Here is a 68,473-nt window from a genome sequence, read left to right as displayed (position 1 = left end):
CTCCAGTTCCTTTTTTAATTGCTGAATCCTCAATTCTCCGAATTTAACCATCTTGAATTTGGATTATTTGACAATCCCACTTCTGACACCAATTGTTACGAATTTACTCTTGCTAGTTTACTTTGTTAGGTTCGTATCTCTGGATTGACAAATAAAATCAACACTGTTTAATTTAATTCAACAACTCTTTATTTCACAACTCGTCTACACTATAGCAGTTTACCCTTAGCACTGATTGATTACGTTGGCGCTGCCACGGCTTATATAGCCACGCACTTCTCGCTGATGCCGACGTGTCCTTCTAGAATATCGCGTCTGGAAATTACCAGAGAATACGGCTATAGCCACGCACTTCTCGCTGATGCCGACGTGTCCTTCTAGAATATCGCGTCTGGAAATTACCAGAACATACGGCTATACGGCGCCAGACGCAAGCAGACAGTCGCGGCGCCAGACTCAGCAATTGTTTAACTAGACGAGCAGACAGTGTGGCGCCAGATGTCTACAACAAGACAAATGCTATTCCATATACCTACAGCTATTGTTCATAATCAGGGATGCATATAGTAATACAAATACAACTTAATACTACTTTTTGTAACAATATGTTTTTGTAATAAAAAATGTTTTTTTTTTTTTAATTGGTCGGCTAACTATCCTCGATTTTCATGGCACTATTCCGATTACTTTGGCGGTCGGATAAAAAACACAAAAATGGGGTATGTACGGAGGGGAGCTTCTCCAGTGGAGGAATAAGTAAAAATAATGTTGCTGACACTAATATTTAAAAATTAAAAATTCAAAAAATTGTATTAATAACACTTAGTATAATATTTCACAATGTTTCACTAACTTTTTTCACATTTTTCACTTTGTGTATTTAAATGTACGCTCTAAACATTGAAATAACTTTATATTTCACTTTTATTTTGTTATTTTAGCTATATTTATTAATTTAAAAATCACTTAGTACACTCATAGGGGGCCATCCATAAATTACGTCACACCTTGAAGGGGAGGGAGGGTATCATTCAGAAGTGACATTGTGTGACAAGGGGCAGGGGGGGTCAAAAGCTTTGTGACATCACATTTCAAAATATGATGTACAAACGTGAAATTTATAGGTAAACAAAAAATATTAAACATTTATAAACACACTCTTTGTTTTTAATACTTAAGTTGTAACGAAGCTTTTTACTGCCCCTGCTTCTTACAAGTATAACTTGCTGAGGTATACTCGTCATGTCCAGGGTTCGTTACAATAAATTTGTAAACATTGGGGCTCTTCTGCGAATCGTACTTTATTTTATTTTATATTATAATCTTAATCAAAGTTACAAAATTGTCTCCCGCGTTATAGTTTCAGCTTTACAACATTTTAAATATTTTCATTTAGATGCAATTTATATAGCTACAAATGCCCCACGCATGGTACCTCTCAGTCGCGAACTTACTGGTGTACTATTAAATAATGATGATTTTGGGTCACATCTTGATTCAAGTAATCGAACTACTGACTTAGATCTAGAAAAACGAAGCTTCGAAAGTGCGGGCAATGTGTCTGCTGACCTTTGGGGCAAGTTAGTCATTGATAATTTTCCAGTCGTTGTTGAATGTGTTGCACAAACTGTTACTGGACTAGATATTGAACAGGCTATGATGTTGAAAAATAATGCTACTTGGTAAGCTAATGTACGTGAGTCACAATATTTTTTAGAAATAGTTAAATGTGAAACTATTGCATGCTGCGGTATAAGACGTTGTAGTCGTTGGAAATTATTAAAAGAAGGATTTTTACCACCACCTGTGTTAATTAAACAGACATCAGAAGGTTATGGAGTCACAGGGAGTGATGACAACACTAAGATCAAAATGTGACAATTTGTGACAAGGAGGGGTTAAAAAGTCCTTAAATTCGTGTGACGTAATTTATGAATGGCCCCTAGTTGAAAAGGTTAGATTGTTTTCAATTATGAGGAAAACACCAAATATGTAGGATTTTCAACGATTTTACTTTCTTTGTGTTTTCGCGTGATTCTTTTTTCTATATTAACTATAATAAAAAATACTTTTCCTACCTATGTTTCTACAATGGCCAATACCCTGGGTGACTGAAGTACTTTTAGGTAGTACTCCTTTAAAAATCTAAATATTTTATTAGTTAGTTAGTTGTTTATTAAATTTAAATAAGAAAATATCCATTTGCATGGAAAGATTGTTTATACTCATTTTAATTTGAAATATAATTTATAGACGCTTGTTTTTATTAGAACTAAGATTGCTAAATAAAGAAAGAGGAATTATAACGAAAAAGAGAAATTTCAGCGAATTGCTCATATATTGTATTATTTGCTTATTATCATATCGCAGCGCTTGTTTAAATGTTTACAGTTTAATTAAATAAAAAAATGTGCATAAAGTGTATTAAATGTAGTGAAATAACTTGTTGAAATGTTCGAATTTTGGGAGTTTTCGAACTTTAAAGTCGAATACTTCGTAAACTAAGCGTTCGCGGTACCTATAACCCAATATATTTTTTAAACAGGACTTCCTCTTTCCAACGGTAACTTCAGATCGCGGCCCAAAAGAAATCGAAATTGTGCCATTTTCATTGAAAATATTATAAAAATAACAATCAACTGTTTAAAAGAGTTTCAAACTCGCATAGCTGTCGTCTGTAACCTACAAAATTTGGAGTGATTAAGTGCGCAGTTAATCCGGATTAACGCTGCCTTCTGTCAAGGCAACTATAAGATATTGTTACGAATTTACTCCTTGCTAGTTTTACTTTACTAGGTTCGAATCTCTGGATTGACAAATAAAACCAAAAGCCGTTTAATTCACTTCAACAAAACCTCTTTATTTTACAACTCGTCTACACTATATCAGTTTACTCTTAGCATTGGTTTATTACGTTGGCGCTGCCACGGCTTATATAGCCACGCACTTCTCGCTGATGCCGACGTGTCCTTCTAGAATATTGCGTCTGGAAATTACGAGAACATAATGCTATACGGCGCCAAATGCAGACAGCCGTGGCGCAAGACTCAGCAATTGTTTAAGTAGACATCAGGCTGCGGCGCCAGATGTCTATTGTTTCGACAAGCAGACAGCCGCGGCGCCAGATACTACAACAAGACAAATGCTATTCCATGTACCTACAGCTAATGTTCATAATAAGGGATGCATATAGCAATACAAATACAACTTAATACTACTTTTGTAACAGTATTATAAAAATAACAATCAGCTGTTTAAAAGAGTTTCAAACTCGCATAGCTGCCGTCTGTCACCTACAAAATTTGGATTGATTAAGTGCGCAGTTAATCCGGATTAACGCTGCCTTCTGTCAAGGCAACTATAAGATATTTTAAAATAATCTAATAAATAAGAAAATGCTCAATCTCACTAACTTGGCAACTCTTTTTATTACACATTCAGTATTCTTCTTTTCTTATCATTCGGATTAATTTTTCCTTTTGTGTCATGCACGTTTTTCGTTTGTTTGAGTGTGGCATTTGCTTTTGCATGAAAATTTGGGCCCAGATTTAAGTGCGTATCAATATTTGTGATATATTTGCAAGAATAATACAAAATATATTGTTGAAAATCGTGTCTTGCGCAGCATAACATAATAACGTTTTTTAATCGAGTTTAACAGCCTAGTTCTGGCCTCGCGTTGATGATAATGAGCGACGAAGAAAGGGATATTGACATTGAAAGTGATGTAAGGAATCAATTGCCACAACAAATAGCAACAACAACAATTTTGCTAATCAAAACAATAACTTCAAATGTTATTTTTTCATACTTTTCACCGTTTATTTTCTCACTCATAGGATGATAACGATTCTGATACGGGTGCACAGTCATCAAGGCATGCAAATACACAAAATTTTACGCAGGTGAGTGTTTGTCTGTTTGTGGCCGTGTGTGTTGGCGAGCGCGTGCTGCTGGCACATGCTTACGCACACCAATAAATATTTACACCAATCATTCTATTAATTGGGTTGGGTGGTGGTGGTTTTTTCCTCCGTTTCGGTTGTTTATTTACGCCGTCGCAGACTTGAATTCGTATAAGAACTATTTACGAAATCATAAATTGTTTCAATTGTTTTTACATTTAAAGGCAGAGAAACGTGCACATCACAATGCATTGGAAAGAAAAAGACGTGACCATATAAAGGAGAGTTTTACCAGTTTACGTGAGGCAGTGCCAACACTTAAGGGTGAAAAGGTAAAAATTGTGAAATTTTTCAAAACATGGTGTAATTGATTGTGTCTCGGAACTTCCACTTCAGGCCAGTCGTGCACAAATACTAAAGAAAACGACGGAATGCATCCAAGTAATGAGACGAAAGATACAAGCAAATCAAAAAGACGTAGAAGATATTAAGAAGCAAAATGCAATTTTGGAGCAGCAAAGTAAGTACAGCGGAAACCCGTTTCCTTTAAATTAAAGTGGATCAAACACCTTTTCGGGTTTTTCAGTACGCATGTTGGAAGAGGCAAAGAAAGGCTATGTGATAGACCCCAACGAGTATCAACAACTGAATCAAGAGTATCAAGCTTCAGCGGCAGATAGTTCGGATGGCGATGAACAAGATTTCAGTCGTCGCAGCAAAAAGATGAAGACATCCTATCAAACATAGATAATGTCAAACGACTGTCTCCAATGTTGCTACCATAAACTATACTATATGTAGCGCAAATGGCGTCCAAATATTTTGTATGTGGCTCACCACTTTTTTAATTATAAGAACAATCCCCTCAATTATGAGAGACGAATCAATTAAGCTAAGAAATCGTGCAGTGTAATGATGATGGTACATAAATTCTTTTACAATACTTATAACTAGTTTGTAGGTTATGCTCTTTTAGATTTTATTTACATTTAAAAAATCTAACAAATATATATTTTTTATGTTTACAAAAATAGTTTATTCATTTATACATATGTAATCGCAGTTGTTAATAGCTCTTTTTTTTAACAGTCACAACAATTTTGGCTGCATTTAGGTAGCTCACAACACGTCGAAAGTTTCACATTCGTATCCAGTAATAATTCAACTAAACCTTTCATTATAATTTCATTAGAGCAATCGGTTCACTTAATTTTAATGACAACGTATAATATTAAAAACACAAACAATACAAAAAGAAACATGTAGCACATATGACGGCCACCACTGTGCTTCCCTAAGCGTACCACTCGTGCCATTGTATTACCGAGAAATCCACCCGTTCTATCCATGTCATCATCGATACCACGTAACAACTTGTCCTGATAGCGAACTTCGTTGCCAATGTCTATAGTTAATGACTTAAGTGCACCTATTTTATGTTTTAGTTCTTCAGCAGCACGTTCGTTCTCCTCTTCAAGCGCATCGTGTGGTAAAGCACTTTGACCTGCCGTTTGGTTAAGCGGTTGATACGGATAATTATTGCGTCGCATACTGTTGCCGGAATGCGCCAGGTTTGTATTGGAATCAATGCAATACGGCTGTTAAATTATATTGTGAAAGTATAAATTTGTTACTTTAATGCAAGTTGTTTTGACACGTCAGTTGAGTGGAATGTAGTTTCTGCAGGAGTACGTATTTGAATTTTGTTGTTGTGACTTTATCACCTCCTTTTTCCTTTGTTAATGAATTCACCGAGCGTTTTAAAAACTACTTTGTTTTTAGTTGCACATTCATTTGTTTTCCTGCAAGTAATTATATTTTATTGCTGGAATTTAATAACATGTAACTGTGAATGAATGGTATGACTGAGTTCACAATAAATTCCACCAAATTAAAGAAACAACAAAACTCTGAATAAAAACAATTAAAGTATATTCGTAAGCAATACGAACGCATTTATAAAAATCAGAAAGAGTTTTACGGGAAAAGAATAAGAACAACCCATTATATTTTAGTTGCGCGGCGTTAATATAAAAGTAAAAAATATTTAGTTGTCATATAACACATTTTAATTGTTTTATTTTTCTTTTAAAGCTTAGTACGCAGCTCTCAAGAAACGTAAAAACTTCATATAAAAAAACGCTTAAGAAACGGTCCAGAAACGTTCCTGCGATAAAGTTACTTGTGCTAGTACGCAGCTCTTAAGAAAGCTAGTACTAATTTTTAATACTTTGTTTCAATAAAATGTGAATATGGCAAACCTGGTTTTGCGAAGAAACATCAAATCAACAATTGTTTCTTGCAGGAAATTCGAAGTAATCGTCAAATTCATCCTAAATTAGTTGAAATCATTATTATAAAGTATGCTCCATTTGAAATGTTGTATAAAACCAACCAATCGTCAACAACATTCCTTAAATCTCAATGAAAATATTTGTGTTACCATACACATACATACATACATACATACGCACAAAGTTTGTTTACTTTGTTTATTCTCTCTTGCTCTTCTAATGTGGATCATTCACGATGCGTAACCAGCTGTCAAAATTACTTCAGAAATAATGTATTTTTGTTCTTGAGCAATTACTTGAGAGCTGCGTACCAACCTTAATACTTTAATTAGTATAAGATGTTTTTACTACACTTTAAATAAACACTGTTTAAGGCAGGAGCATTGCAACTCTGCGGAGAGACCATTCGCAATGTAGTAAACAAATAAAGTCGAACAGCTGTGAATACATATGAGCAGTTGTGTTTTGCATTTGATGGGATTCATTATATATTTTCAGTATTCTTTTATATCTATTTCTATAAACATGTTTTAAGTTAACAAAATTAATAGTTTTAAAATGTTGAAAATCAATATCGAGTAGTGTAAAAGAGCGAAATAAAATATAGTTAAAGTGTTTCACACAAAAGTTAGTAGTAAAATCAATTTCATAACAAATATAAGTCGCGATTGGTATCACGTACTCTGTTAGCCATTAGTGGAAGAGCACTGACCAAAATCATAACAAAGTCAAGGTAAAGAAAGCTGCAATGCACTTATTTACATAGCAATTGACGTAATCAGTGTACTAAATGATAATTTAAATTTGATATAGAGTGAAAATTTATCAATGCAATATTATGGCCAACTTTCACTAAATCATATGCAATGTTAGTCATGAGTATCTAGCTATAACGTACAAAATAGCTTATCATGTGCAGGTTAAATATATATATATAATGTTTAAATACATATAAATACGCACGCAGTCTCATTTGGCATTTTTTTATTTAATCTATTTTTGTCAATCTATCAGTTACTACCCGCAAATGTGTTTATGTAAATTTGTATATTATTTGTTTAGTGTCTTTTCTATCGCTGAAACATTCGTATATCTCTTTCTGTTAGCGCCCTTGCAAGTTTTACGTGATGCACTAACATAAATCTATAATCAATAACATTTATAAATAAAAAGGTGTGTATAAAAATATGCTAAGCATAATAATTAAATAAATTATACACTGTATAATAGGATTTTTACCTAATTATTGCAATTGAATTTCTCCTCTTGTTTTTAATCAGCCGATTTTTTTATTGTATTCTCAAATATAAATTTTCTAAGGTGACTTCGCTTGGCGTTTTGCCATTGTGCTGCGCGCAATCACAAGTATAATCTTTGTTTTTATTTTTCTTATACTATACTTAAATCTGCTAATCTGCATGCATATTAGCGGTTATATTATTATTTTTGCTATGTAAATGCTCTTAAAGGTTTAATTAAGGTTCATAGTACGATAGCTTGTACTATAACTGGTTTTACCCGCCAATGGGTCAGTATGTTAATGTGTCATATTGATCTTTGTTTTTTTGTGACATTTATATAATGTATTTACATATATATTTTTTATGAAGTTATAGATTGCATGTGTGTCCGTTATAAATGAACTTATTTACTTTTATTGCGATGTTAGAAATTACCCTTGTTATTGTACGCTCCAGACCACTTAAATAATAATATTTATAAATGATAAGAGCTATGCTCATGTATGAAACTCGTATATGTATGTATGTACTATATATGCAAATAAGTTGTGTTAATTTTTGTATAAATTTATTTTGTAATTGCAGTGTGATTTGTAACTTGAGATATGTCGACATTAGATGGTGCCGCGGTGCCAGCTCTTGGTCTTATAGGGAAGCTGGCGCAATCATTTGGCGTAAATGAAGCCGCGCTGCGCTTGTTGCTCTCAATTTTTGGAGGTAAGGAATAAACATTAATTTATTACCATCTATCCAGTTTTTAAATAAACTTTCACTTCCAGGGTATGGAATTGCTGTTCTATATCGCAAACATGTCGTAGGTCAACCCAATAAGCAACTGCATCACCTTTATTTCGTCATCTGCGGTTTGCTGATATGCTTATTTAATTTTGGCTTAGAGACATATCACTCACTAATTGCAATCACCACAACTTATGTACTGGCGCGTTTACTTCGTGGCTGTCCACGTGAATTTAAAATTTTAAACTTCGTTTTTCATATGTCATATCTGCTTGTTGGCTACCATTTTACGGAAAGTGATGAATATGACATACTTTGGACTATGCCGCACTGTGTGCTGGTGTTGCGTTTAATCGGCTTTGGTTTTGATTTAGCAGATGGGCTGAAAGAGCAAGACAAACTTTCTAAAGAACAAAAGGAGTGTGCGCTTGCAGAGCTCCCATCACCACTCGAATTATTTGCATTCGCTTATTTGCCATGTTCTTTTCTAATTGGACCACAATTTCCGTATCGGCGTTATAAGCGTTTCATCGAAGGGGAATTCAAGCAGCACGATGGCAACTTGGAGGCAGGCCTCAAGCGTATGTCAGTAGGATTTGTTTACTTAATTGTTAGCCAAATTGGTGCTGTATATTTCCCCAACACCTATATTCTATCTGATGAATATGCGAAGGTGTCATACTTCTGGCGTTTAGCCTATTTGGGCGTATGGGCGAAAGTTGCAATTTACAAGTATGTTGCATGCTGGCTACTGACGGAGGGTGCGCTCATAATTCTGGGTAAGTAATTGTAAAAATTATATAATAAGTATTTATGTTATCACACTTCATTCGAACAGGCATATCTTATGCGGGCAAGCAGGAAAATGGCAAACACGATTGGTCTGGTTGCTCTAATGTTAATCTAATCATATTGGAGACAGGGTACACAATGCAGCATTACGTACACTCTTTCAATATAAATACCAATCAATGGCTCGGTCAATACGTTTATAAGCGACTTAAGTTCCTTAACAATCGTACGATTAGTTATGCAGCGGCTTTGGGTTTCTTAGCTGTGTGGCATGGCTTTCACAGTGGCTACTACATGGCTTTCTTTAATGAATACATGACCGTGACGGTAGAGAAACAAGTGAGTATTGTTGTAATAAAAAAAAACTCATCACTCAAATTTTTTTTGAATTGTTTAGTTTGCCAGCGTCTGGGCGAAAACTAATATTGACATGTACGCTGATATTGTTAGTCCTCCATTTGTTTACCCTGCACTTAAGTACTTTATACAAAAACTTTACGATCTCTTCGTCATTGGTTGGTGTATGACACCCTTCATATTGCTCAGTTATTCTCGTTGGATGAAGGCATATAGCGCCGTGAATTATTTCGTGTTGATTGGTGTGTTGGTTTGGACAATATTCTATCAAACTTACAAATATTATGTACGTGCCGCAAAACGACGCGAACAAGATTCAACCTTTGGACGTGCAACAACACTTTCGCCAACTATTAACGATGGCGCACATGACAAACGAGATTAGTAAAGGGGCTTAACAATAATTAGGCATTTACAAGCCAACCGTTGATTAATAGTAAATTGTAAAAAATATTTAGCTACTAATATTTTAAGAGCACTGATGTATTAGCTGTGCAAGTAAAAAGGCTGTTAAAAAGTGAAATTTGCTAAAGACATATTTTTTATAAACGTTTAAGAGTTTGTCGCACCCAAATTGATTATCGTGTATCAAAGAATAATAAAGAAAACAAAAAACAGCTGTTTGGTGCTAAAGTTTGAAGTTGTAATGCAGTCATAGCTAATTTTTCACTTTCGTAGTCATAATTATCCTTTCATAAAGTTTTATATTTTTACATTGAACCTAATATTTCTTAAAGCGATGATGGCTTTGGCCTTCGCAAACATGAGTACTTTAGTAATTTTGCAGCTATATAATCTACAGCCTACTAGTCAGTAGTTAATTTTAATTTATGTCAAGCTCAGGCACACTTTGTTGTATATATCGTGTTGTAAATAGCAACAAATTTTCATATGTAAAATATATTTCTTGCTGTAAAGCTATTGAAGTATAAATGTATTATATAAGGGTGTCTGTTGTGTTCGAAGTTGATTTTTTTGGCAAGTGATTTCTTCGTTGCTCATACGACATGGTGTACCATATGAAAACTGAAATATCATTTTTAGTTGTAGGTTTATTGTTTTTGAGATAAAAGAATTAATAGCAAATAGTAAAAAACCCCATATAAAATGTAAAAGAAAAGTTAAATAATTTGAGTTCGACCTTGCTTACGTTGGTTCGTTTGTTTAGGGCAAAAACTGAAACTTCAGAGGGTCTTTGCAAAACAAAAATCAACTTTGAACATATCGGACACTCTAATACATATGTATAAACAAATGTTTTATATAAAAAGGCGCCGAATAATTATGCAATTATCCTGCATAGATGCCGTGTAGCAGAGGCAAAGTGAAGTATTTTATAAAAATTTACTTCAGTATATATACAACACATGCAATATATTTAAGAAAAAAGTTATATACATATTTATATGTGCAATGTCCACCACAAGTTATTATACTAATTTAATTGTTTAATTTAAAAGCGAAAGTTCATATTACACAAGAAATTATATATTTTCACATATAACTATATTCACTACCTTTTACCTTACGTACTTACTTTTGTTATTGTACTAAAGAGTCACGCTATTATAATACATAGGTATATATATTTTTTATTATTAAAGCGTTAAAAATAACATGGTTTCTGTTTCAATTAAAGTGCAAAATATGTATCTGTAAAATGAAGGTTTGTATGCAATTAAACTGAACATTATCCTCCCTTACGTCCCTCTAATGTATGATTAATGTTCCATAGGCTGCTCGTCGCCACCGCCAGTCTCCTCACGTTTTGGTTCAATTTCACAATCGCTAACTTCCTGTATTTCATTAAACATATATTCATCCTGATATTCCTTCAGAATTTGACTGGAACGATTCTCATCCAAAAACAATGAGTACACTTTCTTCACATCTTCAGTGGTTACCTCTGTAGCTTTGCGTCGTCGGCACACTAAATTCGCTGTTGTAATTAATTGTATCGCATAACGTAAGCTGGTGTCCGTTGCAATGCGTGTCAAAATGGTCAAAGCGTCTGGATGCATTAGACAATCTTCCTCTTCACAACGTATTTTTAATATTTCTTTAATCTCTTTTTCGGTATATGGCACTGTGCGTATGATAATCATACGATCCAATAAATCTATTGGTATGCCATGCGGGCTGCGATAGTTTGTACCGCGTATGCGTGTAATTCCGCGATTAGTGGCCATTACGACAACCGGTGCCATATCCGATTCTAAAGCGCGATTCAGATAGGAGAAACATTCAATATCTAGCATATGTACTTCATCGATGAAAAGTACGCCGGGATTAATTTCCGCTTTGCCCTCCTCACGCCATTCTAGTACTTTATTATTGATCTGATCACGTATTTCTTGCTTTATTTCGCCAGTGTCGCCGGAGAATAGCGCGAGAAAGCCGTGTGTACGACTATTGATGACATCGATTTCATGCAGAGTGACGGTGTGCACGACTTCCTTACGTTTCTGTAATTCTCCTTCGGGACACTGCACGAAACGTGTTTGTGCTCCGGTGGCATCATAATCGCGTGCACGCGTGAAACTACGACCCAACTTAGTAACTTTGCCGGAAGCTTTATCGATGGTGATAACATCGCCCGCTTGTATTTTTTCTTTCATGAAGCACTCTATGATCTTATTGCCTAAATCGTAATTTGTTTCCATTTCAGTCGTTTTTAAAGTAACCTATAAAATATAACAAATGAATAAATCTTGCAGTTCATTGAAAACAAATTTAGATATACCTTTCCAATTTTTTGACCAGTGCCCGTTGCTGGCCGATCAATTTGTATCTCCACAACTTCACCCTCAATAATTTCTGTTTCCTCTTTGATGCGTACACCAATACTTTTGCGGAGAGCCTGTGATAGTGCCTCGGTCTTACTCATCTCCAACGAGTATATCTCCGAACCAGACATGCTGGTGAATGGCGTTTCGGTACCCAAAGCCTGTGCCATGCCAACAGCAATAGCCGTTTTACCTGTACTCGGTTCGCCCGCCAGTAATATGCAACGCCCAGCTATTTTTCCCTCACGCACCATTTGTACTACAACACCAGCGGCACGGCGTGCATCTTTCTGGCCAACCATGCCTTGTGACACAGCACGCGCTTCCAGCACATCGTCCAGACCTAGACCGCGTATGTGCGAATGCGCGCCAATACGTTCGATGCGCGTAATATCGCGTACTTCAATCTTGTCACCATCAGCCATTTTTGGTATTGGATTTTATTTCTTTTGCACCAAACTTACTTTTTAATAGCAAAACTTTCTGGAAGTTATAATTAATTGTTTCTCGTTGCTAAGAAATATTACCGGGCGACTACCTTTTCATTTGTTTAACGTGTTTTTCTGTTTATTACTTCTGACATTTGCTCAAATAGTTTGGGGGTTGTGTTGCAGCAAAGACAGGGTTGATTTCATTTCGATTTTTTAAAGAAAATAAAATAAGAGTGGATTACTTTTATTTTGTTTTGCTATCATCATTCGCATCTATCACCGTACGTAAGTGAAAGCTTTTAAAAAGAAATATAAGAAAGTTAATTTCTCTTATCCAACATTTGTACGTCGGCATTCTATTTTCAATAACTGAAATACTCAATTTGGTGTGTTCAGGATGGACGTCCACGCCTGGTTGCCGGTGATATTTTGCAGTCTTTCCATTCCATTATCATTATTTATGTGGCTGGGTAATTTGGCTTTTTCGAAATTTTGGCATTCAAATGAGTTTGAAGGTAAATGAACTCTTAAATGATTCTAAAAGTCGCCCACCACCCATTGCCTTGGCATATATTTGTGTGTAATAATTGTAATTTCATATTTTCTAATATAGAACCGCCCGTCATACCCCCAACACGTTGGCTGTTCTCAACATTAGCGCCACTTACGCTTATGACAATTGCGCTACGCAGAAAATCCGTTAATAAATCAGGTGCTGCACTGGGTATAATATTTTCCTTCATTTTATCCATCGCCAACCATGCATTCTTCGCCAGCTTGGCGGCATTTTTCTTCACTTCGTCACGTGCAACTAAATTTCGTGCGCATTTGAAACGAAAATTCGAAAAAGACTTCAAAGAAGGTGAGTGTTGGACTCCACTTGTTTCCACATAATTATTTTAAATTTGCTATGCGCAGGTGAAGGCCAACGCAACTGGGTGCAGGTGTTGTGTAATGGTGGCATGGCTACACAGTTAGCGCTATTATATCTCATAGATTGCGGCAGTTGTGAGCGTCCCATTGATTTTTCCAATGAGTATCGCTCCAGCTGGTTAGGCGTTGCAGTTATGAGTAAGTAAAAAAAATAAATTTCCACTGTCAAAGTTAGCGGTTAAAGAAAAATATTTGACAGGCGCTTTCGCTTGTTGCAATGGCGATACATGGGCAAGTGAGCTCGGCAGTGTGCTTTCAAAAAAAGATCCATTCCTGATCACAACGCGTCGCCGTGTACCACGCGGCACTAACGGCGGTGTTTCTATACCAGGATTAGTGGCTAGTCTTGCTGGTGGCCTTTTTGTTGGAGTCGTCTACTATATAACGGTGCGTTATACCGTCGAAGCGCACACGCTACATGCGAGCCCTTCACAGTGGCCGCTTATAATATTTGGTGGCGTTGCTGGACTTCTTGGTTCTTTGTTGGATTCATTGCTTGGTGCTACAATGCAGTACTCTGGTGTCGATAAGGAAGGCAAAATTGTAGAATGTCCTGGAGTGGGTGTGCGCCATATCAGCGGTTTACGCATATTGGACAACCACAGTGTCAATTTGATTTCCAGCATTGTGACCGGTGTGACTATGCCTTTGATAGCGTTAAAATTTTGGCCTTTGTATTAAGTAAGAATCGACATGATGATTTTTGATACTTCTGATATTTTAACAACCGCTGACTTTTGGCAAAACAAAAAAATTTTTCAATTAGCTGTATATACGGTACTTTTGTAAAGGCTGCAGTTAAACTCTAATGTAAGCCAGAACGAATTTTGTAAACATACACACACATGTTCAGCAGCTAAAATTCACCTTCATATATGTATGTATGTATTAATATACTATCGAGTACCAACGAAGCAGTTGCATATCCTATTAATTAGTTTTGAATGTTTGGTGTTTTACAATCTTATTTAAATATGCAACTACTAGAACTGATCTGTAACGTGAAACGTTTAGACAAAGGTTACATAAATATTTTTAATTATTTACCCAAGGAAATCTGTCTCAAACTGTAACTAAAAAGAACTGTTTTTATATTGTAAAATTATCGATTGCAGCTTTAAATATAATAATATGCATGTAGGTGTGACTAATAAACATTTGTATATGCATGGACGTCCACGCCATGCATGATAAAAATAAATCGTGTTTTTAATATATAGTACAAATACCTTGGACCGTTATGCAACTCGGTGAGAACTTCCGGACTTCCAACTTTCGGAACAATCATTATTGCTGACTTATAACCAAAAATTGTAGAAATCCAATAAAACCTCTTCAAGCCCCTAGGTACCAAATATTTAGACCTAGGTACCTATAGTAGACTTTTGATGGAAAATGACAATCAATGTTTCATAAATATATGTAACTGAAATTAAGAAAAAATTCTCCTCTTCTATAGGTATGTATGTCTGTATGTCAAAAAATGGTTGAATCGAACCAATATTTCCCTCAGCCTCCATATACCTAATATAAAATTGTTCGAATTTCGGGGCGACTTTGTACCCCATATATCGGCCAATATGGGATTTATCTTAATGAAAAAGAGATAGCGTGTTTTACTCATAACAGTGTATCTTTGTGCCAAAAACAACTAAATTTGAGCGAAAATTTGACCTACCTATCTACCTATTGAGAAAAATAGATACAATTTGCTCGGGACTAACCCAACTTCCACATACTACATATAGTGGTTTTCGTTTTTCTAACAAATCTTATGTGTTATGTGATAGTTTTCATTGACTGGTGATGAAAGGATCTAAGCTCAAAAGTAATAGGTTTAGCAAGTATGATGAAGTCGATACATCATAACGTCCTTATTGCTGGTATTTTTTCCGTCGTCAGTCCACAAAATTTTAATTTACGCTCCCGATGTTATTCAATATGCTGAGTAAGGACTCAGACTCTTTACATGAAAATGTAAGTAGAGACTATTATTTACAAGACATGTTTTGACTGTTTTTTCCGTTGGTGTGGGTCCATGTTTTGTCGAAGGTCTCGAAACGACACAAAAAAAAAACTTCTTTGGACTGCGCCTAATATTTCTTGTGGTAGTGGTATCATATATAAAAGTATGTAGATGGTCGACTTTTAAGATCGCCTTCATATGTTCGTTTCGATAGTTAGCTTAGATCGTTGGACTTCGGCTGGGCCAAAGAAAGATCAATATTACCTAAATAGTGATTCGGATAAAAAATGAAGCGGTGAGGAATATTGTACTGTAGAACCGTTTCCACGACAGTTGGTCCAAGTTACCAGAACGGAGCCGGATTTTATGCGGCCAAGGACTAAACTTGGCATCATTCCTGGAAATTATTTCAGCAATGTTTTCTGTCGTTACAACAACAACAACAGCAATATTACTGTAGAAGGTCTCGGTATAAGGTCAACTCTCGATATTACCATAAGTTAAAAATGCTCGATCTTAGTTTGCGAATGTGTGTTTGTGACGAAACATGGCCTTGAGAATAAAAAAAAAATGAGAATAACTCATACATCCTTTGTTATAGTTTATAAAATTTTATTTCATACAATAAATAATACACATAATTAAGAATATCTCTAAGCTGTACCGACTTAATTTTTTCTGTGACTGCTATGTGATATTTTACCGCTATACGCGTGCTTCGGCAGATCCAGATTATCATTATAACCGCTTGGAGGGGAATTATGTACGGGCTGATCATCATGCTCGAACAAAGAGTTGCCACCGGCCGCCATCGAAGGCTTCGCCACACCAATCGAGTACTTGAACATCAAATCTGCCAGCGGCGTGGAGATGATCTGTGATGCAGACGCCACCGTCTTAAATGTGATACGACGTTTGCGCATATGCACTGTGCTATTTTGTCGCACATAAGTGTACTTGCTCGGGTTGGGCGAATAATATTCCTCTTTGATTTGTGGCTTATAGCTGGACATAGGCTGTGAGCCATAACCATTGTTGTTATTGTTGGACACTTGTGGCTTGTACTGCGGCGCTGCGGCAACCTCTGAGAGTGACACCTGACCGCCACCATAGCCACCCAAGCTCGGTGCTTTCGGCGTCTCTGTGGTTGTGGTGGTGCTGGTTGTTGTCGCTGTGTGCGTTAATTTGGGCCGCGTAATAATGTTATGTACTTTTATCGGTTTCGGTAGTTCCATCGTGCTTGGCTTGGTAGGCGCAATGCCAGGATAATACTTATCATCCGGTGCTTTGCCATAGGCTCCTATCAAATCATCGTCTTCTTCCTGAAAATTGGTGCCGCCATAGGCGAATACGGGACTGCTTACGGCATTTTGTAGCGCTGGCACACCATAACCATTGGTGGTCATCTCTTTGCCAACCGCACTACTCTCTTTATTGGCGGCATTGTTCTCCAAGCGATATTCACCAGGCAAACTCGAGGCGAGTATTTGCTCCATTTGCTCCTGCAGAAATTGATAGAGTGGCGGAGAAGTATCATTGTACGACAATGGTGCTTCGTCGGCCACGTATTGATTGTTTATGTAGGCGCTACGTCCATCTAACTCTTTGGTGCCAATCGGTGTGACCGCACGTCCTCCTTCAACAGCTTGTCTAGCCATAGACTCGTCATTGTCCAGCTGACTTTCGTTTGGAGTTATAATCGTGGTGTCTACAATATTGAGCGGTGTTGCTGTTGATGTTGTGGTTGTGTTCGTACTGACACTTGCTCTCTCAGGCGCGCTCGTGGTGGTGTTATTCACCAAAGTGGGCTCCAAAGCGGCTGCGTGCACTGCAAGGAGTTAGAAGTGTTAAAAAACCATAACATTTGCTACAAAGAATTCTAAGCAGAAGTAGTGCCGCATGCATTTTCGCCTTACCAACACACATCAAGCCGAAGTATAGTGTTGCTGTAGTGATTTTTCGTGTAGCCATTCTGTTAATGCAGCACTGCGTCGACCTTGCGCATGCTTTTATACCGCTATGTTGTCGGCGTTCACTTCCTACTAGCAAGCGCTTCAAAGAACCCAAAAAACTATGTCCATAAACAAAAAATATATATTTAGACTTTAGGCTACTTCTTTACCCACATTGGTTGCAAGTCCGTTTGTCTCGCAGCTAATTTTATTCTTTGCGATGACCCTTCAAATTCTCGCTGCCATAGAAGTGGCATCAATAACGCGTAATGAGCGCCGCAACGTATCAAGCATCTTCGGGTTAGAAATTATTTTAATGAGCTGCTCGTTAAATATGTGAAGCGATCTTTAATACAACTCTTGAGAGTCAATCAAAACAATCAAAGTGCCTCATCATGTTTTAATCACTCTTTAGTGGCAACGCACAAGCACTCATATAACTTAACTGTTTGCATAGATAATTAGTTTGATATAAAGGGTGCTTTCCAGGAGACATGTAACTTTAACTTCATAAGAAAACCCAGATATTAACTTTTCCAAGAGTGTCTGGCGAGTTTCACTTTCTAAATACCGCACAAAACGGATTTCTGTAATCGTTATGCCGAAAATTGGCTTGATTGCGGATAATAATGTGACGGTAAAATTGTGTTTGACAGTTTATTTCACCAAACGCGAGTTTTCGAAATAATTTTCATGTTTTTTGAATGACTCTATTATAAGAGTTTATTTGGTATTTTTCTCCGATTATGAAGTATGTATACATCAAAATACATGTCAAATTATGTGTTTACTTTGGCAACTGGTTTGACAGCTGAACCAAGTGAACTTTTTCTCGTTTAAAAATGTGTTGAAGTTGTATTCCACTAAAAAAGAACACCCTATATATGTATGTATGTGCCAACGTGTGTCTAATTTTACATATGTTTGTTTGTCGATCACTGGTGGATTGTGGGCGGACGCAGCGCAGCGGTAATGAATGTTCAATGAAAGAAAGTAGTGTGGTACTTAACTGTTAATGAACTAAGCACTACCGACTTCTGTATAGCCTGGGGCCTTGATTTTGCTTTCGGTGGCTCATTAGTTATTATTATTGACTTTACTTTTTAAATTAATGAAATGGAGCCAAAAAGGCGCCGACAATTACTAGATTAATAAAAGAAAGTTAAACCTTTTGAAAGACGTTTGTCTGTTACCTATGTAAATGTACATACATACATATGTGGTGTATATACATACATATGTACATATATGTAAGTAGAGAAGAGATACGGCATTCAAGAGAGAGAATTGCGTTTAGTTGTGATTGCATTTTTTTTCGAAATGAAGAGGAAAAATCTTTACTTTTTTTGAAAGATAAGATACAACTTTTTTTTAGTCTCAAACTAGAGGACCCGTCCACGTTTTACTGTGGCTCATACACAGATAGTACTACTAATACCATCTATATGATTTCTATTGCTTTGATTATAACTATTAGTTAAGGAGATTAGCATTTTTTGGTAAAGCAATTTGTGTTAGTTACAAAAAAAATGAATCAAAAAGCATTTCGTGCGTTAAAAACACTTTGGTTTTTGGGAGAAAAATACTGTTGAATTTGGGCTGTGCACCGATTTGCCTGGTTGAAAAGAGGTTTGCTAAGTTGGAAAGAAGCGAAATGGGCACCGAGGACAATGACGCGCTAAAGACGCGAAAGCTACATACATGTGTGCAAAGCGGGTGCCTCGCAAGTTTGTAATTTAACAAAACAACGAATTGCTGATTCTGAGAAGTGTCTGAGTGCTCTTTAATTTTAATAAAGCCGAATTTTTAGAAAAGAAAAATGGCTCCAACATTTCACACTGGCGTCAAATCGACAGCCATTCTAGTGGACTGCACATGATGAACCGGTTGTCAAGTGTGGAAAGACGAAAAAGTCGGCTGGCATTCATCGACTGATAACTGAGCCAGTTATAATCCATTACACTGCGTATTTGGTTGCAGTTCTATTCTATTATACCAAATATTTAGCAATTGTGTTATTTTTGATGAAGGATCAGTTTGAAATTATACGCATATACTTCATCGTTTCCGTTTAAATATTCCTCGTTAGAGAGTTCCGAGCTTGTGGGATATCCATAAGAGATAGATATATACCATCGCGCAGTTTCTGTAGCCCTTTTCAATGTGTACAATACTTAGTACATTGTTTTAATAAATCTCGTAGGGTTCAGCCTGCGTTTGCAATGTAATCAGAAAAATGTAGTTATTTACGACATCACATTATAAACCTCAAAAATAACAGTATTTCTTCATTATTTAATGGATGCTATAATATACATATATAAACCTTCCCTTTCAAACACTTTATCTATTAAAAAAAACCTTATCAAAATCGGTTGCTAGTTTTAAAGATTTAAGCATACAAAGGGACGGAAGAAGCGAGTTTGTTTTACTATATACTATGTATTGACATAAATTTAGCTTGATAACTGGCAATGAGGGTCTTTGGTTAAAATAACCTGATTTATTCGGACACGAAAAAGTTACTGAACGCATCAATTTGGAAATTCGATCAAATATCTAGTGAAAGTTTCAAGGTTGTCAAAGCCAAACTTTTAAGTGTTTTCTGCCATGAAATATTCTTCAGTAGCCGTTAGGAAACTTCTCAAAACCTATATGATCCCTTAAGTGGCAAGCGAATTTATGGTAACAACTTACAATTGCTTAAATATCTTTTTCTGTTCCTTGTTATACGCAGAGTTTTCGTTTTTAATATTCTTCTCTGTTGAAGAAAGCACCACCTGCACAAGAGAGATTAGACTTAGCTGGAATGAATTAAGATGGACTGACTACTTCATTAAATATTCAATTTTATTTTATACAAAAAATTATCTCAGTCACCGAAGAGTTTATTGTCCAACAATTAACTAAAGGAAAAGCAACCGATGATGAATTTAAACTAAGCTATACCAACTCTCTTTAATGCTCTTTAATGAGGTCAGAGAAGTTTTAACAATGCAATATATTTTGATAGTAAACATGTGAAATAAATGAAAGAAACTGTTAATGCAACATTATACAATACAATTATGTGTCACTTCCGAAGGTGACCAAAGACACAGCGAAAGGAATAGACTGAAAACAGGTGATATATGTATGTCTATAAGTTTATACTATGTATGTATGTATGTATATCTATAAACTACATTGAAAGTGTTATTTTATTTTATTACATCTGAAACCTTTTTATTCCATTTTTCCGTAGTCAACTTAATTGAATCCAGATTTTCCTCAATCTATTTTTTCACTTAAAAAATAGACATCTATGTACTTCTCGTAGTCGTTTTTTTAATTATATGAAATATTATTGAAATCAAGTAAATGTCAGATTTTATAACATTCTAGATCAGGAATTATTATGTACCGTATTTTATGGCAAAGTAATAATTTAGTTTAGTTTAGGGGGTAGTATGGTAAGAGCAACCTTTCTTCAATAATTTTTTTCAGACAAATTTTTATTTGAGAGTTCAGGTTTTTAATATGTTACTACTACATGTAAAAAGTACAGAGAAAGTTGTTTTTCTCAATTTTTCTTGATATCCGGTGGAGATATGGGTGACCGGAAGACACCATCTTTAAAAGTGGTACACGATTTCTCCATTGTAGATGATCTGAAACGAACGGGATAGACTTTATTTTAGAGTTCATATGACCTCTTCGACTGAAACAATTTATTGATAAATAAACGAATAGTGCAACTTTTAATTGTTTTTTTTTTTGCCTGTTTTTTGTTACTAATTGTGCCAAGTCTTTTCTTAAAATTCCAAACAAAAATTAGACAAATCGGCCAAGGAGATTGCCTGGAATCGTAGGTACCAGTTCAAAAAACCCTGTTTCGAGAAAAACGCATTTAAAAATCGCCAGCTGTGCGATTCGAGTGCACGATACTGGTTGCTGATACTGGTTCCAAAGGAATCATTTATCATTTGAGTGGAGCTGATTGTTTGTTTCTATTTTTTTACTTTGAGGTATATACATATATTCGGACCGTGATTTATTATATTAACCTATGTACATATAAGTAATTATAAAAAATTTATTCTTTTTTATGTTATGTAACGCGCCTTTGAAGCCATTATTTTTCTGACCTTTTCTTGCCTTTAAAGTGCTACAGTCATCTTGAAAATAAGTTTGTTGACGATATGATTTATCCGTTTTCGCAAAAAAGTTTGATAGCACACAGTGCCTGATTTCTTGTATTTTATCTCGATTTTTTTAGAGTACACCTAAGGTTTGATTAATGGTCGTGCTTTCATTTGTCACATTTCGCTCAAATGTTGGTGGAAGATGATTACAGAAGATTTTATTTTGATTTTATTTTTTCAGTGTTCCTAGAATCTTTAAGATATTTACTACACTCTCTTCGAAAAACAACCTAAATAAAATAGTTAAGCTAAAAGTGTATAATACACTTGTGTTCCCTCCAATCACTTTTATTGCATAGAAATGAAGCTCTATACAACTTGTTGCTTCGTCAACTTCAAAGTAATAAATATTTATTCGCTAATATATGTAGGCATAAGTACATTTGTAGTGTATAATATAATGTTCTAAAAATATCAAAAAGGGAATATCACATAACTATGCCTGCGCATAATTATTTCTTAACAATTACTGTGGCAGCGTTACTGCCAGCCACGGGTACAGCAACACCAATTGTTGGCTTCGAGTGAGCGCTCTCAACAGGTTTGTTTACATTATTCTCCACTACTGCTTGTGCAACGCTCGCTTTAATAGGTTTTGCAGTTGTGCTGATTTCCTTCACGGGTTTAACGATCGCGGCGTTTTCCTGCATACGATCTGCCTGAACTGGTTTCGCGATGGGCGCTTGCACTTCACTTTTCACTATCGTACTGGTGGTGGCGGCCTCGTCCAAAGCTTCCGCCTCGGCGGCTGCAATTTGATGGCCTATTTTGTCCAATGCCTGCAATGCTACGTCTAATACAGCATCGTCCTCCTCAGAAGATGAGTTATCTTCTTCTTTTTTCTTCTGCACTGTGAGGGTTTTAGTGTCTTTGAAAAATGGTGATGTTTTGAATTTGCGCTCAGCATATGCCACCTCTTTGGGATGCGTCTTCTGGCACTGCTCATAGGCGACGTCCAACCACAATCCATGCGTACGACACTTGGCCACATTTAACTTGCATTTATTGTAGAACACAGCCAGTTCACTAGGCGTTTTACCGCAGATCGGTTCGTAAGGCTCTACACAATCATCATCGCAGAGAAAACCTTCCTGCAGCACCGCAGCGCTACCACTTATAGCCGCTGTATTGGCTTTGGTGCAAGCGACACCTTCACAGGCAAACCAAGCAATCGGTATGCCGAGGTAGGGTGGACTTCGTGGTGCTGCCGTAGCGTTCAGTGGTAGGAAGGTGCGTTTCACATAGTAGCCGTGTTCCTCGGTGGCAAGCTGTGCGCTATTGTGTCCCAAGTCGGTGGAGGTGGACCATTTGGTTTTGGTTTTGGTCTTACTTGAAGGTGCGCCGCTGTACGAGGATCTGTGTTTTTTGTGTTTTTTGGCCTCTCCGCTGGCGATGGCGAGCAAGACAATGAGCACTGGAAGCATGCAAATTCAGTTAACGATTTAACTAGGAAACGCAAGAAACTTACCCGAAATAAAAGTGAATTTGTAAAACTGCATATTTTTGTCTTGAAACGCGATTTCGAATGAGTGATGCGAGTTTCTGGCGTATAGGAAAGCACTCGTGTAACAGCTAACTTTACATAAGCGCAGGCGCTATACAACTGTGCTTGCTAGCAAGCCGCGGGCTGCTTAAGTAACTTAAAGATAGTTGAGCTTGTAAGAGAGAGGTGAAATACAAAATAAGAAAGGTGTTTAACTGGGAATTCTTTTAGTGTCTTCTTCTTGACTGGTTTGTTCAAGCTTGGGAGTTTTTGTTTTCTGGTATCTTCGGTATCGCTCGTCGGTGTGCTTATCGCACAGTTCCAGCTGTGGTTGCGACTGCCACTGTTTGTTTCTCCGCTTTCTCGTTGCGTGTGTGTAAGCCGCCGCAGTTCGTTTAGGTGAAATTTGAATGCGCGTTTGCCGTGTTTGTGGTGTGCGTTCGCTCGTCAGCTTCCTAGAAGTTTCAGCTTCTTAATGTTTTGAGCAAACAAATATCGAGTGGAGATGCGATTTATTGCGTTGAGTATGGTGGCAGCCGGTTTTTTGGTAATTGGGTCATTTGATTTTTGTTTTGATTCGCTTGAATTATTCCCCTTACTGTATTTTGTTTGCAGTCACCAGAAAAAAGTCGTATACTTCAAGAAGTTTTTGAGAGAAATTGAAATGATGTTGTTATCAAATTTTTTTATTTGTTGAAAAGAAATTGTATAAACGATGGATACTTGTACTTGAGCCCAGTTGAAGTGCGTTACTTTCACCGAATCGCGTCACGTTTCAGCAAAGTTAAACTTCGCGAAATTTGATTCTTAAATTACCAGCGGCATGAAGAATTGAGTTCTTTAGATTATTCTCAAAGTTAACCGTTTATTTCTCGTTTTACAGTTAAGCAGATCTGCTCTCCGAATATTATATTAATTTAAAATATCAAAATTTCCCACTTATTTATTGCTTTCTCAATGATGAAGGGTTCACTTTAGAAGAACGAATATAAATTAGATTAGAGGCGTGTGATTTTCATAAATAGTAAACCTTGATAAAACTTTTTCAAATTAAATTTTATAAAAAAATAAGTGCTGTGTGACATAAAGACGAGTCGACAAACTTTGCGTGCAATGTATCCATGTTTATATGTCAAACCTTGAGTGGCTTTTTGGAAAATAGAGATCATCTGTGTCGATCCCATCAAATTCCGAGAAATTTGGTCAACATCGTGTTACAGCGCTTGCTTTTGATGGTACTGGTATTTCCTGCCTCTTCGAAAGAAATAAGGCCCGATGATGCCGTCTTGCCACAATTCGTACCAAGCGGTCAGTTTTACCGACAATCTTTTTGTTAAGTCGGAAATGGTCTTCAACTGAGAAGATGATTTTTCTCTTACAGTATCTACCGGAGAACAAGAATTTGCGTAATAATCTTGGAATTTTCCAAGCGGTATACAAAAGTGAAAGGTGTTATGATGAAATGGCAAACCTTACTGAACACGCTGACAAAATTTTAGACAAATTCGCAAACAAACATAGCCCCCACCTCATCCTTATTGGTAGAGGATGTGTGTATAAGTACTTATACATTTATACTTGTTCGAGCTTCCTTTTAGATTTGTGATGGATTTTTGGTTGGAAGTTAGCCGAGAATTCCACCGGTTTTATTTAATTTCAAGACACGCTTTGTTTTGTCAGAAATGCGACTGCTATTATAATATTTTGTTTGACTAAGCATCGGTGTAATGGGGTATAGTCATACTTCTGGGTAAGCAGTTACATTCGTAGTGCTATTAAAAACCATACCCAAATTCCTACTCTTACGGCTCAGCCGCTCATTCTGGAAACGTGAGTAACTCTTGTGTAAGATGTGGTAGCCAACCCGTGTGGAGCTTGTGGCCACGGCTAAAAGAGAGGAGGCTTCAGCGGAGTCATTCCGACATATTCCGTTAAAGGATTCGCTGAAGTGTAAATCAGAAGTGCGGCTACGAGAGGGCGTCTGTTTTGAAACAAGCGGATCGCTATATAAATAAATGTGTATAAGACTTTGTACTACTTGACTAGCGAGGCTGTGCGCTGGATTTCGGACTCGTCAGTTTGAAGCAACTCCCAATGAAAAATAAACAACAACTCGGAATGAAAGACCCCACTCTTGATGACGACCACAGCAAACGTGACATAGAAAAGCTTGTAAATGAAAAAAGGGTTGCGAAACGAGAACGGCAGATAAATAGCTGCCCTTCTGCTCAGCTTCAATTGAAATCCGCTATACGTAAATTAAAAAAAAAAAAAACGTTAAGTTAGTAGTCTGGTAACTTGGGTTCAGACAGAAATTCGAAATATTTCGGAACTTATAACGAGTTTCCTAGAGCGCCTCGGAGTCCTCTTTCTCGGAGTTGTTGAACTTTAAACGTTTTACGCGTTTTTCTCAAAACATTGTTTCTCTGCCCGGGCCGCCCACGTGCATTTTTTGATGCTTCCAACTTCGAGTGACAATAATAATAATAGTAACAAAGTATAAAATTTTTTTAAATAATTTTTTTTTTATATTTTCAATATGTAAATAAAAATACTCTAAAGAAGCTGCGTTCAAATTAGAGCAAGCGAAACTCCATTTGGAGAGCCCAAAAGTCCATGAAACCACCAATTGATTCCAACATGCCTATACGAGACTTGAGTGGAAATTGGGCTCGAAGGGACGAGGAAAAGACTAATTGTTTTGCAAATGACATGGAAAAGGTATTTTAATCTTATATCCCAAAGAACAACTTTAACTTTTCCAGCTACCCAACACAGCTAACGAGTCACTCGAGCCTTTTAAGACTTCACCTTCTGAAGTTATTAGAATCATAAAAGCACTTAATCTAAAAAAGTCACTAGGACATGATAATATTACTCCAAATACGAGTATGCTAATTGAGTTACCAAATATTGCTGTGGAGGTGCTCTCTTTACTTTTCAATGCAATTCTGAGTTTCATGAAAAAAGTCACAGATTAACTTGATATTCAATTCAGGTTTCGTGCAAAACATGACACAATAGGGCAAGTAAATAAAATTACTATTTTTAGAATTGCAAGAAACATTGGAGTCTTATTTAAATAATAGACAATTTATGGTAAAAGTCGAAGACCATATGTGATGAACGACAGAAAAGGGCTGGTGTACCGCAGAGTAGTGTTTTAGGCATAACTCTATACATCATATGTATATATAGCAGCTAATAATGTACGAGTATTGACATCAACTTTTGCGGATGACACAGCTTTAGTAAGCCGTAATGCCACATAATAGCATCAAGAATATTAGCCGAGCATTTAAGTTCTGTCGGAGAATGGATAGTCACTTGATAACTTGCATGAAGGTAAGAATACCAAATTTAAATTGGCTTTTATATAAAAACTCTAAACTTAGCCTAGAACCAAATTGCTTTTACTATATACTATATAATGCGGTCATAAAGCCACATTCAACTATGGGGTACGACTAATATGGATATAAAGGTTCCAATCAAAAATGCAAGGCACAATCACGTGTTCTCCATGATACATGCATAATGAAAATATCCATAAAGATCTTGGTATTCCTATGATAGAAAAATAAGTAGAGGACAGTAGAATGAAATATATGTATATCTAAACTCCGAGATCTCTCAAACCCATTGGCTAATGCTTTAGTACATTCCTGCGAACGAATATGCGTGCCTAGTAAAGAGCAACGTATCACCAAAACAACTCAATTACTTGCTTGAGCTTGTCTAGTTTTTGAACACATTTAAGATTTTTTAATTTATTGTTAGGATTTTAAAACAATAGGCAGATCCAATAAATAAAGAAATATTGCAAAAAAAAAAAAAATCTTAGAGCATGCACCTGGAATGTCCGGTCCCTAAATTACAAAGGTGCCGATGCTCAGCTGTTGATGTTCTCGTACAAGTAAAGGCCTGGCATCACCGCCGTCCAAGAAATGCCACAGTAGTCATATAAAGAAGCGCAAATTCGGTGTATGAATTCAGCCTCCATGGCGAAACCTCTCCAAATGGGTTGAGGCTGATCGACTTCGCAGGAGCCCGAAATATAGTTCACTGTAGTACCAGATTCCAGCACAAGAAAACATATTAAGCTACTTGGGTGTCTCGGGATCGAAAAGTTGGAAACCAGACGATCATGTTGTGATAGATGGTTGACATGTATCCAGTGTCCTTTATGTGCGTATGCTTCGAGGACCTCTTGTTGTAGCGAAGAAACGTGCTCGCCTCTGTACAGCAAAGCAAGCATGTCAACAAACACAGGGAAGCTACGACGTCGAGAAGCTACTATGACAACCGACAGGCAAAAAGGTTTTCTACTCAACATGCACTCCTGGCCTCTGAGAGTACTCGGACAAAGTGGACAGCCTGCCTCATAATGTTGCCATCGACCACAACATGAGCGAGGTCGGATAGATAAAGAGAGTTGAAGAGGAAAGCGAGACTCATATACAAACAAAAAATAAAGAAGCCGAAATGCGTGATTATGAAGAGATTGAGAAGCTGGCCGAGAGACGGAATAACGGATCATACTCTTGTAGGACCCCAAGTGGTGATCTAGTAGGTGATGTTCAGAGCATACTGATTTTATGGACGGAGTACTTCTCCAGCCTGCTGAGTGGCAGTGATAGTGTAACATCTGGAAATGCCGAGCGCGATTCCCTTAGATGGCGATGGACTATATTGCCCGACTATGATGATGTTCGAATAGCATTTACCCGTTTGAAGAAAAACAAAGCGGCAAGGGCCGAAGGAACTACCTCTATGCGGCTTTGTAAAGGGTTTAGGATATCAATGAAATTCTTTATTCCTGTGAAAGTACATTCGATGCCATTATGTATGGAACTCGATTTCTTTTGCATGACCACCACGGGCATGCTTGCAGAAGGCCAGACGCTGAACCCAATTTTCGACGGTTTTCAATCATAAATCGGCCGATAATGTTGCAATTTCACATTCGACATTCGTACGAAGTTCATCAATCGTCGCTGACTTTTTGGAATAGGCCATAAACTTAACGTAGCCCCACAGGAACCAGCTCAACGGCGTCAAACCGCACGACCGAGGCGGCCAACTGAGCCACATTTCGTATAAACCGCACCAAACCATAATTTTTTCGATATACAGTGGAGACTCATGGAATACGTGTGGATTTCTGCCTGACCAGTAACTTATATTTTGCTTATTGACGAAGGCATTCAGTCAGAAATGATCCCCATCGATGAAGATGATTTTTCGATGAAAATCTGGATAATTTTCAAGTTGTTGCTTATCACAATTCACGAAAATAGGATGATTTTGGTGCTCAAGCGGCTTCAGTTCTTGCGTCAATTTGATCTTGTAAGGATGAAGGCCAAGGACATGATGAAATGGCAAAAATTTCTGAAGAAAAATCTCAAAAGAGCGGAAAAATTATGGCGTCGTTTGCTGTCCCTATCGGTCTACTTTTGTGGCGTCCCTATAGAAAAACCCGTTAAGAGTGTACATCTGCTGGCGTACGCCGATTCTTTCTTCAGACTGAATAAGGAAGCTAAGAAGAAGGGTCTGGTTGTGAACAGTGACAAGGCGAAATATCTCCTGTCGTTAAACAAACAGTCATCGCGACTTGGCTCGCACATCACTGTTGACTATCTTAACTTTTAAGTCGTAGATAATTGCGTTAATCTTGAACCCAGCATCAACACAACACAACACAACACAATATCAGTATTGAAATCCAAAGCATAATCATTCTTGTCAACAAGCGCTACTTTGGAATGAGTAAGCAGTTGAAAAGTAAAGTCCTCTTTCGACGAACAAAGATCAAACTCTACATCATTCCCGTCCAGCTATATGATGCGGAGGCATGGACAATGACATCATCTGATTAGTCGGCCTTAGGAGTGTTTGAGAGAAATGTTTTGCGGAAGATTTACGGTACTTTGCGCATTTGCAGCGGCGAGTTCCGCAGTCGATGAAACGAGATATGAGGCGACATTGACATAGTTCAGCAAATCAGGAGACAGTGGCTGCGTTGGCTAGGTCGTGTTGTCCGGATGGAAGAGAACTCTCCAGATTTAAAGGTTTTCGATTCAGTAAAAGCCGATGGAAGTAGAATCGAACCGCAATTGCGCTGTTTATGCCAATACAGAAGAAGTATGTCTTCTGTCACAAAAATTGGGTAGGACTTGAATTGTTCTTATCTTTATGTTCAAATTGACTATTTATTAAATAGTTGTCAGAATTTTTGCAAGTAGTATCCGTTTCGATGAAGTTGTTGTATTTCGCATTTCATTTAATTTTGAATAACATCCTTCCAATGCTTAGGCAGTTTAATAACATTCTTAAATTTATGGACACAATTCGGTTGCAAGTAGTAATAGAAATAATGGAGTTGTTTAGTTCTGTGGTTTTACATCCAATACACGGTTTTCTGTATGGCTTTTTAAAAGGTAGAATATTCATTTTAAGTAGCTTCAATAAAGTCTAATAGTGAAGTTCATAAAAATCCGATGACATATTTCATATGTCTCACTCGTCAGTAGGTGGAAGGAATACTTGTAGATTTTAGATCGATTCTCTGCACAATTAAAAGTGGTAAAATTGAAACAAACGTTTCGATAAGAAGAAGACAAGATGAGTATATACATATGGTGTCTGTTATTTTATTATTAGTGTTTACAATTAGGCGCATGGAGAGTATCGAACAACTAATTTAGCTTAAAACAAATTGTCACAACTAAGTCTAAAATATATGTATTCACCCAGTGAAAACTTATCTACCAGGTTTTTTCAAAAATTATAGCGAATTTTGTATTTTTTAAGAAATTTTGGTCAAGGTCATATTTGAAATACATATACTACACACAGGAAGACAGTGGCTTATGATATTTATGGTACATCCAAGTATTTATTATTGTAAATTATATTTGCTTTCGGAGAATTTTGGAGAACTAAAATAGTGTTTCGGCAGTCAAATGTTTAAAGGTAACTTTTTAAATGTTGAAATTTTAAAATTCATAACTTTTTATATTATTCATTCGAAATAAAAAATTAAGTGCCCAATATTTTGCCTCAAAGAACACAGTACAAAAACAAAAAGTTTCGCTGGAGAAAAAAATGAATGTAAATTTCGGATGTTATTATATTAAAATATTTATCAATTTAACAAGAGAAGCAATCCTGTCCAACATTTTGGCTATCTGGAAGACTACTTTTGTTAACTTTTTACTTACTAAGTTTTTAATTTCTCGTTCATACTTTATGAATATAATAGGAGTTTGAAATAGTATGGTTTGTTGCTCTCCATTAGTTTTGGAAAGATTACTTATGTATATTATATTTACATATATACCACCATAAGAATGCTACCAATAATGCATTTACGTACTTAGTAAAAGTCGATTAGATTACAATAATTAAGGCTTGTTTCATCTCATAGTCCTTCAAACACCTGCAATGGGCTCATTCGTTTCCACTTCGTTTTTACATAGTTTTTTTAACATTACTATGACTTTTATGTGCCACTGTGTTTAAACTTATGTGGTTCATTAGAAGTAAATATATATGGGTTTCGAAATCACAAAAAGTCTAAAAATTGTCTAACAAACAAACATTGGACATACAAAGAATTGCTTCATTATTTCAGTGAGAGAGTAAAGTCATGAACAGATTGTACTTGTACGAGTACTAAATGGTCAACATATGGTTCTAATGGATCGACTGCTAGATCGATTAAAATGAAAATGTTGTTTCCAATGGCAACAAAAAAGTGGGGAGCGATAAGATGGGGCGTGTAAATTAGACATAGATGGCAAATGCATATGGAATAAGAATTATTAAAACAAAAAGAACAGCATTCATGAATATATCTCGTTATTGTGACAACTGAGTAGATTAGGGTATTACAATATAAACATATATATTCCTCATATGTGTTTGTATGAATCTAAGTTTAGGGAGTAGTTCGTTGGCCATGGCTGTCTGAGACAATTCAATCACTCTATTATTTAGTTGCGTGGCGGTCTTCGGTGACCAAGGAGCTTTGGCTTAACAAAAAGAAGCGATTTGGAAATAATTATACTTAAAATGCAAAGGCTTTGAATAAAATAGTGTTATTATTAATGCTGTTGTGAAAATATATCAAGCGATGAAGTTATTCTACAACATAGTGGCGGTTATGCTCGTACTTGGGCCTCTACCGAATCTTGCTGCTGTTTCAAAGCGTCAAAGTGGTGTGTATGGGTGTTGAAATAAAATTACTGTGAAAAATAAAATAAAAACGAATATGAAAATAATATGAAATCAAATATTACAAATGTATTATAATAAAATAAAATAAAAGCCAAATCAAGTTAATATTAATAAATTAAATGTATGTAAGATAAAACCCAATAAAAATCTCAAATTAACAAAAAACAATAAAAATTGAAATCAACGACGATTCTATGAAAAGTTGGAAAATAACTACGACATGTATTATTTAATATTATTTAACCGCTAATTCCAAACAAATATCTCGCCACTTGCACCAAGAAATATCTGTATTCCACCAAGCCACTAGCGTATGCCTAAATTATTAGTGCACGCAACTGCTGATAACCTCCGCTGTTGACACGATTTCCTCAGTCAGAGGAAGAGCGCACAGCGCGAGCTTAGAGTAATAAACTATATATGTACCTAAGTCAAAATAGACAATTATTAGATGCTAGTACTCACTATAAAAAGCGCTTGAATTGGGACTCTTTGTTGTAAAAGAAATTGAATGTTGTAGGACAAATTTAAATTAAAGTTGTTCAGTATCGACGGATTAATGACTTACGAAATTCAAACCGATAGTTTGGTAAATTGGTGACAATAGTAAATAAGTTGAATTAGGATATTTTAGTGTGTAAAACTTTTCCAGAAAACAAAAAAAAAAACAAATAAGGAAGGGCTAAGTTCGGGTGCAACCGAACATTTTATACTCTTGCAACTTAAAAGAATCAACGCCAGGGGAATACTTTATGGCTTAAAACGTCAACCTGAGGATCGAAGCCCAAAAAATTGTATATATGTATACATTTACTTTACATAAGGGGTTATATCCACTTGTAAGCTCAAAATTGTTGTTAATTTTTTTTGGAGAGACTTTTTATTGAATATATACGTAAAATATATGCGCATTTAGCGAAATTAACGTATTCTAAGAATTCATATTTTATTAATAAATATATTGGGTTGCGTCGTTCCTGTATAAGATCTCCTGAAAGTCCTCCACTAAAAGGTGTTTTGAGGAAGATATCTCTGATCCAAATTATCTGAAATATACATAACTGAAACATGAAACTCAAGTAATCCTTCTCTTAGGATAAATAAATACCGGTAAAAAATCTAAGAAATGGTCAAAATTTTGATATCAGACAAAATGGGGGCTTGCCAAAAAAAAATCTTGTTTTGTCGGAATTTTTATTAGAAACTTTATTACTTCGATCATTACCTGACAAAAGTATCTAAGAAGATCATGTAAAAATTTCAAGTCTATCGGTCAAGCCGTTTCGGAGAAATTTTCCTCACCGACTTTGAAAACATCGTTTCGATAAAAACGCATTTAAAGTTTTACTGCTACTCCGGGTTACGGTTCCACCTACTTTCAAACGGTCGGAGACGTCTTTACAAATACGCTCATTACTGCGAAACTATTTACCAGATTACTTTGAAATTTACAGACAATATTCTCGAATACATATATGTACATTCAAAATATGCAAAAAAAAATTTCGATTTTTTTCAAAATTACAAGTGGATATAACCCCATAACTACTATACTGATAATGTTTGGTATACGAGGTGTGTTCAAACAGTATCGCGAATTTTGGGTTTTTTTAAAAACTATTTATTTATTCATGAATATCTATTTTGTCCCCTTCAAAGTAATCCCCATGAGATATTATACACTTGTGCCAACGGTTTTTCCAATCTTCGAAGCACTTCAAAAAATCATTTTTTTTTTTATCTTCTTCATCTCCTCCTTCGATGCCGTCTTTGTCTCTTCAAGAGAAGCGTAACGTCGTCCTTTCATGGCCCTCTGCAGTTTAGGGAACAAGAAAAAGTCACATGGGGCCAGATCTGGGGAATACGGTGGCTGCGGCATCATTAGTGTGTTGTTTTTGGCCAAAAAGTCGCGCACAAGCAACGATGTGTGAGCAGGGGCGTTATCGTGGTGCCATTTTTTTGAATAGGTAAAAATCGAAGACGATCCAAAACGGCAGATTGCTTCGCGCAAATTGCGCATAACTTTCAGGTAATATTACTTAATGACCGTTCTTTCCTGTGGCAAGAACAAATGATGCACCACGCCCCTGTAATCGAAGAAAACTGTCAGCAAAACTTTCGCGATACTTTTTGAACACACCTCGTAAAAACGAAAACGATTATATGTAGAATATGGAAGTTGAAGTAATATCGACCAAATTTGAGATATTTGTCCCAATACTACATACTATTAACATGTCACTTACTAAAAAAACGAATCATATAGAGAAAAGTTAGCCAGATGTTCGAAAGTCCTGATATAAATTATACAATATGTATAATAAGGTACACTGTTATAAGTAACACATGCTGTCTTATTTACATTGAAATAACTCCCATATTGGCCGATATACATATGCGGTTTCAAGTCACCTGCTTTTCTTTATATTAGGTATACTGTGATCAAATTGAAAGGTGAATTTTTAATTTGTTCTTCCCGTGTTTTTTTCGAATCGTTGGTAGTACTGCTAGTGCTGTGCTAAATTTCAAAATATTCATTAGTATTTGAGAACGCGTCGTTTTGTGAGGCTCTAAACGTGAATTCTTCGATTTTTACTATGCCTGAATTTATTGAACAAAGAAGTGCGATAATGCAACATCTCATACTGCATTGGTTATTCGTGATCATTTCGCCACATTTTCAACTAATATCATTCCACAACCACCGCATTCGCCTGATTTACCTTCGTGTAACTTCAGCAAATTCATACCACCACTCCGAGGACACCGTTTTGATTTAATTGAGCATATAAAAGCTGAATCGAAGAAGGCTCTCATGGCCATTACGACGGAGGACTTTTCCAAGTGCTATGATGACTGGAAAATTCGTTGGCATAAGTGTAAGCAGCGGGAGGGGATTACTTTGAAGGAGATGAAATGGACAAAATGCACCTTTCTATTTGATCACAGGTATGGGGGCTAAGGGAAGTATTAGTCCGATGAAACCCATTTTTGACATACAGACATACCATTGGGAAAGAAATACTATCTCTGAATATTATAAATCTCACACATTCACCAATATTTTCGATCAAAAAGTCAACTATATGTACTGAGCCCAAATATTTGGTACCTAGGGGCTTGAACAGTTTTTATTGAATTTAAACAATTATTGGTCATAAGCTGGATATAATTATTCGTGCAAAGTTTTATCACGTTATATTAATTCTTCTTGATTTGCGTACTGGAAACTGAACGAATCTAGTGGAATTTAAATTTGTCGGAAAAGAGAAATAGGCGTGGTTGTTGTCCGATATCTTCCATTTTCACAATGTGGCATAAGAATGTACTAAAGTTTGTCGAAATCGTTTCGTTGGGTCCCGAAATATAAGATTCCACCAAAAAGTGGGCGGTGCCACGCCCATCCGCCGATTTCCACACCAGCTCTTATAAAGGTCTCTTATACCAACTCGCTGGTAAAATTTAATATATCTGGCGTATTAAGTTATAGATTAGATTATTATAAGATTTGTATTACATGTATATATACATATATAAAACTTTATGTATCTCGATTAGTTTAAGGTGATACGTACAACTGTTAGGTGAACAAAACTATAATATACGTACTCTGTAACAACTGGTTGCAAGATTCTTATACTCTCGGCCAAGAAAGATCAAATTTCAAAACTAAACATTAGGCACTCTCGTTCTTTCAAATAATACAACACATACAGAGTTATCTCAGGTTTTGTATAAATTGGCATTTTTTATACTTATATGCCACATAATGAAATTAACGTGTTTTTATCAGAGACATAGACGCCTGTTTTCGACTTTTACAATATCTCTTATATTTGCGTTAGATCTTTTCTAAATAAAAGTTAAATACGTAAACTAATTTTTTGTTATTTCAACATTCTTTCGATGCTCCAGGAGCTAAACATTGCACAACAGGTAGTAAATTAATCTGAATACAAAAAGAAGTCCAATGTATGGGTGTTATAGGATTTAAGGCAAAAACCTCATGGACCAAATTTCAATCGATAGTGACTCGTTAGAAGCTCCGGAAGATTAAGTTGTTCTTCTTACATGGCACGGAGTTATTTCATGTCTATGGAGAATGATTTTAATGGTAAAAAATCGAATGTAGCCCCGACTTAAGGCAAAAATAATGGATTTATATTTACTAGACTTTATATAGCAAAAGCATACTGTAGAATTTGTTTTGACCTTAACTTTAGGATTTCATATTTATTGCTTGATTTTTTAAGAGCTTGATAACTTTTTTTTAAAAAAAACGCATAAAATTTGCAAAATCTCATCGGTTCTTTATTTGAAACGTTAGATTGGTTCATGACATTTACTTTTTGAAGATAATTTCATTTAAATGTTGACCGCGGCTGCGTCTTAGGTGGTCCATTCGGAAAGTCCAATTTTGGGCAACTTTTTCGAGCATTTCGGCCGGAATAGCCCGAATTTCTTCGGAAATGTTGTCTTCCAAAGCTGGAATAGTTGCTGGCTTATTTCTGTAGACTTTAGACTTGACGTAGCCCCACAAAAAATAGTCTAAAGGCGTTAAATCGCATGATCTTGGTGGCCAACTTACGGGTCCATTTCTTGAGATGAATTGTTGTCCGAAGTTTTCCCTCAAAATGGCCATAGAATCGCGAGCTGTGTGGCGTGTAGCGCCATCTTGTTGAAACCACATGTCAACCAAGTTCAGTTCTTCCATTTTTGGCAACAAAAAGTTTGTTAGCATCGAACGATAGCGATCGCCATTCACCGTAACGTTGCGTCCAACAGCATCTTTGAAAAAATACGGTCCAATGATTCCACCAGCGTACAAACCACACCAAACAGTGCATTTTTCGGGATGCATGGGCAGTTCTTGAACGGCTTCTGGTTGCTCTTCACCCCAAATGCGGCAATTTTGCTTATTTACGTAGCCATTCAACCAGAAATGAGTAGACCATAAATCGGACGTAAAGCGCGAAACACATTTCGAACCGAACACTGATTTTGGTAATAAAATTCAATGATTTGCAAGTGTTGCTCGTTAGTAAGTCTATTCATGATGAAATGTCAAAGCATACTGAGCATCTTTCTCTTTGACACCATGTCTGAAATCCCACGTGATCTGTCAAATACTAATGCATGAAAATCCTAACCTCAAAAAAATACCCGTTGTATAATACATATATTTTATCTCTGTTCTTTATATAATAGGCAACATCGACTTGGACACTTATGATCAGGTTGATGATGCCGACTTTGTGCCTGTAAGCCCTTGTAGCATACAAAGAGCTGGTGATCCGGATCTTACCAATTATGATATCATATCTTCGTATCGCTTCGACGAAGCATATCATCAATACCAGGGAGTTCAACAAATAGTCGGTTCAACTGGTTATCAGACAGCTTATCACTTCGAAGAGTACTCCAACATGACAATCGAATCATCGCAGGCATTTCCGAAGGGTGTACCCGACGCCTTTTCATTTGAATGCACATTTCGTGTACCTGAATTTGATCCACCAAATGAGTGGTACCTCTTCGAAATCTCAAATTATAGATATGAATCACAGATGAGCGTCATTATGAATCCGGTTTATAATGCGCTCGAATTCTCATTACCCAAATATGATGGTTCTTTGCAGACGATCACGTTTGAGGAGTTGGAAGTAAATAGTTACAAGAAACTTCTGATAATTGTTATTTGCTAATTACATGCTCATACTCGCTACAGATATTTGATCATTCATGGCATAAAGTTATGCTTGGAGTTACACAGGATGCTGTGCGCCTTTGGGTTGATTGCAAGCCCATACCGGACCGCAGTGGCAATTTGAATACTCCACTTGATGTACGCAGTCCAATTGATTCGACAGAAGGTGCTTTTACTGTGGCACGTGACTGTAAAACGAAAAGCACAGTACCAGTAAGTAAACTCACAGCGATAATGTCAAGGTGACTTGTAACACATTTCAATTTACAGATTGATTTGCAATGGATGATCTTTAGTTGTGATGTTGATAAACCTAATCGTGCCACATGTGAAGACCTACCACAATATGCAAAGGCACCTAAGGGAGTTTCGGCAATGGAGTCATTTACCACACCCCGTGCAACTGTGGTGCCGACGCCAACACCACAGCGCCCAGATTTAACTTTTCTAACTACTACCACTTACCGCCCGACGTTTTTGTCTTCCACTCCAGTTGCGTTGCAAGGACAAGAGTTACATGCATGCCCTGAAGTGTGTCCAAGAGGGCCACCGGGACCGCCAGGACCACAAGGACCGCCGGTGAGCTAATATTATTCCATTTCATGCAATTGCCCATTATTTATTTGTTAAAGGGACTTGTGGGTTTACCGGACCAGTCATATCCGTACGCCAATCAGCTAAATGGTGGCCTAAGTAAAGGTGAAAAAGGTGAACCGGGTGATTTTGGTCTGCCTGGTTTACCCGGAAGAGACGGAGTACGTGGTTGGGATGGTGTACCAGGTGCGAAGGGCGAACCCGGCTTAATTGGGCCACCAGGACCACCAGGTCTTCCTGGAATTGTAACAGCGGATATACGTAATACAGAAGATATACGTAATGTGACTGTGGGTTTGCCCGGGCCGAAAGGTGTTATGGGTTTACCGGGTTTAAATGGCCAAAAGGGAGAACGTGGTTTGCCTGGATTAGATGGTGGTATGGGGGAACGTGGGGTGCCAGGACTACCGGGTACAAAAGGAGAACCAGGATTGCCGGGTATTGCAGGACCACAAGGACCACCTGGACCTCCCGGTGAGTCTGGTACAATAAATAATGAAGTCCGGAATATAGAAGAACGCGAAATACGTGAGATATGCTTGGCTGTTGTAAGAGGTAACGAAATAATATACATACATATGTTTATTAAAAATATATAAATATTAATCAATTTGCGATTAGACTACATAAGTGAAATTTCTCAAACATTAACTGGCCCACCTGGTCCACCTGGTCGACGTGGCTATGGTCGCCCTGGACCACCAGGACATCCAGGCGCACAAGGTATGCTACACTTCACCCATTAACAAAAGTAATTGCTATTTTCGATTTTTATCTAGGTGCGCCGGGAATACCAGGACCATCCGGTGAACGTGGCTATCCTGGCTTACCAGGTTTGCAGGGACCACAAGGTGAGACTGGTCCCCGTGGTCCGGAGGGACAAAAAGGTGATCGCGGTGAAGATGGGATTGGTCATCCCGGACCAATGGGGTTACCTGGTCCACAAGGTCCTGAAGGTCGTTGTGTGGACGGTCTACCCGGTAGACCTGGTGAACCTGGTGCTGTTGGTGCACCTGGCGAACCTGGAGCACATGGCTCCCCTGGCCAGCCTGGAGTTTGTCCCGATTGTAATGCCTATCAAGCAGCGTATACATATCCTCTACTACTGGCACAGCAACAACAAAATAATAAAGGTCCTCCGAACTACTACAATAAGGGGCCATCCAATTACTACAATAAAGGCTAAAATTAATAGTTGTTGTTGTTCATTGAATGTTTGACATGTTTCTTCTAAATAAAAAATTAAAAAAAAATTAAATAAAAAAGAACAACAATCAGAATATTTGTAAGAAATCATTTTCTTTGTATTCTAAAAATACCTTATCTACTTTTTTGATAGGATTTCGAGCTTTGCATATTAGATTTCTGTAAATACCATTAATTCTTTGGAGATTGTGCTAATCTCTTATACAATATATAGCTCAAACCTGAACAGTGATGCTCTGAACACATAAGGACGACAGACGACAAACGACATCTGTCAAATATTACATACGTTCTTAAGGACACTTATTTTGACGAAGACACGAAAAAACGACTGTAGGCCGACAGTTGTCATTCTCGCTAATTCCTATTTGCCAACGACAGTAGAACGACAGTAGAATGAAGAAGAGAGATGAGGAAGAGTGGTGATGCCACTAATATGTAAAATGTAAAATTATTCACAGCTCTTACAAACTTGACGTTATTTTACAAATAAAAGCATAAAATAGCTCTATTTTATCATTTGTAATAACAATTGATAATTTAAAACAAAAATATATACCTATTTACTTATTTTTTGCATAAAAAATTTAACTTTGAACAAAATATTAAAATTTCATTGAAGTGCAAGGTATTAGTATGGCCACAACGAAATTGTGTACATGCAAAATGGACAGCTGCGTTGTTTTGTTTTCATTTCACTTTCGTACTCTCGTTTGTCGTTTGTCGTCTGGTCGTCGTTATGTGTTCAGTACATGAGGCCGGAGCTCTTGTATGCAGTATTTAGTTTTCAGAGGTCGCCAAGGAAAAAAATAACTGGCAACGCTTATAAAGTCTTCGAACGATGGAAGGATATCATTACTTTCCTGATATTTCCGATATTTTGCTCAGGGAAGGGAACTATCGCATATTAAAAGAAACAGTAGGCTTTTCTTGTAATCAGCCTCTTTATGAAAAGAATTTCATAGCCGAAGACAATCTGATATTATTCTGTTATGTAACATATAATATCCGTAAAAAATTTAGTTCATAAAAACTCAACTCAGTTCTTTCCTTGATAGTTCTTCATTAGTCATATATTCGGGTGCGTTCTGGTTACAATATTGCCGACTGTCGTAGTTCGTGATTTGTCTTCAGTAGAACATACAATATAAAGGCTTTAATGAAGTGGATAAGCGTGTCTCTTATGAAACAATATGCGGAGAAGAGCAGATTTAAAAGTGCTCGCTTATACAAGGTTCCAATAAAATAATCTCAAAATAAGATGTATATAAATATATTTTCGTACTTTAAAATAATCGTGAATTATGTTGACTCTTTGTTTTATAGAAAGTTTGCCACTTACAATTAATAGATTCTATCGGGTTTGAGCGTTTCTATAATTCTTTTTGTTGTTGTTTACTACTATTTTTTCATTTCTTTTTTTTTTAATTTTACCACACTTAATAGTGTGAGAGTTGGCACATTTACATTTGCGATTTCTATAAAAAGGCGAAAACATTCGAGAAGAAATTTAGTTTTATCTACAAAGCGTAAAGATGAAGCAGTCCAGCACCAAATTGTTTGGTAGGATTTAAAAAAAAATATTGATTTTGAGTTCTTGATTAATTTAGAATCTTTGGAAAATATTTGCAGCGTTTTTTCTTCTCAGCGCTTTTGTTGTGCTCGTGCGCGCACTGCCTTATCGACACTTCATTACACATGACCCCGCTGATCTGTCGCTAGTGCCAAAAGAAACTGTTGTTGCAACCCAATTACATGTATCACCCAATGCTGATCGAATTGGGGCTTATGAATATAAGGAAGTACCGTTAATATCGCGTAAGCGTGCTAAAGAAATTGCATCGGATAAGGAGGAGAAATTGGATGGCGAAAAAGTTAAAGGAAACATACAAGAAGTGGCGGTGTCGAATGAGAAGGCAGCAGTGGAGTATGCTAATAACCGCGAATTAATTAATAACATTGAAGATATCGAGGAGAATATACAAAGTGTTACTGATAGTGCTGTGGTGAGTGCGATGGCAACATAATTTAAGTCATAGCAGTAACGTTAAGTATTCATTTCACTGACGTAATGTAATCATTAATTTATTTTTGTAATATATTTTCCATATATGTATAATGTTGTTTATCATAACCAGGACTTATTTAACTTTATATTCATTATTTCTTTTACTCTTAGTTACAACCACAAAAGCTCAAGCCTCTCTCCGTAGATAGCGGAAATCCTATTTACATAACCATACCGATATATGTGAATTCATCGCCTGGTCTGCCAGTGACACTATCGATTGGTGGTCAGCAGATTCCGTATAAAGCGAATAGTATCGGTTTAAAGAGCACTTTGAAGAGAGAAGTTTCTCCAACATCGCTATACAATAAGTTACCATAGCGAATAAATAAAATGATTAGCTATAACTAAATAATTTGTTGAAACTAATTTTATTTCTACCTCAGGGTTTTTAAATTAAGTATAAAGCTTGTTAGTCACAAACTCTGCGAGTTTCATTGGTAATTCTTTATTTTGCTGAATGGGTTAAATTGGGGATCTTATATACTGCCACGATAAAAATAATTATTTCAATAAGAGTTTTCAAGTTGAAGAAGACATGAAAGGAAGAAAGGAGCCAGTTGGCGTTAAAAAGATGAAACAAAAAAGACGCGAAAAATTTGAATATAGCCCTCACTATTGGCGATAACGTTTGCTTCAATTTTAGTTATTGTTCTGAGGCTATAACTTCCTTCAGAATGATTTTGATCGGTGAGTTCGTATGGCAGTTTTAAGTTATAGTGGTTTAACGACGGTTCCTACGAATGATCAGCTTATTCAGGAGAATATAAGGTGTGTGCAGATCGACATCTCAAAAGTGAGGGCTTAGTTTACGTATATAACATTGGCTGCCAAGTGGTTTTGATGAAATCCTACACCGAGCCACATATTTTTTACCATAAAACCTGCAAAAATTGCCACTGTGCCTTGAAAATTAAATATAAATTTTTTGCAGATATCAACATAGCCAGAGAAACTCACAAAGCATTATTAAATTAATTTCGCGTCACACAAAAGTAAATGTTAAATGCCGAACAACCCTTTTTGGACGATTTCTTGCGATGTGGCAACCCATGAATTTTCATGTGTCGAACGAAAACATGTGACATGGCAGCCAATGTGATATAAAGCGACTCAGCTAGGGAACCCTTTTCCGTCCGCTTTCCGAATGCTTTTCTAAAAATGTGTGACAACAGCTTCTGGTTTTTAAAGTTTTTTTCTTAAAATTCTTTCTATGAAATGAGGAGTATTTCTAACTAAAGTTTTTTACTACATTTTTATTCCCATAAACTTCTCTATTAAAAACTTTCTTTTCACTGCGCGTCCCTCCTCACCACCATTATCTTCATCATCTTCTTCATAGTCCTCTTCTTCCTCTTCGTCATCATCGTCGGCATTATTTCCTTCCTCCGCTTCCACATTTCCTCCACCGATATTTGTGACGCCACTTAAAGCTGCTTCCAGTTCCTCCTCAACTTCTTCCTCCTCATTTTCCTCTTCGTCATAATCATAATCAGCTTGCCTATAGCTTGCAGCACTCCTTACTTCATCAACGCGTGTGTTCAGATGCCTTTGTGGCGCGTAGGCATTTGGGACTGGGCGTCCAACACTGGCGGCTTTTACGCTTTGCGTGAACCAAGTGCACCAGATCAACACTATAATTCGTAATAAAAATATGGAAAATGTGAAAAGAGTTTTATAGAAGCATGTGTACACTATTTTTTTTCAAACTTCCAACCTAAACAAAAGCAGCCAGCCGTTGTTGCTTCCCTCAATTGCATTTCCTCGGTTTGTCTTCCACTTGACGTTTGCCACCACTTAAGTGTCATCATTGTCTTTTTATACACCCATCGAAGAATGATGTAATTATGGTTTTGAATGCAACCGAATTTACATTTTACTAGCTGCATAGAACTTGTTTTCGACTGCCTGTCGATATGATTTCTTTCTCGGTTTTTTGTTTGGGAAAGTGAAAGTGCGTAGCGGTTGCATTGTCTCGACTTGACATCGGAAAACTTTTGGTTTCAAGTAGCTAGAGAAATTAAGCATATTTTATTATTAAAAATTTTATATACATCTATATCTGTGTTCTCTTCTTAGTAAAGAATATTTGTATAACACATAACGGCTTTTACCACAGAGTTTTCTTTACGATTTCGATTTTAAGCTTACATGGTTATCACGTTTGGCACATAAGCTGCACTAGCACATTACACTTCTTATGTGTTTCTTTCCGATAATTGATCTAAATGATCTCCATTGGGTCCAGCATATATCATCTCATAAAAGGTTATAAAAGAATTTAAAAATACAGTGCTGAGTCAAGCCTAAAGTCACAAAATCCGGATCTAGTATTTATTCTTGGATTTGCTGATGCGTTCCTTGATATCTTCAGACATTTTATACGATCAGGCTTTATAAAAACTTTTTCCTAGTTACAAAAACCGAAGGTTATAGATTATTTTCGGAGTTGTGTCTTTAGATTCCGTTTCGGTAAGATATTTATATACTTATTACGCACTTGTGTCTTGATTTTAAGAGAGCACATGAGTAACCTCTCTAAAGCCAGATATTAGTATCGCAAACTAGTGAAGTTGTTGATATTACAAGGAGCGTTCCAAAGTAAACAGGACTTAAAAAAAACAGAACAAATGTTTTTTCGGCAAAATCAATTTATTTTATTCAAAATAGTCTCCTCTGCTTCAATACAGCTTTTTGCACGGTCCAAAAGCATTTCGAACGTGTGTTTTAGCTCGTTGACCGGTATGGCAGCCAGTATGTCGGTGCAAGCCTTTTGAATGGCCTGTAACTCTTTCCTTTCATGGCAAATGCATTTTTCCGAAAAGGGAGAAGTCCCACGATGCCATATCAGGTGAATACGGGAAGTGGTTAATGATTAAAATGTGATTTTTGGTCAAATAATCGGTCACAAGCGTCGATCGATGAAAGGGCGCAGTAGCAATTTTTGGTCGTCAGTCAATTTGTGCGGAACAAACCATGAGCACATCTTTACTAAGCCCAAATGCTAGGCAAAATGCGATAAATCGATGTTTTGTAGATGTTCAATTCCATTTCCGTGAATTTCAATGAAAGTGGCAACTCCAAAACTCTTTAAAAGTTCTTTTAAAAGCTACGGAGTGTTCTTTTCTGTTTTCAAGCATTTTCTGAAAATCGAAATCGGTAGATGACTCGACAGATAAGACAGTTTTATTAATATTCAAAGTAAATCGTCTATCAATTGTAGAATTAACACACTCCGATAATTTTGAAATTTAATAAAGTGAATTTTCTTATCTGTGATTAATAACTTTTCTGGAGGAATCAATTTCGAAATTTTTTCTTATAACGGGTGATTTTTTTGAGGTTAGGATTTTCATGCATTAGTATTTGACAGATCACGTGGGATTTCAGACATGGTGTCAAAGAGAAAGATGCTCAGTATGCTTTGACATTTCATCATGAATAGACTTACTAACGAGCAACGCTTGCAAATCATTGAATTTTATTACCAAAATCAGTGTTCGGTTCGAAATGTGTTTCGCGCGCGTGTTTTGTTCAGCGATGAGGCTCATTTCTGGTTGAATGGCTACGTAAATAAGCAAAATTGCCGCATTTGGGGTGAAGAGCAACCAGAAGCCGTTCAAGAACTGCCCATGCATCCCGAAAAATGCACTGTTTGGTGTGGTTTGTACGCTGGTGGAATCATTGGACCGTATTTTTTCAAAGATACTGTTGGACGCAACGTTACGGTGAATGGCGATCGCTATCGTTCGATGCTAACAAACTTTTTGTTGCCAAAAATGGAAGAACTGAACTTGGTTGACATGTGGTTTCAACAAGATGGCACTACATGCCACACAGCTCGCGATTCTATGGCCATTTTGAGGGAAAACTTCGGACAACAATTCATCTCAAGAAATGGACCCGTAAGTTGGCCACCAAGATCATGCGATTTAACGCCTTTAGACTATTTTTTGTGGGGCTACGTCAAGTCTAAAGTCTACAGAAATAAGCCAGCAACTATTCCAGCTTTGGAAGACAACATTTCCGAAGAAATTCGGGCTATTCCGGCCGAAATGCTCGAAAAAGTTGCCCAAAATTGGACTTTCCGAATGGACCACCTAAGACGCAGCCGCGGTCAACATTTAAATGAAATTATCTTCAAAAAGTAAATGTCATGAACCAATCTAACGTTTCAAATAAAGAACCGATGAGATTTTGCAAATTTTATGCGTTTTTTTTTTTAAAAAAGTTATCAAGCTCTTAAAAAATCACCCTATATAAATATTCTTACAGTCGGCCTGAACAAAAATATAACTTCGGATCCATTCGTTGTTGTTGTTGTAACGAAGGTTATGTGCGTGAAAGAAAAGAGTTGGGTCGGGGTTTTTCCTTAAATCTTCTTGTCTAAATTTTTTAAAAATATATTTCAATGAAACAAGAAACGATGAGAATTGGAATAAAGGAATCGGAAGACTACGCATATTGGCAAAATAAAACATCTAATTTTACGAACAACTTTTTTTTATTAATTTCCTAAACAACTATGCAATAAATAAATAAATACATACAACTACATGTCTGAAGAAAGCCATTCAAACTGCGACAATCAAGCCGCGCTTGCAGCTGTTACCGCTCCCGTTGCTGGTTTTTCTTCTGTAATCATGTCCGGAAGAGGAGCTGGTTTCGTTTCACCCACTACGTTTTCTACTACCGCTGGCGTCTCAGCTGGTTTCGGTTCCTGAGCTGGTTGCTTATTGACCAATTCGGGTTCCTTCAGAATCTCTTCAACACCCGCAATAATCTCTTCTTCCTCGGGTGTAAAAATACCATCCGGCTTGATAGTGGTAGCCGCAACACCAGCAGCCTCATCCTCATCATCATCATCATCGCCAATCACATTCTCTATGGTCTGCTGTATGAAATGTTCGAAGAGCTGGAAGTACTGTAGCGCATTGGTGGCCACTTGCTCGGTGGGCAGTGTGGTCACTTTCTTCAATGCATCGCGTATGAGTATGAGTACAGAAGTATTGCGGGAGGGTGCGTTGGGCGCAGCAGCCACAGTAGGTGCGTTAGCCTCAGCGCTGTGTTCGGGTTCCTTCTCGATTGCATCGGTCACGCCGTTTGTGGCCGGTGCTGGTAAAGGTTCTGGTACTGCGGCGGTTTCCCCATGCATTGGTGACTCAGATTGCCCACCCTCTGCGGCCTGTGTATCGCGACGACGTCGGCGTGTGCTGTCATCATCACCATCATCATCGGCATCATCCTCATCGCTGTCTTCTTGTGAATCGTCGGGGATTTGTTGTTGTTGCTGTTGTGCGAAATTTTGCGCTTGTATATCATCTTCCTCCTCAGATTCGTCTTCATCAGAGTATGCTTGACGGGCGACGCGCAGCGCGTGCACATTTTCGTTGGCTGGTGTCAAGGCGCGTACGCTTGCGCTGCGAGGACCACCATTTATGGCGGCGGCGTCAGTGGCGCCAAAGCACACGTAAAATACCGCTAGTAAAACTGAAAGCGACAAAATTGTTGAAAAATACAAAATTTTAATCGAAACACTAAAAATGTGAGTATTCTATATTATTTTTAATGTTTATTTTATTATTTGCTATTAATTTGGTGAAACCCACCGGCACAGCAGTTAAAGACACGGACACCCATTTCGTATTTTACTTTCTCAGTCTGCAGTTTGCGCGATCTTTATGAGCGAATTCAGCGCAACGCCGCGGTCTTTTATATACCCAGCTATGTTTGGATATTTAGCGGATATACATATAATATAACCACATTCACAGTTATATATACACACTCATACACCAGATTGTATATATGTACGTATACGAAAAATAGTACTAGTAGTTGTTGGCATATGTAAAAATGAAAGTAAAAACCAAAATCAATTTCGCCGCTCAACAATGACAATAATGGTGACGTGTTGGCGGCGTCTCAGTGCGCGTTTGCCGCAGGAAAAAATGCTGCTCGCAATGCTCTCGATCAGCATCTTTCAAATTGCTGAATGTGTTTTATGCTCGAGTTGTTTGGCTCAGAGCGCCGCAGCTCATCTTGAAATTTCGAATCTACATTTTAAGGTTTTGGTTTCGTATTTGTTGTGTTAATCTGTTTTCAAAAGAAAGCGAAATTATTTGCACTTCTGATTTTCGTTTTTTTGTTTATTTAAATTTGCTTTTAGTATTTCGTTTTAAATAATCGACTTAAAATTGGCATATTGATTTTTGGTATTCACACCTTAGTTGTTAACTCAGTGTTGTTGTATTTAAGTCACTATGATTTGTTACGTATTCGTTTCCACTAAGAAAGAAATAGTAAATTTTACTATTAACGTAAAATGTCTGTATATATTATACTCATATGTACATATGTATAGTCAAATGGAAGTTGTCCAACGGTTGTAAATACAATACCTCCTCTTACATAACGCATAAAGTCTGAATAATGCCAACGTTTATCTTTTAAAAAATCATCAAGTGACCTTAGCGAGATACTAGACAAAAAGGAATATGATATAATTCTGGGGAGGGACTAGAATTTGGGTTTACGAGTGATTACTAATGGCATTTAAATAAAGTACTAGGTGTCATCGCTGAATCTATATTTTTATCATTTAACTACATACATAGTACATATATGTATGTATGTAGAAAAGGTGCTGAGTCTTGAAAATTTCGTTTAAAATAAAGTGAAAGACATTCAGAATACTTAAATATATTGATTCTACCATATATACGCCATAGTAAAAACACAGTCATTATTTTTCAAATAGATGACTTTTGTAATAATAAACAAAAGGAAACACTTATTGAAGACTGGATAACAAATGAAGCTCGATGTATAGGTGGCACACGAGTTAACATATTGCTTTGCGTTTGGTGGGATTGGCAAGAAATCATCTATGTGTTGGCCAAACTCTTAATTAGGGCCTGTACTGCCAGCAATTGTTTCGTCTATATGAAGGAAAAAATTGCCCAGAAAAGGCCAGTTTTGAGAAATAAGAGAGGAATTGTGTTTTATCAGAACAACGCCAGGTCGAACACATCGATAGTAAACTATGGTCCTGACCAGACACCAAGGAATTACTAACTTTCTGTGTGATGAATAATTATGCCTCAAGAGAAGTTTGTGAAAAGCGTTCTTTTGTCAATAGGGATGAGAGTTTTATAAGTGTGATATTATGAAATTATCTTCAAAATGGCAATAAGCTATTGAACAAAACGGAGTATATTAGATCATTCTACATAGCGGTTCCTTGAACGATAATTCATACAAAATTTGTAGAAGATATCTCTTAAAGAAAGCTTTCAAAAACAACTTTTTGGAAAGAAAAGTAAAAAGGCGAAATTTTAGCTCGTTATCTGAAAATCTAAGGTCAAACTCGCGTATACGCAGATAGGCAGAAAATGCTAAAAGTCATGCTGATAATTAATATGTACTGCCTCAGACGTTTCCTTCTAAGAGTTACAAACTTCGTGGCAAATAATAAATAATGGCCGTAGATATAAAATTATAAATGTTAAATTTTAATAAGCAACATTCCGTGAAAGATTTTGGAATGAGCAAACCCGTAACAAATAATATGATTCGCATTCCCCTTGACAGCGCTAATACTGAAAAACCGTAGTATTGACATTTAGGCGTTTTTATAATACAAGTAATCAAAGAGAAGAAAACGGATTGCTTTTAAGTTTTCTATTCAAAGAGTTCCCGTAAATAAATGACTAAAGAAGACCATAACTCTATAGTCGAAGTGAGGGTTATATTGCTGCACAATTTTCTTATCCTCACCTATGTGACCTTTCTCTCTCTTTCTCTCAATATGTCTTCGAATCATTTAGCAAAGCCAAGAAATCTTGCAGATATCACTAAGTATTAAGTATTTCCAAATCAATCGGATATAGTGAGTTTAATAATCGAACCAACTGATTTACTTTTTGGGGATACATACGGAAATAATGAAGCTGAATAGCTTGACAACAAGTGAAGTCACACTAAGTTAATCCAGGGTAATACACAGAACAATCCCAGATCAGATCACAATTTCTCAAAAACTAATTAATTTTACCTTTCTAAACATAGAAACATAGGGAAGACGAACAAATAATGATGAATGTTGAGGGAAATATGACTTCTACCATATTTACGAGTATATGAATATTTTAAACTAAATTCGTTGAATTGAATTTTAAGACACTTTTAGTATCTGGTATGCATTTAAAAATAGTAATGATATTCCATCCAAAATGTGCCCACACACTTTAAACCAGAAGGTCTTTTAAGAATTATTTTATGCTAATTAGTTCTTCATTGTGGCAAGTTCGTTTCTGCCAACGCTTAGCGCTCCTTAAGTACTTGCTTTACATCAGCGTTATATTTTTTCATTTTAATTTAATAGCTTTTCAACAACTTTCTTCAAGTTCAAAAGATTGACTACGCCAAACTTTCTTCTTTGCCACTTAAAAGCAACGTCATTGCTTATTGGTTTTATGAATCAATTTGAATATTCATTTCATTTCGATTTTCTTACCATCGCCTTCTGTGTGCATTCGCTGCCTTTCAACGAACCAAGAGACACAATAACACACATTGATTGGGCGCTTAGTGACAGAAGGTGCATTAACCTTCCACAAAAAATAATAAAAATAAAAGAAAACATAAAAAGGCAGATAATAATAATAAAGTTAGACCAAAACAAAACATAAAATTTAGCCGAAACAGAGGCGCGAGCATCACAACAGTAGTTGCCATTCGACAAGATCGAAAAGATCGTTTTGGCTTATGCATAATTAATGATCATGATCGGCGTTAAGGTGATGCTGGAATTGCAATCTTTCATTGTAGGTAAAGCTTAATAGGAATAGAAAAACAAAAATAAATAACTTGTTGAAAGTTGTAGAGAAGAGTATTATGAGCCTATGGGGAGAGCGGGCTTAATTGCGCAGAGGAAAGTTTGGGTGATCTACAAAAATAAAACTGTTTCATGTGTGTGCATGTTTATGTATTTCCATACAGGCTCATTAAAGTTATATTGTTGCAATGAAAAAGTTGACAGACAAAGCTTAAGCGCATACGACGACTGTTTACTTTTGAAGAAAATGGTTTATCTGATCTGCATTACATATACATCCACAAAAAAGTAACCGGAAATTGTAAATAAAACGATTTAATATTTAATCATTTATCAATATTTATTTTGTACCCTTCAAAGTAATCCCCACCAGATGTAATACACTTATGCCAACGAGTTTTCCAGTCCCCGAAACATTTTTCATAAGCACTTTAAGCACTTTGCATTTTGCTCCTTCAGCGAATATCGTTTTATCCTTATATCGACTGAAAATGGGTTCCACGGAGCGGCAATTTCAGTTTGGTGAATATGGTAGTACCCATTGCTTTTTTGTCTTTTAATTCGTTCGCAATCGTACTATTTTTGAAAAAAAAAATTCAGCTTTATCGGATGAGTCGAGTAAGAACGCATTTCATACCTAAAATATCCACCAAAATTATTTGAACGGATGTCGAGCTCTCTTTCCATCTCTCTAACACTTACCTGACAATTTGTTTAATATTTTCTTCGAAGGTCGTCCAGTACAAGGCAAGTCTTCAACGATCTCTCAATCATTTTTGAAGGCTTTGTACCGTAACCGTGTGTTTTTGATAAAACTAAATAACTGAATTTTGTGTATTGTAAATTTTATAACAAAGAAGTTCCAAAAAATTTTATGTGGGAATAAAATTTCTGGTGTTGAAACATTCAGAATGGATTTTTTGATTGGTACCAAGTATTTAAAGATCATCGAGAACCCGGTGACGACTAATCACGTCCAGGACGGCCATGAAGATCAACTTATGATCAACACATCAATAAAATAAAGGAATTGGTGCTTGACAATCGACGATCGGAAAGATCAGTATGAACCATTTTAAAAGATCCTTTGTGCCTAAGAAAACTGAAAGCACATTTTTTCAAAATCACTCATTTTTTTCGTGTTAACGTCTGTGGAACATTGCTTTCTGACTACCACGATGTCATGAATCATGTTATTACTGGCGATGAGATGCTTACGACCCGGAAACATACGATCAATCGGCCGAAAATCGTGGCAAAGGTGAGCCGAAGCTGAAAACAACATGTCAAAGCAAGTCAAAAATTAAGGTTATGGCCAGTTTTCTTTGATTATTGAGGTGTGGAGCACCAAGAATTCCTTCCCACCCGCAAAAACTGACAGCAAGGAATACTATTTGAGTGTTATGCGTCCTTTGCGCGAAGTTATTCGTAACAAGAGGCCAAAATAATGGACCGACAACTTTTTATTTTTTTTACCACGATAATTTCGATTGATTTTTCATGACTTTTTCGCCAGATATTCAACCAATATCGTGCCATAACAACCGTATTCGTCTGATTTAGTGTGACTTCTGAATATTCAGCAAAATCACCAGGGAAATCATTTTTAGTCAATTGAATATATGTATATCACGTGAATCGCAATGCGCTTTGAAGTCTATTCCGGAAATTGACTTTAACAACTGCTTAGAGGATTGAAAACAATAACGTTGGCACAAATGTATTAGGGACATGGGTGGAGGACATAGATTTTGTAGAATAAATTAAACATTTTAAAATTTAGAACAAAGTCTTACTATTTTTTGCTCATAGTAGTATATTCGACTAAAAAAATTTTCAAAAGCTCTATGGTTAAGATTATTAAGCTTTAACCCATATGTTCTAATATTTTTTCAAACAACTTTTTTCACAATGTTTGGAAGCAGAGGTCAAAGAGAGCTTAGGTACTCCAAATCTATACAGCCAATGACTCAACATTTTTCTATGGTGCAAGAACTTGAACTCAAGATTGATTGGAGAAGCTCCTATGTCTATCCTCCAAATATCTTTCTCTTGCATAAATTTAAACAAACAGATATTTCTCTTAAATTATTTATTATACAGATTACACAAAATATGATTGCGCCAAAACATTAAAATGAATTCACTTTAACGCCGCGTAGAAGATGACGATGTTGAAGACGACGATGTTGTGGACGTTGCACTTATAGTAACACCAGGTGCTCCTTGCGCGCCCTGCGGTCCTGGCAGACCAGGTGGACCCATTGGCCCTGGCGGTCCACGTGCACCGGGGAAGCCACGTCTTCCACTGGGCCCTGGCAAACCAGGCGCACCAATAGAACCGTCACGTCCATTAGCACCCTGCTGTCCCGGCGGACCAATAGGACCTTGTGGTCCTTTTGGTCCCTTCAAACCAGTTTCGCCACGTGGTCCCTTCACCCCAGCTGTACCTGGTTCACCGGGACTACCGCGAGCGCCCGGCATACAAATGCATTGTGGTGTCGCATAGCTGGGAAAATTATTGCGATTACGGCTGACGAGTAAACGGCGTGGCTCACGTTCGGTTGACTCTATAGTGATGGCGTTGATGAGGGCGGGTAAGAGTAGAGCTGTAAGTTGTGTGGATGAGTAAACTGTGTGAAATAAGAGTTTCCTTTTACTTACAGAACAAAGTAACTGTTGTTAGAGTCATGTTTTCAAGCCGTTTGCGCGTGAGAACGGCGTTGTGTCGACTATTTATAGAAAAATTGTCAAAAAATTGAAATTAAAAGTCGGTTTTTTATTGCTTGAGAATTTAGAAAAAAAATCGTTTTTCAAATTTGGTTCTTATCTTTATGTTGAGTTTTTTATTCATTTTAAATAATTTATTGCTCCCTATATTTAATTTCCTGAAACACATATGTATATATTCTCAAATTTAATCTAATGGCACTTGTTGAAATTTAATGATACTAAACATTTAATTACACTCATTTTAAAGACACAAGCTTTTGGAAATTGAAGAAACGCAATGAAAATGCATTAACTTGATTAAGCCATAAATACTTGATGAACCAGAAGGGCCGCCATAAATATTTATGCGTTCTACTTAATTAAACTAAGATAAATCTCAGACTAAAATAATCTTCTCTCGAAATTTCTATTATCGCAGGTATAAAAGCCGGGAAAATTGTGTGCGCGTCAGCATTTCCAACGGAACAATGCGGCTCGTCAACAAAATTTTGCTAAGTACACACATCCAATAATCCTCACTCAAGAAATTCAATATTACTTTTTTCATTATTTTAGTATTCATAGGCTGCTGGCGCTCCTGCTTTGCCTTTGTTCCCCAACAGTCACAGGCTTATGCCAATGCAGCGTATTCAATCAACAATATGCCACTGTTACAGCAGGGGCTAGGAAACAGCACAGCATTCAGTTACTATGCACCGTTACTCTACGCAACGCCGCGTCAACTTTTCGCTGGTGGTGGCTTTGGATTCAGTATTGGTGGCTGTAATTGTCCACCTGGTCCGCCGGGTTTGCCTGGTCCGAACGGTCAAGTCGGTCCGGATGGTGATCCCGGTGAGAAGGGTCCGCCCGGTGATCCTGGTGATGTCGGTCCAGCAGGCAGGCCGGGTGAGCGTGGCAATGATGGTCGCAGCGGTGCCCGTGGGCCGACAGGTGAGAGCGGTCGTCGTGGTCCGCGTGGTTTTACGGGTCCTGCTGGCCCAATGGGTCCGCGTGGCCCACCAGGAGTGCCAGGGCCGCGCGGTTTACCGGGCGTAAATGCGGTGGCAGCATCGGCGAGAGCTAATTATCATTTTGACGACTATAGTATATATGATGTAAACGAATATGATGACAGTTGAATTGTGTTAAATTAAAATATTTTTGCTTTAAATCAAGTTTGTTACTTAAGTCCTTTGTTTGAATTCCATTTCTATCAGTAAAGGCCGTTTTCTCAATGTCTGCTTAGCTGCCATCTGTCAGTTAAGGTCCGGTTAACTTAACCAACACTTCTGCTTTCGGTAAAAAAACTCTTTTTAAACAAAAACTTAACTGACAGATGACTATTAAGCACAAAGTGAGGAGGCGGACCTGTTAACCCAGTTTGTTGCTATATACGTTCCAACATCAACCGTTAGAGGGCGCTGCGGATTGAATTTATTGTAGCTATGCTTTCAATCATTTTACTTTTAAAGGAAGCACCACCCTGTGCCAGAGAAAGAAAACACAGAACGTATCAGAGCCACTGAGAACGTTTATTACGTTTCAAATATCGTAACTTTTCGCAGGGGTACTCGGCAGAGATGAGGTAATTTCACCACAGACAAATTATAAGCGTGCTTCACCAGAGTTTTACCAGAGAACGTCTATCATAGAGAAGGTTCACGGCGCGAATAACGTAAAAATATTTTTGGCCAACTCGGCAGAGATGGAAGAGTCTCACCACAGACAAATTATGAGCGAGTTTCACCACATTTAACAGCGATTGAGGAGTTTTTAGAGTCTATGAGAATAACATGTTAAAGTAAATAAAAGAGCACCAATGCAGGGCAATATACATACAAGTGTATTTATATGCAGGTGATTTCTGGTAGGCAGAGAAGTTTCTGTATGCTACATACATATGTATGACTTTTTCTAAAGCTAACATATACAAATATGTACATATGTATGTTCGCTCTTTTGCTTATATTCTTATATGTTTATATGCAAACATGTGTATTGGTATGAATTTTTTTGTGCTTATTAATGAATACATGTCCAATTTTATTTTATAATTATTTTTTGAATATATCAAAACATATGTACATACATATTAAAATTATTAAAAAAATGAAATATGTACATATATTACAATTGTGATAAATGTACATTAACCGTAAATTTTATCATTCAAAACTTATATGCACATGTATCATGACCATATGTGTTTATGTTCGCTTTCGCGAATTCAAATCATATTATCAATTATCAATAATATAACATGTGCGCGCTGCTCATACAGAGAACTTAAAAGTATAGAGAGCCACATATATGTACATATGTATGTATATTTGTATACACTTCCGAACAAATAATGCACAAGCATGCAAACATAAGCGTACACATGTGAACATGTCACCAACAAAAAATTGATGCATTGTTCTACAAAAACAACAACTGCTCAAATAGCAGAAGCATCAAAAGTCAATATGGCAGCCGAATTGGCGAAGCCCAATTGTAGTAAATTTTACAACAAAAACGATTTCATTCATAAACGCAGGCGCATATGCCACAAGCGACCTCGCTTCATTCATATAAACAGACGCCGTAACATCTCCCTGAGCATGCCTTTGCCTACAAGCGTCTTTTCGCGACGATGGCAAAAGCTAAAAATTGTCAATTCTAAAATAAGTATTTTTCCGTGGCTCGCAAAAATCTGCGTCGATATGTATGCAAGCTCATACATATGCATACATATTTACGTTAGTTTGTTGTCGAAGCAGTTACAGCGGCAAGGGAAGCGGTAACAATCGGCGATCCACTGTATATTTCTTTCATGCATAACCAAACCATAATTAGGACAACTCAATATAAGTGTCAATGGTGGTGCCGATGGTAAGCGCTTGAAAAGCCACGGTGAGTACGCGGGTTCGAATCTCACAGAATTTATTTTTAATTTTTGCCTTTTATTTTATGGCAAAAGTTAAAAATCATAAATTGAACATCTTCTGGTGTTTGTTCAAAGAAAGAAGTGAGAAAAGAGGCAACATAGGAGTTGTCGATTTATAATATTTGTCTAAAATATTTTTCCGTGACAAAAATCTGCGTCGATATGTATTCATGCTCATACGTATACATACATACATATTTACGCACGTTGGATGGCGAAGCTGCTACAGGGGCAAGGGAAGCGGTGACAATCGGCGGCCATTCGTTTATTTTTTCGGCACAACTTGGACTTTTTACCAATGTTGTGACAAAGAAGATGCGAAAAGATGCGCGCGGCACTTGTTATTATGAATGTATGTATGTACATATGTATTTGGCTCGCATTTGCCTTCGTAAACATACAAATGTGCCAAAGAAATAATATACATACATACATATGTATGTGTCATAGAAATTCTATGGGTACAAATATGGAAATGATTTACACACATATATGTACATATGGGCAAATGTGTGACCGCTTGGTCTTTTAACATGATATCAAAACGATTAATGACCAAAGCAAATATATACTATACATATTTGTATATATGTAAATATATGTCGTATCAAACCTAAGTATATAAGATGCATATTTAGGTAGTAATAGAAATCTTATTGAGTTATATACATATATATTTGCAAAGTTTTTTTGAATTCATCATAAAATAGGTAAATTTTAATATACAAAACTATGTACATACTTTTGTACTTAGTATATGCTTTGATACCAAATATATACGGATCATAATTATATAAATTATATGCCGAGTCGGTTGCGCATAGGAAATAAACGAATCTGTAAGCATAAATTTGTTTACATTGGAATTAGCATTATTTTTCTCATTTAACACTGAAAATGCTCAATTCTGCTATTTTCGTGGTGAAACTCGCTTATAATTTGTCTGTGGTGAAACTGGACCATCGCGACCGAGTTAGCCAAAAATATTTTTACGTTCTTCGCGCCGTGAACCTTCTCTATGATAGACGTTCTCTGGTTTCAGTTCATTTATTATGCACAAACGACTCTGCTTATAATTTATTGATGCGTATACATTAGGGTGTTTTTGTTTCTTTGAACTATTAATTTTTTTCAATCCCATCACGAAATTTCCTTGGAAATACCCTAAAAAAAAATTCCCAGAAAATTGAACCCTTTAATATTAACGGTAAGGACTGGACCAAGGCATGTAAACATTTTCCATAGAAAATACACTGCAATCGTGATTTTTTATCTTTAAATTCAACAGATCAGAGGTCTGACTTTAGACGCATATTTCTCAGAATTGTTCACTCTACAAAAGTGTCCAGTGCAACAAAGTCGTAACTCACACTGGCGAGGTAGTACGGGGCTCTAAACCCGATTTTTCCATGAACTTCGCATTTTTTTGTAAATGACAAGAGCAACAGAAAAACTGTTCATGACAAACTTGTAGGAAATTTTATTTGTTGCAGAAAAGGTCCGAGGTCAAAATTGCTATCATTAATACTTCTCGAGATATTCGGCTTTTTAAGTAAGGCTTTAAGGAATTTTCATAAATGGTATGTAATAAAAAAGCTTGCGCACAATTGAGCTTCTTCGTACATATCGCTCATTTGCTGCAAGACCGGCATAAGTCAAAAAAATCGATTTTCCAGAAAACGCGTTTAAAGTTTTCAACTGACTACAACCTTACACGGTGACTCCAACCTTACACCTCTTCTCAAGCGGAGCATATAAGAGGTATTGATATGAATTTTTCACTCAACATGAAGTATGATATAACGAACAATTCTGCAGCATTAACTCAAAAATTACGTTTTTTGATTTATGCCGGTCTTGCAGCAAATGAGCGATATATTCACAAGTGTTCTGTATTTATAATTGTCAGAGAATCATAATCATGTTATAAGTATTGTGAACTCATAACCAAACACTTATGAATATATGCTTCATACATGCTAAGCAGCTCACAAGCCAAAACTCTCTCTTTCATAATTGTAAGTGAGCAGTAATCACACTTGTACTCATTCCGTGAATAATTTGCTTCTTACTCAATTTTTCGCAAGTGGCTCAAAGTTGTGTTTAACTCATTCACTGCAGATCACCGTTGTTGATAGAAAGTCCGAGCTGTGCCGAAAAAATAAGCAACGATCGTCTATTGTCACCAAACTTGCGTACATATGTATAAATATATACGTATGAGCTTGCATACATATCGACGCAGATTTTTGGGAGCCACGAAAAAATATTTTAGAATTGACAAATATTATAAATAGACAACAGCTATGTTGCCACTTTTGTCGCTTCTTTCTGTGTTTTGCGGGGTTGTCAGTTTTTGCTTCTAGAACAATCATCAGAAAGTTGTTCAATTTATGATTTTTAGCGTTTCCCATGGTTGCGTAAAGCCGCTTGTGGACAAAGGCATGCTCGGGGAGATGTGACGGTGGCTGCTTTTATGAATGAAGAGAATTTGCTTGTTGAAAGTGCACGTTTTTTGATTTATGCCGGTCTTGCAGCAAATGAGCGATATATTCACAAGTGTTCTGTATTTATAATTGTCAGAGAATCATAATCATGTTATAAGTATTGTGTACTCATAACCAAACACTTATGAATATATGCTTCATACATGCTAAGCAGCTCACAAGCCAAAACTCTCTCTCTCATAATTGTAGGTGAGCAATAATCACACTTGTACTCATTCCGTGAATAATTTGCTTCTTACTCAATTTTTCGCAAGTGGCTCAAAGTTGTGTTTAACTCATTCACTGCAGATCACCGTTGTTGATAGAAAGTCCGAGCTGTGCCGAAAAAATAAGCAACGATCGTCTATTGTCATCGTTTACCTTGCCGCTCTAACAGCTTCGCCAACAAACTTGCGTAAATATGTATGAATATATACGTATGAGCCTGCATACATATCGACGCAGATTTTTGCGAGCCACGGAAAGATATTTTAGTATTGACAAATATAAATAGACAACAGCTATGTTGCCACTTTTGTCACTTCTTTCTGTATTTTGCGGGGTTGTCAGTTTTTGCTTATAGAACAATCAGCAGAAAGTTGTTCAATTTATGATTTTTAGCGTTTCCCACGTTGCAAAAAGCCGCTTGTGGACAAAGGCATGCTCGGGGAGATGTGACGGTGGCTGCTTTTATGAATGAAGAGAATTTGCTTGTTGAAAGTGCCCTTGCGTTCATGAATGAAAATGTTGTTGTTGTATGTTTTTCTACAAATTTGGGTATCGCCTATTTGGCTGCCATATTGACTTATGACGCTGCATATGCTATTTGAGATAATTGTTGTTTTTGTACAACAATGCTTGTAGTTTCTGTGTGCGACATATTTACGCATATGTGTATGCAGGTTTGCGTATGCTTAATTTGTGTGTCAGTGCCATACTCACATATTTATGTATGTACATACATATGAGCAGCGCGCACATATTATTACTGATAAGTGATAATATGATTTGAATTCGCGGAAACGAATATGGTCATAATACATGTGAATATAAGTTTTGGATAATAAATGATAGGATTTATGTACTTACATTTATCACTATTGTAATATATTCATATAATTATGATTGTTTTTTATATGTACATATGTAATACACATAATTATTATACATACATATATCATCTACATATATCATCTATAAATTACTTGCCGAGTCGGTTGCGCATAGAAAATAAACGAATCTGTAGGAGTACATTTCTTTACATTGAAATTAGCATTATTTTTCTCATTTAACACTGTAAATTCTCAATTCTGCCATTTTAGTGTGCCCCTGATGTACGAGGTATGACAATTAAGTAAACTGTAAACTCTCAATTCTGCTATTTTCGTGTGCCCCTGATGTTCAAGGTATGACAATTAAGTAATGAGACTGATTCCATAAAAACCGTATATTTAAAAATTATTCTACAACTCTGCCATCCCCTTCAAAGCAGTCCCATTGGGCAGCTATACAGCGATTCCAACGCGTTTTCCATGTTTCGTAACATCTTTCGGGCGGGGGCGTGCGGAGACAACCATTTTGAGCTTTGGCGTTTGGTTTCCGGGTCTAAGAGCCCTATCACCATACACTCTTACAATTTTAGCGTACGTTTCCGAAGCTGTTTCGCCCAATCTGGTGCAAAATTTTACAAAATTTCTTGATTTCGTTTTTCCATTTTCGTGAGGAGCACTACAAACACACGTCTACTCAACTTGATGCAGCAGGCGAACTAGAGCGATGGTACATATATTAACGGAGAGGGGAGGGATGTCGAAAAAAGAGAAAGGGAATTCTAAGGTCACAGGTTTACCACAAGCGCGGCAATAATACTCTGGTGAATTCGATCCTTAAGAAGTGCTATAGGTTCTTAGAATATGGCCATATAGCGAAAGTTTGACAGAAGTCAGTGCTGTTTGAAATGTGGAGAAAAGGGGCACTTTGCGAAGACATGCGGCAAGAAGCCATCCTGCGCCGTGTGTTTAAAAAAATAGTCGAGCGAGCACAGACAATTAAATTGGTAACAAAAAATGTCCTATGTACCAACAAGCGTGCAATGGGACCGAAACATGAGAGTCTTGCAACTTAACCTCAACCACTGCGAAGCAGCGCAAGAATTACTTACCCAAACAGTGTTTGAGCATAAAGTGGATATAGCAATGTTAAGCGAGCAATATAAAAATCTTGGTACTGAAAACTGGTATTTCAAAATAAGCCTTTATCAGGTCATGTCTACTACACACATGCAATAATCTGTGGCACAAACTTTTACAGCTGCTACATCCCACCGAGCGTTCAATAGAACGAATACTAAAGAGTTCTAGATAATCTGGTACAACAATGAACATTGTGGCAGGGGACTTCAACGCGTGGGCAATAGAATGGGGCAGCTCCTACACGAATAGGAGAGGAGATGCGCTGCTGAAGGCGTTCTCAACGCTGGACATTGTGCTGTTAAATACTGGTAACAAGAACGCGTTCGAAAAGAACCCCTCCCTGGTGCGGAAAATTAGCTGGCAGGTAAACCTATACACGGACAGTGACCATCTGGCCATCTTGTTAGAAATATGTAGATATCCCCACGACGTTACAAGGATTCTGGCCATCACGAAAAGCCTAAACCAGAAGCAAGTCGACACTGTTGATGAAGAAGTATTCAAGTTTATGTTAGATAGCAACTCGATAGCAACGCTGCTGCTGGAACAGAACAATAGTCGGAATACTTAACACGACACATCAGCAAGGCGTGAGAAAAGGAGAAAGTCCTGCTGCTTCCAAGAGCTGTGCAATAAACTTGACGGATAGCCATGGAGTAACGTTTACAGGATAGTGATGACAAAAGTCCGAAAGCCAAGCTCCAATCTATCCCACGCTACTAAAGACTACAATTATAATAGAAATCCTATTTCTCGCGCAACCGTTTCAAGTATATTACTTAGAAGAAACTGGAACAATGTCTGCACCATTCACTGACAATGGACCACAAAGTTATAGGGTGACGGGCGGAGTTCCACAAGGCCTAGTCCTGGACCCACTTTTGTGGAAAATCTTACAGGACGGAGTGCTGCGCTTCCCATTGCTCAAAGAGGTGTAAATAATTGGATACGCGTATGACATCGCGGTAATGAAATAGAGCGCCTGTGCAATCATGCAGCGACAAAAATCAAAGAATGGCTTATGGTGTCAACGCTTCAACTAGCTGGCGAAAAGACAGAAACAGTATTAATTTTAAGCAGGAAAAAACTGGAGGTCGCCACACTCAATAATGGCGGATTACGACACAGCAATCTTTGAGATAACAAGGAGTGATGATAGACTCGAAGTTAAGTTACAAGACGCATATAAAAAAAGCCTGTGAAAAAGCATCAAGGGTGACGGCAGCACTAATGAGGATAATGGTTAACATTGGTGGAACAAGACAGAATAGACGAGTATCAGGCCTCATGCTACCAGACATAATGGTCAAGGAAATTTAGCAAGTATTCGATAGAAGAAAAGCACTGGCGCTCGCTTAACGAAAGAAGAAAGGAAGCAGGAAAACGAAGGAGCCTAAACGAATGGCAGAAACGATGGGACGAAGCAACTACCGGATAGAGCGGAAACATGCCATGGAAACTGAGTTTTATCTTACGCAATTTTTAACAGGACGTAGTTTACTTCTCAATTGCCTACTCAGTCCGAAGTAGCATTTGTTGGCAAGAGTTATTCTGCGTTGGACTTCGAGGCTAACATTGTTGTTGGTGTTAATAGTGGTTCCAAGATAGGTGAAATTGTCTACGACTTCGAAGCTTAACAATGACGTGGGAGCTAAGCCGTGAGTTCGACAACTGCTTGATATCAGTATCAATAGCTTACGACTCGAAGCGGTCCTTCCCGATCCTGACGGAGCTTTCGATATTACTCAATGTCAGTTTAAATAGCCGTATTAGTTTTTCCAAGATTTGGCGCATGGTGAATATCTGGTCAGTTGTTGATTTTCAAGACCTAAAGCCACAGTGATGAGGTGGGCTTTAGTCTTTCACATAATACGCTCGATAGATCCTTATATGCGATGTTGAAGAGGATTATCCCACGGTAGTTTGCCGCAGATTGTGGGGTCGCTCTTTTTGTAAATTGGACAAAGCACACTTAAATTTTAATCGTCAGGCATGCTTTCGTCCGACCATATTCTACAAAGCAGCTGATACATGCTTCTTATCAGTTTTTCGACGCCGTATTTGAATAGCTCGGCCGGCAATATTATGCTCTGGACATCAGTCACTATGACACCTCTACAGGTTCCGGCGTTTTGTTAGTAGCCGCATCCTTTCGTACAATTTTCGAGCACTACCCTTGTCGGCCAGCTTGTCAAGCTCTTTGAACTCCCATTTCGTCCTCTCTCTTTTTTTGTCTGCAAATGCCTTTCGCTTCCCTCGTCAAATCCCGGTATCTATTGCATCCCTCACCTGTTGTGGTCGATCGTAACGTTGAGAGGTATGTAGGTAGTCTGTTTTCTTTCCGCTGCGACAAGGCATTCTTCATCGTAATAGCTGTTCTTTTGATAGTATCCGAGTTAATGTTAGGACCTCGGAGCATACGTCTAAAACAATGGAGACGTGTCTTCCGTCTATCTGAACGTGATCGATCTGGTTGGTGGTTTTTCGATTCGGCAGCTTGATGAATTTTCCTATGCTGGAATCTAGTACTACTTCTTTGGCCACTCTGGCGTTAAAGTCGCCAAGCACGATTTTGACATCGAGGCGGGGGCAGCGCGCATACGTGCGCTACAAGCGCTCATAGAAGGCATCTTTTGTACCATCGTTCCTCTTTTCGTCGGGGCGTGGGCGCAAATCAGCGATATGTTAAAGAACTTCGCTTTGTTTCGGATTGTGGCTAGACGTGGGGTGAATTTCAGGACTCGGCGATGAAGTCTCTCTCCCACCACGAATTCCACATCGAATTTGGGCTCCTATGAATACTGTAACGAATGTCACAAGAACCTACTCATCTCAGTCCTTGTCCCGTACATCGCACTTCTTGGAAGGCAGTGATGTCAGCCTTCATTTCTACATCAACCAGCTGGACAGCGCCACCTTCCCAATCAAGGGACCGGACATTCCATATGCATGCCCTTAAATCGTATTCTTTAATTCGTTTGCAGGGGTCGTCATCAAAAGGGGTCTCTTATCCGAGGCTGTTGTTTCCTTTCTTTCATCAGCTTCTCACTTTAGCTCGTCTTCAAACGAATATGCTTTGGCTACCCACAGTATACTTGGTTTAAGACCGGAAGTCGTGAGCTGCTTGAGTCATATGTAAAAGAATCGTGTCTGGCCATTCCAAAGTGAATGGCACTCAAAGAAATTTCCTCACTTGCATGAACTTCTACTTATGACTTTATCCTCTTGCTACTAAATTGCATTGCAATTGTTTTGTTTTGGGGTTCTACAGTAATTTAGGCATGAACACTTTATTCAGCTAACATTTTCACCAAAAACACTAGTTTGTAACAAATGGACATCCTGATTAAAATCTAAATTCTTATGGTTGTTTGTATGGCAAAATATTTATGTGTTCCAGTTAAAAGTCCACACCCAAAATACTATTTGAGGATCTATACATCGGGTCGGCGAAAATCTATCAAACTCTAGTCTTCTTAGCTATTCCTTTCAGCAGATTTGACATAGTAAGCACTAACAAAATGTCGAATTGCAGCTTTGCCTGTGCCACAATGTGATTGATTTCAAACTTACTGCAATATTAATATTTCAGAAATTGGCAAAAATATGCATATATGCATTTCTTTTAGTAGCAGAGTTTCTTCTGCGGGTGTTTTGATATTTACATGAATTCAATGCATTGCAAATGACATGATTGCCTTTAGGCAATATGTATCCTTGTATAGTTATGCATATGCATGAGAAATTACGCATTGATGCATTTGTTATTTTGTTGTTTTTTTGCTCGTTTTTGAGGGATTCAATTAAAATATTTCAATTTTCAAAAGCTTCAAAATTTGCCAATAACGAAAACATAGAGAACAATGCATATGTATATATGTATGTATACCTACATATACAAATAAATCTTTGCTGGCTATGACAGTTATACGTATGTAAGAGTGTGTGAGTGCCTGTGTGCATTTGAATATTAAGATATGCATAAAGTAAGGCATATTTGCATTTAATTTGTCTTAAAAATTAACTTTTAGCTGCTTTCTTACGCAGACAAACAAACGCTTAACATCCATACATATATATACATATATTTGCAAATAAATGCGTGCCTGTGAGTTTTCATTGACTGGCAGCCTTAACTAAATATAGTCATACGAAAATACAAATACGCAGACATACACTTTAGCAGACTGGCAACCTCTTGACTGCCAGTCTATCAATTTGATCTTGTTTGTACTTTTGGCGGCTGCCTTAATAATCTTAACGCCTAAATGGAAATGCACAAACACATGCGCAATTCAACCACTAACATTTTAAGTTTATGAAGTATTTCTTTATATTTGTGGTTTGAGTGTTTGACTTTTGTTACTGTTTGATTGTAGAGCATATATTTTTCTTCGATATCGGTATTATTCTTGCCTTAACTTTTCCGCTTGCACTCGGCGTTATGAAAATACAATGTATGGTATGTACCAATGTGTGCCACTTTCTCAACTCTTATTGAATGCCATCGTATAACTATTGTAACAAAATTCAAATATATGTACCTTTATAATACATACATATATGCGCATAAATTTTTAAGCTAATATTTACTCTGGTAAAATTCAATTTCCTCTCGCATAAAATGAATAAGTTTAATCGACACATAGCAATTCAAATGTAAATAAAGCGGCACAATTTTCTTTGAAGATTATTTTCAATTTGTAGGTATGAGAATACAGGGTGTTTACGAATTTCAAAAACTTTATTATTATAATTATTATAGTTCTAAGGGAACCTTGTTGAAGTTTTTCTTCAAGTTTGAGTGTCTGCTGTAGGCTTTATGGCTTTGGGAGGTCCCTTGGGATACCAGCGGGACTAAAGTCCTCTTATTCTTTTGGCTCCTCTCTGTATCATCTTGTGCTTCTGATAAAGTTCATCAGTAGGAAAAGTTTTAGCTGTGAAAACTCCTAAAGGTCGTCAAGAAACCCACGACCGATAGTTGCCATTCTTTTCCTATATATAGCTTTATAGTCGCATAGAAGATGTTAGTACTCCAACTAGAATTCTTATAAAATTTTTTTAAATTTTAATTTCCGCCATATGCTGCCCATATTCCATTCATGTCACGTTTGACTGCTTGTTGAGCAAGCCAGGGATTGATTCCATCGAGACTCAGCTAAGTTTATAACATACTTATTTGTCGATTAGATAACTGCAAGTAGCCAGAGGCATATAAATTCTCTATTTTTCGGAGTCTTATTATAGGGTGGTGCCTGTTCTAGTTAGTTCATTTTCTTCACGGTTCCTTTGGATAGTATGTCCTGGAATCCAGTGTATATTTATCGTGAAATATTATGTTATATCCACTAAGATAACAAGTAATTCTTTCACTAACATAGACGAAACTTGAAGACACTTTACTGATCTCTGTATATATAAATATATTTATTCTTCTTCATCAGTACAACAGTCCTTGTCGGAACAAGAAGGTTTTTGGTTGCTGAGATCACAGCTTGGAAGACACTGCAGTGGTCTGGTTCACGGAAGGCGGTTTTGGTATATAGTTTTGAAAAAATGACACCACCTACCAGAGCTGCCCAAATCTTTTTGTTGAAAGCACCTTCTACGTTTAGGAAAGCTATGAGGGTGTATTCGTTTACCATAATAAATTTTTCACTCTCTGCTACCACTGCGCTTAGAGTTATTTCTGTGGATTTTTTCTTAGAACGCTGCAACGCTGGCTATGTCATATTGCCCGAATCGACGAAAACACTCCAGCTCTGAAAGTATTCGACGCAGTACCCACCGGGGGAAGCAGAGGAAGAGGAAGACCTTCGCTCCGTTGGTAAGACCAGGTGGATGAGGACCTGGCTTCGCTATGTATCTTTAATTGGTGCCACATTGCGAAAAGAAGAAAGGACTGGCGCACTGTTGTTAACTTGGCTATAATCGCGTAAGCGGTGTCTACCGCTGTAAAAATTTGTTTCTTATGAATATTTCCATTAGCCTTCCAACGTTTTTAAGGGAAATGGGGAAATATCAATTGGTCTGAAATATTTTGGATTAGTGTGTGAGCTTTTGCCCACCTTATACATATATACCATATATGTATGTAGTTGACATGTAATAGCTTTTTATGCACTGAGCAGGGAATATACCGTCGGATCGTGGCGATTTGAAGGGTTTGATAAATGTACATTACTATCTGACAATATGTCTACAAGAATGGACTTTCTCTACTTCACTGCCTAGTTAACCAATATCTTATCTTATCTCTACAATTGTGTAGATTTACATAACATGCCGCCTATAATGTAAAACAAGCTTTCAGTCTTTCAAAACTTATCTCATCACAGATCGATCGACGAACGTGGCAGCGCGCGTTTTGTGACCGATATTGGTCAATAATTTTTTTATTATATTTTTTTAACGTTGATATTGAAGAGTGTTTTTTATTTTCAAAAATATATTTTAAGATGTCTCTTAGCGGACGTGCTCTCTCACCTTCAGAAGTTGATCTCATCTTCAGAACCTTGAAAAAGTGAAATCGGCAGAATGCAGAATATGTGTGCAGTATGATAGAAGGTCACGACATCTCCTCTATGAATACCCCGACTTTAGAAGCTGAGATGGTATTTCTTCCATGACACCCAATCGTTCAATATAAAAGAAAAAAAGTTTTTTTTAAGAATTGTGGCACAATCTAGATAATAATGGCAGCTTTATCACTACTACCGGTCCGAAGACATACCGGCTTCAAAAAAATTTATATGTGAGGTCAGGAGACTTCTAAAGAGCTTACTTGTGGTATATATATGTAATTTTCAAAGTAAGCCTTTGCAAGCTAATTTAAATCATTCAAAAGAGATCATTGCATTTTAGTTGTCCCATAAAGTCCGTTTATAGGAAAGTGTATATTTAAATAAAATCCTTCCATTTGGCTGAGACATTTAGTTTATACAAAATATTTTCTTAAGAGGCTTTGCCGATTTTTCGGTAATGTTTGCTCAGTTTTTTTGATGCAAATCAATTTGAGAGTAGTCAGAACGTAGTTGGAGAAACTCTAGAGACTATTCTATACATTAATGTACGGCATTGTCAGCAGATAAAGCCACCAGTGCGCTTACAAATGTAGATTTCAAAATATTTCGGATACTCTCGAACAAAAAGAAAAAAGTATTAGTATAGGAAACTCTAAATTCTTCAGAAATTAAGAACACCCTTTGCTTTCAAAACCATGGTATCCAAGCCTAAGCTTGCTTTAGTGTATGGTATAATTTTTTATTACAAAAGGAGAGAGGTTTTCAGATCTAGCAACCATAATGTTTAAGTCTGTTGACACGTTTCATTATCAGCTGAATGGTGAAAGCAGTCAGAATTAATTAAACTTATTCAGATCCCATACTCAGTGATATTTTCTTTGTATTATTCTATTTTTAAGAAATGTTACTTATGATAAGTAGTAAGTAGTTATGAAGCACCTCGTCCTAGGTAGGCTATATTCCAGAAAACTGTCAACTTTTCTATCAAAGCATAAATTGTGCGGATATTACAGCCGTTCCTCTATGGATAAAAAATTGTTTATCTAAATTTAATACGCAGTATCTCTAATCAGTCACCCTCTTCCGCTAAAAGTAATTGATATGCGTTTATATGTATGTCTGAATTTGCTTTCTTAGGAAATTGAAGTCTGCCTGTGGTCTCCGTTCTAAAATGTTAAAAGCAAAAAACATACGAAGCTACTGGATACTCTTACTATTCCCCTGGCTTATAAGTTTGCGATATATTTTCTGCACTTGGCAATGACATCAATACTCGAAGCTAGACGCCCATACCGCGTCATTTCTAATAATTCTAACCTCTTGCAACTTCACACACAATTGCATCGATAGTTTGCAGTTTCTTATCATTGCGAAAAAAATGGTAAAGTAGACAATCGAAGACAGCAGCGACCGCCTGATCGATAATGCTTTTTAGTACACTTTTTTGCGATTCTTTTCAACCATGCGAAAATATTTGTCAGTCAGTTAGTGTGCTATGTGCCGTGCGGCTTTACTTGGCTGGCTGACTCTTAGTCGAAACCAACTATAGCGTATGGCTGGCTTCCAAAAAGCTGTTGAATGGCAGCTTGCTGCCAGCTGTTTAGATGAGAAAAAGAATGAGACCAGACGGCAGAGCAGGGGTGCTGCCGCAGTAGTTGAATTGCAGAGCAATAACTAGTATGTGACTGGGGGATTGAATGATTTGAACGACCGGGTATGGCGTTCATATCAGCCAGTGTGCAGCGACGCCTTGCAAACTGTGCAATGAGCAATCAGTGATGCGCAAGAAACGACTGATTGAGATGATAACTTGCTGCTGCTGCTTGGTAATATTGATGTTGTCAGTGTGTGGCACAGTTAAAGCCACGATTGTGGTACACACCTCTCGTCTCAGTGGTGGCATGCAATGTGTA

The 68,473-nt window shown here is 37.1% G+C and overlaps 13 protein-coding genes across 15 annotated transcripts; 6 read left to right on the top strand and 7 right to left on the bottom strand.

Annotated features, from left to right (window-relative positions):
* Positions 1–3,474: 3,474 nt before the first annotated feature.
* LOC105222530 (protein max) lies at positions 3,475–4,936 on the top strand. Its single transcript, XM_011199885.4, has 5 exons — positions 3,475–3,727; positions 3,840–3,905; positions 4,130–4,237; positions 4,302–4,425; positions 4,492–4,936. The coding sequence occupies exons 1-5, from the start codon at positions 3,683–3,685 to the stop codon at positions 4,650–4,652; spliced, it is 504 nt and encodes a 167-aa protein (XP_011198187.1). The 5' UTR covers positions 3,475–3,682; the 3' UTR covers positions 4,653–4,936.
* Positions 4,916–5,746, bottom strand: LOC105222529 (BET1 homolog). Its single transcript, XM_011199884.4, has one exon. The coding sequence runs from the start codon at positions 5,453–5,455 to the stop codon at positions 5,108–5,110; it is 348 nt and encodes a 115-aa protein (XP_011198186.1). The 5' UTR covers positions 5,456–5,746; the 3' UTR covers positions 4,916–5,107.
* A 904-nt stretch (positions 5,747–6,650) lies between these two features.
* LOC105222526 (lysophospholipid acyltransferase 5) lies at positions 6,651–10,578 on the top strand. 3 transcript variants are annotated; one of them, XM_011199882.4, is made up of 5 exons: positions 6,651–6,932; positions 8,026–8,157; positions 8,220–8,957; positions 9,017–9,309; positions 9,368–10,578. In XM_011199882.4, exons 2-5 carry the CDS (start codon positions 8,046–8,048, stop codon positions 9,710–9,712), a joined length of 1,488 nt encoding a protein of 495 aa, XP_011198184.2. In that variant the 5' UTR covers positions 6,651–6,932; positions 8,026–8,045; the 3' UTR covers positions 9,713–10,578. The 3 variants fall into 3 exon arrangements, with proteins under 3 accessions (XP_011198184.2, XP_019844629.2, XP_049314803.1); XM_019989070.3 differs by lacking the exon at positions 6,651–6,932 and adding an exon at positions 7,222–7,372; XM_049458846.1 differs by lacking the exon at positions 6,651–6,932 and adding an exon at positions 7,813–7,962.
* A 315-nt stretch (positions 10,579–10,893) lies between these two features.
* Positions 10,894–12,681, bottom strand: LOC105222528 (ruvB-like helicase 2). Its single transcript, XM_011199883.4, has 2 exons — positions 12,071–12,681; positions 10,894–12,011 (listed from the first exon to the last, which is right to left on the bottom strand). Exons 1-2 carry the CDS (start codon positions 12,536–12,538, stop codon positions 11,049–11,051), a joined length of 1,431 nt encoding a protein of 476 aa, XP_011198185.2. The 5' UTR covers positions 12,539–12,681; the 3' UTR covers positions 10,894–11,048.
* Positions 12,682–12,810: 129 nt separating this feature from the next.
* Positions 12,811–14,648, top strand: LOC105222525 (transmembrane protein 19). The gene is made up of 4 exons (XM_019989071.3): positions 12,811–13,059; positions 13,158–13,406; positions 13,463–13,615; positions 13,677–14,648. The coding sequence occupies exons 1-4, from the start codon at positions 12,942–12,944 to the stop codon at positions 14,156–14,158; spliced, it is 1,002 nt and encodes a 333-aa protein (XP_019844630.2). The 5' UTR covers positions 12,811–12,941; the 3' UTR covers positions 14,159–14,648.
* A 1,392-nt stretch (positions 14,649–16,040) lies between these two features.
* Positions 16,041–18,054, bottom strand: LOC105222524 (mediator of RNA polymerase II transcription subunit 13). Its single transcript, XM_049458850.1, has 2 exons — positions 17,360–18,054; positions 16,041–17,271 (listed from the first exon to the last, which is right to left on the bottom strand). Exons 1-2 carry the CDS (start codon positions 17,412–17,414, stop codon positions 16,112–16,114), a joined length of 1,215 nt encoding a protein of 404 aa, XP_049314807.1. The 5' UTR covers positions 17,415–18,054; the 3' UTR covers positions 16,041–16,111.
* Positions 18,055–21,897: 3,843 nt separating this feature from the next.
* Positions 21,898–23,696, bottom strand: LOC105222523 (uncharacterized). The gene is made up of 2 exons (XM_011199878.4): positions 23,048–23,696; positions 21,898–22,993 (listed from the first exon to the last, which is right to left on the bottom strand). The coding sequence occupies exons 1-2, from the start codon at positions 23,076–23,078 to the stop codon at positions 22,032–22,034; spliced, it is 993 nt and encodes a 330-aa protein (XP_011198180.2). The 5' UTR covers positions 23,079–23,696; the 3' UTR covers positions 21,898–22,031.
* A 7,338-nt stretch (positions 23,697–31,034) lies between these two features.
* Positions 31,035–38,884, top strand: LOC105222522 (collagen alpha-1(IX) chain). Its single transcript, XM_011199877.4, has 7 exons — positions 31,035–31,284; positions 36,512–36,966; positions 37,032–37,223; positions 37,281–37,589; positions 37,643–38,159; positions 38,226–38,327; positions 38,384–38,884. Exons 1-7 carry the CDS (start codon positions 31,200–31,202, stop codon positions 38,788–38,790), a joined length of 2,067 nt encoding a protein of 688 aa, XP_011198179.2. The 5' UTR covers positions 31,035–31,199; the 3' UTR covers positions 38,791–38,884.
* Positions 38,885–40,238: 1,354 nt separating this feature from the next.
* On the top strand, positions 40,239–41,205 carry LOC105222543 (uncharacterized). The gene is made up of 3 exons (XM_011199903.3): positions 40,239–40,373; positions 40,443–40,816; positions 40,990–41,205. The coding sequence occupies exons 1-3, from the start codon at positions 40,346–40,348 to the stop codon at positions 41,197–41,199; spliced, it is 612 nt and encodes a 203-aa protein (XP_011198205.2). The 5' UTR covers positions 40,239–40,345; the 3' UTR covers positions 41,200–41,205.
* A 921-nt stretch (positions 41,206–42,126) lies between these two features.
* LOC125778897 (uncharacterized) lies at positions 42,127–42,782 on the bottom strand. The gene is made up of 2 exons (XM_049458511.1): positions 42,596–42,782; positions 42,127–42,512 (listed from the first exon to the last, which is right to left on the bottom strand). The coding sequence occupies exons 1-2, from the start codon at positions 42,765–42,767 to the stop codon at positions 42,127–42,129; spliced, it is 558 nt and encodes a 185-aa protein (XP_049314468.1). The 5' UTR covers positions 42,768–42,782.
* Positions 42,783–45,363: 2,581 nt separating this feature from the next.
* LOC105222521 (probable serine/threonine-protein kinase kinX) lies at positions 45,364–46,594 on the bottom strand. The gene is made up of 2 exons (XM_011199876.4): positions 46,488–46,594; positions 45,364–46,368 (listed from the first exon to the last, which is right to left on the bottom strand). Exons 1-2 carry the CDS (start codon positions 46,516–46,518, stop codon positions 45,467–45,469), a joined length of 933 nt encoding a protein of 310 aa, XP_011198178.2. The 5' UTR covers positions 46,519–46,594; the 3' UTR covers positions 45,364–45,466.
* Positions 46,595–51,855: 5,261 nt separating this feature from the next.
* Positions 51,856–52,498, bottom strand: LOC105222542 (collagen alpha-1(XXIII) chain). The gene is made up of 2 exons (XM_011199902.2): positions 52,382–52,498; positions 51,856–52,326 (listed from the first exon to the last, which is right to left on the bottom strand). Exons 1-2 carry the CDS (start codon positions 52,407–52,409, stop codon positions 51,866–51,868), a joined length of 489 nt encoding a protein of 162 aa, XP_011198204.2. The 5' UTR covers positions 52,410–52,498; the 3' UTR covers positions 51,856–51,865.
* Positions 52,499–52,874: 376 nt separating this feature from the next.
* LOC115065867 (cuticle collagen 7) lies at positions 52,875–53,609 on the top strand. The gene is made up of 2 exons (XM_029548795.2): positions 52,875–52,945; positions 53,006–53,609. The coding sequence occupies exons 1-2, from the start codon at positions 52,918–52,920 to the stop codon at positions 53,566–53,568; spliced, it is 591 nt and encodes a 196-aa protein (XP_029404655.2). The 5' UTR covers positions 52,875–52,917; the 3' UTR covers positions 53,569–53,609.
* Positions 53,610–68,473: the final 14,864 nt, after the last annotated feature.

The sequence above is a fragment of the Bactrocera dorsalis genome, chromosome 5, assembly GCF_023373825.1.
Source record: "Bactrocera dorsalis isolate Fly_Bdor chromosome 5, ASM2337382v1, whole genome shotgun sequence".
NCBI lineage: Eukaryota > Metazoa > Arthropoda > Insecta > Diptera > Tephritidae > Bactrocera > Bactrocera dorsalis.
The sequence above is the reverse complement of the archived record's forward strand: the minus strand, read 5'-3'. Positions and strand labels throughout refer to the sequence as shown.

Bases quoted from the DNA above. Each gene is read 5' to 3' on its own strand.
- LOC105222530 (XM_011199885.4), top strand. From the start codon at position 3,683: ATGATAATGAGCGACGAAGAAAGGGATATTGACATTGAAAGTGAT. The intron at 3,728-3,839 runs GTAAGGAATCAA...TCTCACTCATAG, and splicing joins ATATTGACATTGAAAGTGAT to GATGATAACGATTCTGATAC. The intron at 3,906-4,129 runs GTGAGTGTTTGT...TTACATTTAAAG, and splicing joins ATACACAAAATTTTACGCAG to GCAGAGAAACGTGCACATCA.
- LOC105222529 (XM_011199884.4), bottom strand. From the start codon at position 5,455: ATGCGACGCAATAATTATCCGTATCAACCGCTTAACCAAACGGCAGGT.
- LOC105222526 (XM_011199882.4), top strand. From the start codon at position 8,046: ATGTCGACATTAGATGGTGCCGCGGTGCCAGCTCTTGGTCTTATAGGG. The intron at 8,158-8,219 runs GTAAGGAATAAA...TTTCACTTCCAG, and splicing joins GTTGCTCTCAATTTTTGGAG to GGTATGGAATTGCTGTTCTA. The intron at 9,310-9,367 runs GTGAGTATTGTT...TGAATTGTTTAG, and splicing joins CCGTGACGGTAGAGAAACAA to TTTGCCAGCGTCTGGGCGAA.
- LOC105222528 (XM_011199883.4), bottom strand. From the start codon at position 12,538: ATGGCTGATGGTGACAAGATTGAAGTACGCGATATTACGCGCATCGAA. The intron at 12,012-12,070 runs GTATATCTAAAT...TATATTTTATAG, and splicing joins CTGGTCAAAAAATTGGAAAG to GTTACTTTAAAAACGACTGA.
- LOC105222525 (XM_019989071.3), top strand. From the start codon at position 12,942: ATGGACGTCCACGCCTGGTTGCCGGTGATATTTTGCAGTCTTTCCATT. The intron at 13,407-13,462 runs GTGAGTGTTGGA...TGCTATGCGCAG, and splicing joins CGAAAAAGACTTCAAAGAAG to GTGAAGGCCAACGCAACTGG. The intron at 13,616-13,676 runs GTAAGTAAAAAA...AATATTTGACAG, and splicing joins GTTAGGCGTTGCAGTTATGA to GCGCTTTCGCTTGTTGCAAT.
- LOC105222524 (XM_049458850.1), bottom strand. From the start codon at position 17,414: ATGGCTACACGAAAAATCACTACAGCAACACTATACTTCGGCTTGATG. The intron at 17,272-17,359 runs GTAAGGCGAAAA...AACTCCTTGCAG, and splicing joins CTTCGGCTTGATGTGTGTTG to TGCACGCAGCCGCTTTGGAG.
- LOC105222523 (XM_011199878.4), bottom strand. From the start codon at position 23,078: ATGCAGTTTTACAAATTCACTTTTATTTCGG. The intron at 22,994-23,047 runs GTAAGTTTCTTG...GCATGCTTCCAG, and splicing joins CAAATTCACTTTTATTTCGG to TGCTCATTGTCTTGCTCGCC.
- LOC105222522 (XM_011199877.4), top strand. From the start codon at position 31,200: ATGAAGTTATTCTACAACATAGTGGCGGTTATGCTCGTACTTGGGCCT. The intron at 36,967-37,031 runs GTAAATAGTTAC...TACTCGCTACAG, and splicing joins TCACGTTTGAGGAGTTGGAA to ATATTTGATCATTCATGGCA. The intron at 37,590-37,642 runs GTGAGCTAATAT...TATTTGTTAAAG, and splicing joins CAGGACCACAAGGACCGCCG to GGACTTGTGGGTTTACCGGA.
- LOC105222543 (XM_011199903.3), top strand. From the start codon at position 40,346: ATGAAGCAGTCCAGCACCAAATTGTTTG. The intron at 40,374-40,442 runs GTAGGATTTAAA...AAATATTTGCAG, and splicing joins GTCCAGCACCAAATTGTTTG to CGTTTTTTCTTCTCAGCGCT. The intron at 40,817-40,989 runs GTGAGTGCGATG...TTTTACTCTTAG, and splicing joins GTGTTACTGATAGTGCTGTG to TTACAACCACAAAAGCTCAA.
- LOC125778897 (XM_049458511.1), bottom strand. From the start codon at position 42,767: ATGCAGCTAGTAAAATGTAAATTCGGTTGCATTCAAAACCATAATTAC. The intron at 42,513-42,595 runs GTTGGAAGTTTG...TACGAATTATAG, and splicing joins GGCTGGCTGCTTTTGTTTAG to TGTTGATCTGGTGCACTTGG.
- LOC105222521 (XM_011199876.4), bottom strand. From the start codon at position 46,518: ATGGGTGTCCGTGTCTTTAACTGCTGTGCCG. The intron at 46,369-46,487 runs GTGGGTTTCACC...TGTCGCTTTCAG, and splicing joins TGTCTTTAACTGCTGTGCCG to TTTTACTAGCGGTATTTTAC.
- LOC105222542 (XM_011199902.2), bottom strand. From the start codon at position 52,409: ATGACTCTAACAACAGTTACTTTGTTCT. The intron at 52,327-52,381 runs GTAAGTAAAAGG...CACAACTTACAG, and splicing joins AACAACAGTTACTTTGTTCT to CTCTACTCTTACCCGCCCTC.
- LOC115065867 (XM_029548795.2), top strand. From the start codon at position 52,918: ATGCGGCTCGTCAACAAAATTTTGCTAA. The intron at 52,946-53,005 runs GTACACACATCC...TCATTATTTTAG, and splicing joins CGTCAACAAAATTTTGCTAA to TATTCATAGGCTGCTGGCGC.